At 41.4% G+C, this 72,089-nt stretch overlaps 2 long non-coding RNA genes across 2 annotated transcripts; one reads left to right on the top strand and one right to left on the bottom strand.

Annotated features, from left to right (window-relative positions):
- Nucleotides 1–28,112: 28,112 nt before the first annotated feature.
- LOC119483351 lies at nt 28,113–32,618 on the bottom strand. Its single transcript, XR_005205655.1, has 2 exons — nt 32,513–32,618; nt 28,113–32,470 (listed from the first exon to the last, which is right to left on the bottom strand). It is a non-coding gene; the product is annotated as an uncharacterized LOC119483351 (long non-coding RNA).
- A 501-nt stretch (nt 32,619–33,119) lies between these two features.
- LOC119483352 lies at nt 33,120–33,971 on the top strand. Its single transcript, XR_005205656.1, has 2 exons — nt 33,120–33,254; nt 33,295–33,971. It is a non-coding gene; the product is annotated as an uncharacterized LOC119483352 (long non-coding RNA).
- Nucleotides 33,972–72,089: the final 38,118 nt, after the last annotated feature.

The following is a 72,089-nucleotide window of genomic DNA, read 5'->3' as shown; positions in this document are numbered from 1 at the left end:
AATAAAATAAAAACACTAAACACAGAAAAAACAATAAATTAAAATACAAATAAAACACAAAAGAACAGAAGAAAAAAATGAAAAAAGATAAAATAATAAAAAAAAAATTAAAAAAACACTAAAAAATTAAAAAAGGAATACAAATTTAATAAAATGAAAATATAAATTAAAAATAAAAAACACACAAAAAAAGAAGAAAAAAGGGAAAAAAACTATAAATTAAAATACAAATAAAAAAACACAAGAAACAGAAAAAAAGTGAAAAAAGATCAAATAAAAATAAAAATACAAATAAATAAAAGAAAAAAGATTAAAAAAAATAATGAAATAAAATAATAAAGTAAAAATGAAAAAGTGGTCTAGCATGGCACATATACATCTTCTGTATATATACACAGACAAACATACACATATATACATAGAGTAGTGTTGTCCATGTAGAAGCACTGAGCGGTGAATCTCTGGTGAAACAATAAAATAATATTAATAATAATAATACCATCTGCAGAAAATACAAATAAAAATAAAGCACACAAAAAACTAAAGAAAAAAATTAAACAATAAAATAAAAATAGAAACACAAAAAGCAAAAGAAAAAACAGTGCAAAAATAAAAACGCATAAAATAAAAATATTAACACACAAAAAACAAGAAAAAATGAAATAAAATAATAAAATAAAACAGTAGTCTAGTATGACACATATACATCTACTGTATAAATACACATATATACATAAGAGTAGTGTTGTCCATGTAGAAGCACTGAGCGGTGAATCTCTGGTGAAACAATAAACTAATATGAATAATAATAAAAGACCATCTGCAGCCTGGCGGTATCTGTGTGTCTCAACTGTTAAAGGACGACGGTGTCAGTGTGTCTCCACTGTTAAAGGACGACGGTGTCAGTGTGTCTCCACTGTTAAAGGATGAGGGTGTCAGTGTGTCTCCACTGTTAAAGGATGAGGGTGTCAGTGTGTCTCCACTGTTAAAGGATGAGGGTGTCAGTGTGTCTCCACTGTTAAAGGATGAGGGTGTCAGTGTGTCTCCACTGTTAAAGGACGACGGTGTCAGTGTGTCTCCACTGTTAAAGGATGAGGGTGTCAGTGTGTCTCCACTGTTAAAGGATGAGGGTGTCAGTGTGTCTCAACTGTTAAAGGATGAGGGTGTCAGTGTGTCTCCACTGTTAAAGGATGAGGGTGTCAGTGTGTCTCAACTGTTAAAGGATGAGGGTGTCAGTGTGTCTCCACTGTTAAAGGATGAGGGTGTCAGTGTGTCTCCACTGTTAAAGGATGAGGGTGTCAGTGTGTCTCCACTGTTAAAGGATGAGGGTGTCAGTGTGTCTCAACTGTTAAAGGATGAGGGTGTCAGTGTGTCTCCACTGTTAAAGGATGAGGGTGTCAGTGTGTCTCCACTGTTAAAGGATGAGGGTGTCAGTGTGTCTCCACTGTTAAAGGATGAGGGTGTCAGTGTGTCTCCACTGTTAAAGGATGAGGGTGTCAGTGTGTCTCCACTGTTAAAGGATGAGGGTGTCAGTGTGTCTCAACTGTTAAAGGATGAGGGTGTCAGTGTGTCTCAACTGTTAAAGGATGAGGGTGTCAGTGTGTCTCCACTGTTAAAGGACGAGGGTGTCAGTGTGTCTCAACTGTTAAAGGATGAGGGTGTCAGTGTGTCTCCACTGTTAAAGGACGACGGTGTCAGTGTGTCTCCACTGTTAAAGGATGAGGGTGTCAGTGTGTCTCCACTGTTAAAGGATGAGGGTGTCAGTGTGTCTCCACTGTTAAAGGATGAGGGTGTCAGTGTGTCTCCACTGTTAAAGGATGAGGGTGTCAGTGTGTCTCCACTGTTAAAGGACGACGGTGTCAGTGTGTCTCCACTGTTAAAGGATGAGGGTGTCAGTGTGTCTCCACTGTTAAAGGATGAGGGTGTCAGTGTGTCTCAACTGTTAAAGGATGAGGGTGTCAGTGTGTCTCCACTGTTAAAGGATGAGGGTGTCAGTGTGTCTCCACTGTTAAAGGATGAGGGTGTCAGTGTGTCTCCACTGTTAAAGGATGAGGGTGTCAGTGTGTCTCAACTGTTAAAGGATGAGGGTGTCAGTGTGTCTCCACTGTTAAAGGATGAGGGTGTCAGTGTGTCTCCACTGTTAAAGGATGAGGGTGTCAGTGTGTCTCAACTGTTAAAGGATGAGGGTGTCAGTGTGTCTCCACTGTTAAAGGATGAGGGTGTCAGTGTGTCTCCACTGTTAAAGGATGAGGGTGTCAGTGTGTCTCCACTGTTAAAGGATGAGGGTGTCAGTGTGTCTCAACTGTTAAAGGATGAGGGTGTCAGTGTGTCTCCACTGTTAAAGGATGAGGGTGTCAGTGTGTCTCCACTGTTAAAGGATGAGGGTGTCAGTGTGTCTCCACTGTTAAAGGATGAGGGTGTCAGTGTGTCTCCACTGTTAAAGGATGAGGGTGTCAGTGTGTCTCCACTGTTAAAGGATGAGGGTGTCAGTGTGTCTCAACTGTTAAAGGATGAGGGTGTCAGTGTGTCTCCACTGTTAAAGGACGAGGGTGTCAGTGTGTCTCCACTGTTAAAGGACGACGGTGTCAGTGTGTCTCCACTGTTAAAGGACGACGGTGTCAGTGTGTCTCCACTGTTAAAGGACGACGGTGTCAGTGTGTCTCCACTGTTAAAGGACGACGGTGTCAGTGTGTCTCCACTGTTAAAGGACGACGGTGTCAGTGTGTCTCCACTGTTAAAGGACGACGGTGTCAGTGTGTCTCCACTGTTAAAGGACGACGGTGTCAGTGTGTCTCCACTGTTAAAGGACGACGGTGTCAGTGTGTCTCCACTGTTAAAGGATGAGGGTGTCAGTGTGTCTCCACTGTTAAAGGATGAGGGTGTCAGTGTGTCTCCACTGTTAAAGGACGACGGTGTCAGTGTGTCTCCACTGTTAAAGGACGACGGTGTCAGTGTGTCTCCACTGTTAAAGGATGAGGGTGTCAGTGTGTCTCAACTGTTAAAGGATGAGGGTGTCAGTGTGTCTCAACTGTTAAAGGATGAGGGTGTCAGTGTGTCTCCACTGTTAAAGGATGAGGGTGTCAGTGTGTCTCCACTGTTAAAGGATGAGGGTGTCAGTGTGTCTCAACTGTTAAAGGATGAGGGTGTCAGTGTGTCTCCACTGTTAAAGGATGAGGGTGTCAGTGTGTCTCCACTGTTAAAGGATGAGGGTGTCAGTGTGTCCCCACTGTTAAAGGATGAGGGTGTCAGTGTGTCTCCACTGTTAAAGGATGAGGGTGTCAGTGTGTCTCAACTGTTAAAGGATGAGGGTGTCAGTGTGTCTCCACTGTTAAAGGATGAGGGTGTCAGTGTGTCTCAACTGTTAAAGGATGAGGGTGTCAGTGTGTCTCCACTGTTAAAGGATGAGGGTGTCAGTGTGTCTCAACTGTTAAAGGATGAGGGTGTCAGTGTGTCTCCACTGTTAAAGGATGAGGGTGTCAGTGTGTCTCCACTGTTAAAGGATGAGGGTGTCAGTGTGTCTCCACTGTTAAAGGATGAGGGTGTCAGTGTGTCTCCACTGTTAAAGGATGAGGGTGTCAGTGTGTCTCCACTGTTAAAGGATGAGGGTGTCAGTGTGTCTCCACTGTTAAAGGATGAGGGTGTCAGTCGCAGCGCTGCCATATGGAAACAATAATATGTTTTAAAGTGTTGCGTGAGAATGGTGTTCCCCATCGGGTCATCTGATCCTGATGACTTCCACAGAGCTGCTTCCTGTCCGTCCCCAGTGTGACTGACTAATATTAATACATTATCATATTTATTATTATTATTAATATTAACGGACGTCAGAGAAACTTCAGCTGACAAACAGACGCTGCCGAGGAGCCCTTGAGCAACGATTACATCACATTATACTATATACATATCTCTAATCTGTGATCTACAGTCAGACGTGTTTACTACATCTCCCAGAATGCACCTGGCTGTAGTTTCTTCTTCTCTAATGGATTTCTGTCTGTATTATTGTTAAACTTTAGAGCATGTTAATATTAATAATCTGTAATAAAACTTTGATCCCAGGTGGAAAACTCACATTTCAGCTGCAAATAAAATGACTAAAGGAGTAAAAGAGATAATTACAGTTAAATAATATAAATAAAAGTAAGAGTTAGACAAAATAATAATTATAGGAATAAAAAATAAGAAAAGATTAATGATACAAAAATAAAATAAAATAAAAACAGAAAAACAGAAGAAAAAAGGAAAAAATAAAATGAATTAAAGGAATAATAATAAGATAAAATAATAAAATTAGATACAAATAAAATCACAAAAAACAGAAGAGTAAATGGAAAAAAATATAATAAAATAAAAAATAAAAACACAAAAAATGAAGGGAAATTAAAAAAATGAAATAGTAAAATTAAATTAAACATAAACACACAAAATGAAGAAAAAAGGAAAACCATTAATTAAAACAATAAAATAAAAACAAAAATACACAAAAAACAGAAGAAAAAAGTAAAAAAGTATTGTAATAAAATAAAATACAAATAAAAGCACACACTACAAGAGAAGAAAAAATATAAAATAATAAAATAAAATAAAATAAAAACACAAAAATGAAGACAAACAGGAAAATAATTCAATAAAACAATCAAATTAAAACAAAAACACATAAAAAAAACTGAAGAAAAAAGTATAATAATAAAATAAAATACAAATAAAAACACACAAAAAGAGAAGAAAGAAAGATAAAATAAAGAAGTCATAAAATAAAAAGTAGAATAGTATGATGGTGCGCATGCATATACACATATAAGTATACTTTATTTATACACAGACACATATATATATAGTAGTATATATACATACCCAGGATCAAGAACTAATAGCAGAAGCTGATTTGGAGCTAAGGGCAGTAGATGATAACACAGGAACTATACGTTAAAGACTAACCTGTACAGTACTTCAGAAGCTGCTGTTACTCTGATCTGTATGTTAGTAAAGTAAATACTCGTAGTACTCGTAGTACTCGTAGTACCTGTGTGAGTGGCGCTCTGAATACTTTGACTCCACATGTGTCTCAGCTGTGACTCGTCTCTGCTTTAGTCTTCAGGACGTCTGTCTCAGAAAACACATGTCAGACGACCCTTTGACCTTTAATATCCGCTGAGTTTATTTGGTACCCCCCCCCCCCCCCCTCCCCTCCCTCGCCTCCCCTGCTCCGATGCGTATTAAATCAGATATGCTGAATGGAGCACCGCCGCCCCCCCCCCTCGCCACCTCTTACTTAACCCTCCGTGACCCCAGGTTTCCCTGAGTAAATGGATTTAGACCTGAGTCTCCTCAGTGTTTGCTATGACTGACCGGGCGGCTCTATTGACCTTAATATGAGGGGTCCACATTAATATACCAACCCCGTCTCAGTGTTGTTTCACATGGGAGGGGGGGGCGCCATCAGAAACAGGAAGTGGCTACGTGTGAAAGAGGCTGAACAGCTCCAGTCTCTGGTTCAAAGGCTGATACTGACACCACGGGTTGGTCCTCTTTAACGGGTTGGTCCTCTTTCACAGGCCGGATCTGGTCTGACTGGACATCAACTGGAACTGGAGCTGGTAGCGTCGATGGTAGTGGTAGATGGTGGTCCGTCTCCATCTTGGTTTTTGTCCGTCTCCATCTTGGTATTTGGACGCCACCATCTTGGTTTTTGGTCGTCTCCATCTTGGTTTCTGTCCGTCTCCATCTTGGTTTTTAGACGTCTCCATCTTGGTTTTTAGACGTCTCCATCTTGGTTTTTGGTCGTCTCCATCTTGGTTTCTGTCCGTCTCCATCTTGGTTTTCGTCCGTCTCCATCTTGGTTTTTGTCTGTCTCCATCTTGGTTTTTGGTCGTCTCCATCTTGGTTTTAGTCGTCTCCATCTTGGTTTTTGGTCGTCTCCATCTTGGTTTTAGTCCGTCTCCATCTTGGTTTGTGTCCGTCTCCATCTTGGTTTTTGGACATCACCATCTTGGTTTTTGGTCGCCACCATCTTGGTTTTTGTCCGTCTATATAAAACGTATTTCCTGTTCACTTCCTCCGGATGTCTATAAGTTTTGGTGTAGTAAAGTTGTTTCTTGAGATGACTCTTTAAAGCTCTCACTCAGAGATGAAGAACTGATTCCTTGTTCTTATTGTCTAGTTGGTTTCTATCTTTACGTCGTTATTCGAGCTACAGGGGTAACGGGGGTGTTTTTCTGCAGAGAACACTTCACTCTTTCCCAATTAAAATAAGCGATTGCAGTGTTTCTTTCTCCATTAACTGGCGGGGGACACGATTTTGAATCCTGTGTTTGACACTAATAGTTGGACAAGCTGCCCTCGGCCTCCGTCGTCCATTCACTGGGAGCAGCGGCCCCAGAGGTTCCCATGCTGAGCCGGGTCTATGGAAATGTGAGTGTTTGTCTGCTGGCTGCAGGCCAAGAGGAATCTGTCAGTCTTTTAGAGACCCATCAGCCTCTGTCCGGTGGGACAATGAGGTCCACACAGACTCCCCCGCCGTCTCCGCCCGTCTCGCTGTCTGACTAACTGATGACACCGATCCATTCACGCCCAGCAGGTCTGAGGCCGTTCATCACTCGCCGCACTTCTTCTTCAGCGATGCCGTCCCGACTCCAGATAGCACTTCAGTCTCAACGGTGGACACTCAGGTTGTCCTGAGCTGTACATGATCAAACTTCTGGTTTAAAAGTTTGTTCAACAATCTCCACTCAAAGTCCACTTACTCGATTGTTCTGGAGCTTTCAACTGTCGTCTTTAGCTCAGTTATCGAGCTCTGATTTAGCCCAGTGTTAGCGTAGCTGTAGCACGTCTTCTGACCTGCACTTCAACAAATCTGTTGTAGTTGGGTTCCTCCAACGTTCTTCACTAGTACAGCATGAACACAGAAGAAGAAGACAAAGACGACAACGAAGACGACGAAGAAGAAAATTAAGAAGACGAAGGTGAAAACGACGATGAAGATGAAGACATTGAAGAAGATGATGAAGAGGACGTGAAGAAGACGATGGAGAAGACGATGGAGAAGAAGACGAAGAACAAGGGGACAAAGAAGAAGACGACGAAGGTGAAGAAGAAGACGAAGAAGAAGAAGGCGAAGAAGAAGAAGGCGAAGAAGATGATGAAGAAGAAAACGAAGAAGAAGAAGAAGAAGACGAAGAAGAAGAAAACGAAGAAGACAAAGAAGAAGACGAAGAAGAAGTAGAAGAAGATGAAGATGAAGATGACGAAGACAAAGAAATAGAAGAAGAAGACAAAGATGACAAAGAAGACGAAGAATAAGATGACGAAGAAAATGAAGACGAAGACGACGAAGAAGAGGAAGAAGACGAAGCAGCAGCTCCACGCTAACTTGAGGGTTGGTTTGTGGCGGCTGGTTCTGGAGGACACAACGTTCCACCAAAGAAGAAGACGAGTTCCGTAGAACTGAGGGAACTGTGAGACGGAACAGAACTACGTGTGAACGCCGTTTCTTAAGTGATAATCCACTTTCTAAGCGCCCGCTGCTCCCACAGATTATCTGCATTCAGAAGGCCATTCAGTATTTGTCCTGCTCAAGTGTCCTTGAGACTCTCGAGCGCTCAACGTGCACAGATTGTTCCGTTTGAGAGCTTCAGCCACGTAGAACGCTAAACATGTAAATACCCGCCGGCTTTGTGGAGGACAGGAAGACGTCATCGGTGAAGCAGCCGGCCCCAAGCTGATAAGTCTCTTTGTGACCGTCCCTTTCTCACGTCTGACATCGCTTGTCTCAGCCGACTGGACGCACGTGGCCCTCTCCAGAACGCCGTGACGCGCCAACAATGCGTGTCAGCGTCGCCGCCGAGGCTCCGATGGGGCTCCACGCTGGGCCGGGCCGAGGGAAAGTCACACTCAAGTGATCTGAGAGGAGATGAATGTCAAGAGCGGAGAGGGGTCCCCTCGCGGAGGTCCCGTCACATCTGACCAGTCCCACCAGTCTAAACCAGTCCCTCCGCTCACTGGGCTGCTGCCGGTTGGGTGACTGGTTGGTCCGACGTCCTCTCTGTTGCAAAGATTAGCTTTATGGTTGCACTAAGAGCACAGAGCTGCTTTCAATCTTATCGTGTGAAAGCTTCATTAAAGCGACTGAGCTTCAAAAAACGTCTTCCGTAGGACGCTAGAGAGATAGAGGTAAATAAAAGATAGATAAATAAAAGATAGATAAATAAAGATAGATAAATAAAAGATAGATAAATGAAAGATAGATAAATCAAAGATAGATAAATAAAGGGCCATTTCACCAAATTTGCAGCATAAAATCTGCGATTTTCAACATGAGATTGTTTCTTCTCGCTCATTTTGAGACGTTTCACTAATCACATTAAATATATATGTGACCATGCATGTTGTGCTATACAGCCCTGAAAATCTTGTCGGCATTTACGTATAAATTCTACGGTAAGAGTTAGTGATTTTACTAGGTTTACGTATTGATTTTAAACCCAACCATGACGTTTATCCTAAACCTAACTAAGTGGACATTTGTGTAATGTACCCACGTTATTAGCACCATTGTGCCTCCGTACCTCACGGTGGGCCGTCATTGGGACGGGGACCAGATTAGAGGACAGAGATGGAGATGGAGGCAGGTTTGGCCTCATTGTGCTCTGGCGTTGGGGAAACGCTCGATGTGCAGCAGCAGGGCGGCTTCCGCTCAGCCATTGTGACTCGTTGAGGGGGTTCGTGGGAGGCTCGGGGCCCCCACAGATAGACCCGCCTGTGGAGTTCTAAACCCCGGGTGTCCCCGGCCTCATGTCAGGGCCCACACAGGACAGATTGATGTTTCTATTTTCATACGTTGATAGCTGACGATGCTTCAATATGAACCAGTTTGAGAGACAGATCGGTGAGTTTGAAGGTTTATCAGAGGTTTATAAAACAGGATGTGATCCCAGCAGAGACACTTTACCTCTCTGTCTCTGCAGCCCCGTCGCACTGACAGCTGTATGAATAACACCATAATTCACAAGGCGTTTAGCGTGCAATAAGAACGCCGTTCTTGCTTTAGGTGTGTCAATTGCACTCCATGTAGTCTGTACTGACAGCAGTGTAAATGCAGGTGGATGGGTCCAACAAACACAGGACTTTTAACCAGGAGACAGGTGTTTGAGACGTACTTATTTTAACTAGTTTAAGCCCAGCCAAGATGTTTTTCCCAGTGGGCAACCTCCGGGTCTGAAGAGTGAAAAGATGGCGAGGGCCAAAAACAAAGATGGAGACGGCCATAAATCACTCAATTGACAAAGCAATCTAGCAGGAATGTGTGCCTGCCCGTGTTTGATTGGTCAATGTGTTGCCAGATGTGCAGCCAGGTGTGCCAACGCACTGGGAGAGGACCAGTATCCAACCAGCTTCGATGAGCAGCTCTTCTCTTCTTTAGTTGGTGGATCTTCACCAGAAACACTTACTGCTCGTTCCACCTCTGAATGAAACTTTATGACTTGTTTTCTGAACAGATCTCCTGATATCTATGAAACCATCCGACGTTATTGGTGGAGGGAATCGTCTCTTTTCTTTGGCGTGAGAGCGTGATCACCGTGCTGGTTCCAGTACATCCCTGCCTACCAGGATTATTGGTCCTCCAGCAGCTCAGAGAAAGCAAACAGTGATCGGTCCTCCTTCAGGTGGACGGCCTGTTTCTAATGTTCTGCCCTTTAGAGGAGGCTGAATTAAAGTTGACCCAAGCTTTTGTAACCGGCGTCGGTTAATCCGGCGTGACGCTCTGCAGGACTTCAGCGGAGAGGACAAACACATGAAATTACACGAGGTTGGCTCAGAAAAGAAAACCACTTAGAGGCACATCATCAGCAGCAGCAGCGTTCAGCCACTAGAGGTCAGTAACCAGCTGTCTCCCACCGCCTCCTCCTCCTCACTGGGACCAGTTTGAACTTGAAGATTGACTCTTAGTGCATCTTTCATCTCTGTCTGGAAACCCACTTAAGGATCCGTCTGAACCGTTAAAGAAAATAGATCCATTTCAAGTGAAGGGAAGTTCTTCACAAGTTAAATCTAACGTGTACTGAAGGCGTGAGGACGGTGTGATTCTCACGTGTAGTTCCTGTTAAACGTCTGCAACCGTCTGATTTCTGCAGCCTTTTGTAGTCATAAATAGGTTACATTTACCAGAAAAAAAACTGGATATTCTTCAAGATTAAAGTGGAAAATTTACAGGAAAAAAACTTGAATATCGTCTGAGATTAAAGTGGCAAATTTACGGGAAAAAAAATCACAAATTTACGAGAAAAATAAAATCAATATTCTCAGAGATTAAAATGACAAATTTATGAAATTATAAAGTTGTAAATTTACGAGAAAATTCTTCTGATATTCTCCGAGATTAAAGTGGCAAATTTACTGAAAAAAAATCTCACACATTTGCAAGATTATGAAGTCGTAAATTCACGAGAAAAAAATGGATATTCTTCAAGATTAAAGTGTCAAATTTACGGAAAACAAATCACAAATTTGCAAGATTATGAAGTCTTAAATTTACCAGAAAAAATTTGGATATTCTCTGAGATTAAACTGTCAAATTTACAGGAAAAAAACTCACAAATTAGCGAGATTATGAAGTCGTAAATTTACGAGAAAAAAACATGGATATTCTCTGAGATTAAAGTGGCAAATTTGTGCAAAATAAAATCACAAATTTATGAAATTAAAAAATTGTAAATTCACAAGAAAATTCTTTGTATATTCTCCGGGATTGAAGTGGCAAATTTACGTGAAAAAACTCACAAATTGACGAGATAAATACAGATTTATTTGGGTTCAAACTGAGCGTTTCTTTCTAGGAAGTTCCCGTTGTTACTCGTATTAATATCAAAGAATTACTGGCTGACAACCACACTTGTGTTTTAGGAGGATATCATGTGTTTTACCGACACTGGTGTCCTGTAGGAACCAGAAGGTAGAGTCTATAGATTAACTAGAGAAGGTAGAGTCTATAGATTAAAGGTAGAGTTTATAGATTAAATAAAGTAGATAGAGTAGATTAAATAGAGACGGCAGAGGACTGATCAGTTGTTGTGGTGTGTTTGGTATTAAAGGCAGGATGATGGAGGACTCATCAACGCCCCTCTGACAGCTAACTGTTAGCGATATGCAGCATTAATATTTAAAGTGATCTACATTTTGACAAGTTGTGATTAATAATTCATCCGTTGAGGCTCCAGACGTCATCATATAATAATCAGATTAAACATCATTAATCACATCGTCCTCCTCTTTGTTGTGAAGTTCAACCTCCGCCCCGTCTCTCGTTTCCTCTCTGTGGACCGGCCCTGACCTCTGCAGGGTCACAGGGAGATTCCCTTACACCCGCTGACCTTTGACCTCTCTGCTATTAGCTGCTTGTAACGCTGCTCATCTAGGAGCTGCTGGTTAATTACATGTTGACCACCACTGTTGTCTCCGCCCTCACTGCAGCCATACGTCTTGTCGACGTGCCCTCGGGCCAGACACCGGACCTGTAACCTGCCGGTCGGCCCGCAGCGCTCTGACCGGCGCCGTGCTTCATCTTTTGTTGGGCTGGTGATGCTCAACGATGGTTCCAGTCTTGTTTTTAGTGTCTATTCTGGCGTGTTTTTAGTGGCGTTTTGACGTGTTTTTCATTGAGGTTTGTGACGTATTTTTCATGGCATTAGTGACGTGTTTTTAGAGTCTATTCTGACGTGTTTTTAGAGTCTATTCTGACGTGTTTTTAGAGTCTATTCTGGCGTGTTTTTAGGGTCTATTCTGGCGTGTTTTTAGTGGCGTTTTGAGTGGAAACATTCCCACTGCGAGGAGGACTGTAACTACAGACAGAAAGGACTTTATATTTTTGGATCTCTACGTGTGTTTGGTTGGAATGTTGGCTGATATAAAAGCAGTTCTTATCACCCAAAGTTTGAGGCTTTGAGTTCTCCACCGAGATGATGCAGAATGTAAGTAATTTGTAGTGAAATTGGTGAAGGTCAAAGGTCACAGCACCCCGCCAACAGAAGACAAACGAGCCCTGAGGAAACACAGATACGATGAGTGGTAGGAAGATTTATTGCAGAGAGTGGAGGACATTAATCTGGGATTAATTAGGAAGCTTTTCTCTGTTGTCGTCCTCCGTCAGCTCCACCGTCTCTGGTGGGAAACACTTCCACTAAAGGAGCTTCTCCTCTAAATAAAGACGTTTCATATGAACCTCAGCGACGACCACTTGACCCCGCAGCTGTCCCGTTAGCAGCAACCGGCGTCCTCTGCATTCCAGCCGGCGAGGAATCTCCGTCTGAAAAATGTCATCCAATAAAGTGGAGACACGTGTTTGTGTAAGGCGAGAGGAAGCCGGCATCGCCATCGCCATCGCCATCGCCATCGCCATCATCCGTCCATCTGGACGTCTGCAGGAGTTGGCGGCGTGCAGGCCGGGGGAAGCTCCAGATGACCCCGACCCATAATTCAGCGCAGGCCTCCCAGATCAAGGCATTTCCTCTGAACCCCCTCTGACATCCATCCCAACTTTCATTAAACCCCCGATACGGCCGAGAGCTCCGGCGGCCGTCTGCGCCGGCGGCTGGGCTGCGCGCCGCTCAACGGCGGCGGCGTTTGACATGTGCGTGAGTTTGAGGCTGGAATTCGTCTCCACCTGGGAGCAAGGAAATGAGGCGGTGGGACGGCGAGCTGGGAGGGGATTGTAATAAGTATCAAGGCGATTCACATTCCTGACTTAAGGGAGGATATATTGGACGGCCGGGAGACAACGCAGACACACATATCAGATGGTCAATGTCTCCGTCTTTGAGCCTTCGTGACCTCACTAGAACCCGGAGATGATGGTTCCTCCTGAACCTGCAGATCCTGGATGATTGTGGTGCAAGTGCAACATTTTATACTTGTTTCAAGAATTTATTTAAAACAAGCACATATTTTCTCCTAAATAGTTTTGTTGCAACCTTTGATTCATTTTGTTTTGGAATTTTATTTATTTTATTTATTTTATTTATTTTATTTATTTTATTTATTTTATTTAGTATTCTTTAATTTTTATTTTATTTATTTTATTTATTTTATTTATTTTATTTATTTTATTTATTTTATTTATTTTATTTATTTTATTTAGTATTCTTTAATTTTTATTTTATTTATTTTATTTATTTTATTTATTTTATTTATTTTATTTATTTTATTCTTTAATATTTATTTTATTCTTTAATTTTTATTTTATTTATTTATTCTTTAATTTTTATTTTATTTATTTTATTTATTATTATTATTATTATTTTATCATTATTTTATCTTTTTTTCTCCTCCCTTGTTTTTGAATACTCTGCTTTTCAATTTACAGTTACTATCTGTTATTATATATTATTATATTTGTAATTATTTAGGTTGTTATATATTAGTTATTTTTTTAAGGAAACAATAACAAAAGAAAAAATGTCACATTTTTTTTTTACTTGTTTCAAGAATTTATTTAAAACAGAGGGGTGGGAGTAAACTGCAAATATTGTCTCCTGAATAGTTTTGTTGCAACCTTTTATTTATTTATTTATTTATTATTATTATATCATTAATATTACCTTTTTTTAGCGGCTGTCGATGGGAGCAGCATTTATTTATTTATTTATTTATTTATTTATTTATTTATTTAATTTATTAATTAATTAATTAATTAATTTATTTATTTATTTTACGCTATATTTAGAATATTTTCACGGCTTTACCTCGCCATCAGACGGCCCTTTCTGACGAGGAACTGAAGCCGTTATATCACCGTCTTCACAGCCACCAGACTCCATTCATGAAAACAGTGATTTAACCTCTCAGAACAGGAGAGTTGCTGATCTACCGCTGCCTCCATCAGTTAGATAGCTTTGGTTCTCTTCATGCATCTTCATCACCTCCTCACTGGGACAACAGAAATATCAACATGTATGTGGATATAATGTCGTGCTCGCCGTGCTCGCCGTGCTCGCCGTGCTCGCCGTCCTACGTGGTCGTCAGTAGAGTGATGGACACGTTGTCCTGGTGGTGGTGTTGACGTAGGTGTTTATGAATGGGTGTGTGGTTGTGTGAGGAAGGTGTAGGAGTAGATATCTGTGTGTGGAGTTAAAGGTCAGTAGGTCTCCTTTGTGTCCCCCGTCCCCCCCCCCCCTCTGTTCCCACGCCGCGGTCCTGATGAATCACCGTCACTTTGAACCTCCCCTCGTCCCCCCCCTCTCTCTCTCTCAGATAGATGCATCTGATGACAGCCGGCGCTCCGGAGCGTCCGCGACACGCCGCTCCGACGTGTCATCGACGTCTGGCTGCCGGCTCGCCTCGTCGCGTCGTTGATAGAGGTGGACGGAGGGCTCGGAGCTTCCTGATTGGTGACTTTGTGCGCGGGAGGGTGGGGGGGGTAAAGGTCACAGCGGCATTTTTTGGAGCGCGATAAGCTGCTGTTTGACCTTATCAGGCCGCCGGCTTAGACTGAGCTTTGTGACATATGATATGAAAGGTGGAGGGATGAAAGAGGCTCCTCAACACCTCCACCACCGAGGAGACCACAACAACGTACACATTACACATTACAGACACTTCAAACCTCCGTGACGTTCATGTTCCCCAGAGGATGAACCCTACTACAAACACACACTGTTGATGGACTGTAACTATAGACTGGATAGAAATAAACAGAGTCACCGGGACGTCACCCATTGGTTTGCAGACTGCTGTTCTGAAGCCTCCAGCATTTTGTCCGTCTCCATCTTGGTTTTTGGGCGTCCGTAACACGATAGACAAGAGGAGATCATTAATGTTAAACAATCATGGAGATTACTGGTTGACTTCACCTCCTCTGACCTCTAGAACGTCTGATTCAGTTGAAGCAGTCTCTGAGTTAGACAGATGGTTGTCTTGTTTGCAGCTGTTGGTTGTAAACCGTCTTTAAATGAAGTGCATCAGTGAACCTGTGTTCTATTGTTCCGCTCTGCAGTAGTCACAACTGGTTGAAGGTCAGTGTGACCTTGTGGTTGAAGTCTTGCTGATGTGGAAAACAGTGGACCTTCTCAGTGTGACTGTTGGTTAGACTGTCAGCAGAAACAGCTGCTGCTATCACGCTGTTTGGTGGATGAACTCCCTCTGATGCCCGACACCTTGACTGTTATCAGCAGTCCTCTCTTCAGGACCGTGAGAGGGAGACTATCTCACAGAGGTCACACAGGTGGTGCTCTACAACAACACCATACACAACTACTCCCACTTTATGACCACCAGAAACACCTCAGTACCAACCAGGACCACAAAGACCCAGGTCCACCTGAAACACCCTCCTGATCATATCTGGACTGTTTTCATATCACAATCTAGACTTCTATCATCCAATATTCACAAATAAATCAATAACAATTAATCATATTTTAAGATAAAAGGACTGGTGGGTCTCTGGGGCTGTATGCAAAGTATGCAAAATATAAAAATATAATAAAATAACTATAAATACCTGCGTACATAATTCCTTAATATATATTATTTATTTTTATTACGGGGAAGGGAATAGGCACGGGTTTTAATGTTATTATTATTATTATTATTATTATTACTATTAATATTTATTTTATTTGATCTTATTTTATTTGCATTTTATTTTATTTATTTTTTAAATATCAAATATTGTTTTTATTGTACTTAACTAGTTTATGTTGGTCTTGTCTGCAACTATTAATAAAATATTCATACATATATATATAATATTTTTCCATATTTTTTATTATGGGGAGGGAATAGGGACAGGTTTTAATGTTATTATTATTATTATTAATATTTTTATTATTACTATTATTTTATTATTATTACTAGTAGTAGTAGTAGTAATTATTTTATTAACTTATTTTATTAAATATCATTTTTGTATTTATTGTACTTGTTTACCTGGTTTAAGCATTAATGGCAGCGTTCTGCACACTTTCCGTCGTCTCTTAAAGACGAGTAAAAGACACCTTGGTGGTCTTAGTGAAGTTAAAAAGTTCATAAGGTCAAAGGTCACTGAAGAGGAAGCAGAAGAAGTGATGAAGAACTCTTAATAAACGTCTTCTTAACACAATAAGCCAACGTGTTAAAGCTTTACCATTAAATAGATCAGGTATCAGATGTCAGCAGCTCCGTCCTTCACGTCTGGACGACTCAAGTCCATGTCCAAGGCTACGTGGGGGGGGGCTGGGCGGGTAACCTGAGAGGGCTGACCTGGGTGACCTCGTATCGAAGGTGGAGATCAGCTCGTATCGGCCCTGATCTATGGACCTTTTTCAGCCCTCGCCACGACTTCTGCTTGACCTCGCCACCTCGCTGCTGCTCCTCGTGTGTGTGTTTGGTGTGTGGTGTTGTTTGCCTCTCAGGGCTTCCGTACAAAGCTCTTCTTTAAGTGGATGCAAAGTGTTTTTAAAGTTAAGAGCTGCGGCAGTGCTTAAAGATGAGATTCTGTCTCCGCTCGTCACCCGATCTGTTCCCTCTGGAGATCTTATGATCCTTCTTTATGATCGTTTTTATGGAACCAGAGCCCTCTTCCTCTGCTTATTTTACCCGTGACCTTCCGTGACCTCTCCTCGTAGAGCGGGAGGTTGGCCGGGCGGCGGTTCTGCCGGCAGTTCGCTCCCACCTCGCCTCCCGGGAGGTGCTGGCAGGGATTCACAGAGCGGCCTGTCACAATGTTGATGCTACGGACGTATAAATGTTGGGCTGCGGAGCGGCTCTAAAAGGGGAAACATGTGTTTGGGCCCAGGCGGACGTGATGAGGTGGCGGAGGACATGCAGATGCACTCAGCTCGCCGCAGATCAGACGGCGATAAGAATGTCAAGTATTTGTTGGCGTTGGATGGTGTAAACGGAGCGGAGGATGCCCGGGAGCTCCGGTTAGCTGTCTGAGCGGTTAGCTGCTGGTGTTCTCAGGTCAGCGGGTGGTTGGCGTCTTCGCTGCCAGGACGGATGATGAGCTCCGGTTAGCTGTCTGAGCGTTTAGCTGCTGGTGTTCTCAGGTCAGCGGGTGGTTAGCGTCCTCAACACGGCATCAACACCAACCAGGACCCCCAAAGCCCCGGATCCACCGCTGATTATCACCATATCATCATAATATCTGCGCTGTATTTATATCAAAATCTAAACTTTTATAATCTAATGTCCCCAAATAAATTAATTCAAATTAATAAAAAAAAAATTATAATATTTTAGGATAGAATTAGCAGTGGGTCTCTGGGGCTGTATGTCAAATATATTAAAGATAAAATTTAATAAAATAACTAACTTCTACATATATACATCATTCATTAATATTTATTTTATTTTATTAATTCTATTAATTTTATTTTATTAGAGGGGAGGGAATAGGGACAGTTTATTAACGTATTTATTATTATTATTTCAATTATTTGCACTTATTTATATTTACTTTTATCTTTTTTAATGTCATTTTTGGTTTTATAGCATTATTGTTTTTATTTTATTTGTCAAATACATATATACATCATTCCTTAATATTTTTTTTATATTTATTTATTTTTATTACTGGGGTGGGAGAGGTTTGATTTAATTATTATTTATTTACTTATTTATTATTATTATTATTATCATTCTTATTTGCAATTAATTCTATTTATTTTTATCTTTTTCAATATTATTGTTTTTAATTTTACTTCCTAAAAATTAAGTCTATATATATCGTTTAAATAGAATATATAAATTAAAATTAAACAAAATTAATAATATTTTAGGATAAGATTAGCAATGGGTCTCTGGGGCTGCACGCAAAATATAATAAAGATCAAATGTAGTAAAATAACTCTCAATACATACTGTATATACTAATTCATTAATATTTGTATTTGTTTTATTTTATAAAGAAGAAATAATAAGGCAGGTTTCTACACCAGACTCAATGAAGAATCTACTAGATCTTAGAAGACTGTTGACTTTTAAAGGAAGGAATCTGCGTTTTCTTCTCGACGAGGTCAAAAGGTCACTTCTCATTTCACCGTGAGACTGACGTGGAGTCCTCTCGTCTCACACGACCTCACCTCTCCATCAAGTCGACGTCGGCGGAGGAGTTTAGTGATGACGGCGGTCTGAAGTGTGGCGACGTCCAGGACAATGAGGTCTGAGAGGGGGGGGATTAGATGAAGGGCCGGGAGCCTCGCCGGGGGGGCGGGGTGAGGTGGACCTGAGAGGTCCCGGTGGGGCGGCAGCTGCAGCCGGCATTCCTCCTGTTACAGCCCCGTCACCCGCCACCTCTTCAAAAACCGGACGGGGCCGATGGCGAGCGGCACGCCTGCATGGGCCTCAACCTCCGTTTGGGCTTCTACCACGACTCACCCCATGGATCACCCGCTAACGGCGCCGCTGACAGCGTTTTAGGCTGCCAGCAATTAGAGCGCCGAGGGCCGTTGGCTTCACTCTGTCAGACGCGGTTAGACGTGGAGGATTATGGGAGCGAGGACGCCGAGGTGTCTGTTCCTTTACACAGTTTGGACATCTCTGTCTTCCTAGAAGTGTTCCAGAGTCCGCGTGGTTGTGAAATGAGTTTCAACACACACTTCCTGGTGACGCCGTACCGCCGTTTTAGGGAAGCAGACACCCAAACTCTACAGCGAAGTGGCAGCGGGGGAAGTTTTATACAACTGTTTTGATGAAGTGTGAGTAATGTTTTACTCCTCTCAGAAAAGTCCCTGAAGACGAATCATCTCGTTTGCAACCGTTTCATGAACTATTGTTTACTGTCAATGGCATTGGCGGCGCCCGAACACATCATCATAGATATAAAACACACAAACTGCACATCACATTGTCTCATAATATTACACCACCCACCACCAAAGTCCCATTAATAACTTCACTAACTTAACACATTTAGATTTTTAATATGAGGTATAGCAGAGCTGGCCGCCGGTCCTCGCTGGGCGCCAACGCCGCCACCACGCTGCTGGAGGTCAATGCCGTATTCCTGGACCCGCTGGGGGGAAGGCAGGCACGGGAGAACCAGAACCAGGACTGAGCGGGTCAGACTGTCAGACACTGATGCTGTAGAATTAGAGTTTTTTTAAAGGGAGTCTGGTGCTCGGAAACACCGCCGCTTTTTCTAGGAATAAATCTGTCTGCTGACGTCGTGCTTCTTAGTTTTGGGTCCCACTAACAAAGATATATGGTTCCTGTGGTTCTGATAATAGTTCCTGTGGTTCTAAGAATAGTTCCTGTGGTTCTAAGAATAGTTCCTGTGGTTCTAAGAATAGTTCCTGTGGTTCTGAGATGTCGTCTCTCAGCAGAAGCAGCCATGTTCCTCTGGATTAAAGGTTCTTGGAAACACTTTTTGGTTCTGGTTTGAGACGTTGACAGTTTTCAGACGCTCCAGCTGATCCAGAGAACCCACATCGTTAGTCCAGATCTACTGGAACACTTCCAGAGGATTGAAGCTGCTCATCAGTGTTGGTTCTGAGCAGAGTGGATCCGGTCCAGAGTTTCGGGTCCAGAGTTCTGTTCAGTTTATTTATAGACATTTTAACACCATTTCTAATAATCCAACATTAATCAGAGCGTGTGTTTTATTTTATTATTATGATGCCCACGAGGCATCCTCAGGTTTATTATAAGCACAGAATAATTATAATAATAATCAGAGCAGGACATAATTAAAAAACAATGTTTCACACCAAACTGTTAACAAGAAAAATAGAAACGCTTTCAGGTCAATAAAAACACTGAACTGGAGTCAAAGAGTACAGAAGGTCAAATTTTATTTAATCATTCATTTCATTTCATTTCATTTATTAGTTAATTTATTTTTCAGGTTTTTTTTGTCTATATATTTTGCATACTTTACGTGAAATTAAAATTAAACAAAAATTCATAATATTTTAGGATAAGATTACCGATGGGTTTCTGGGGCTGTACGCAAAATATAATAAAGATCAAATGTAATAAAATAATCCCCATACATATATACTAATTCATAAATATTTTTTTATTGAATTTTATGTTTGTTTGTTTTTTTAAATCAGTCTAAATTTTGTTTCACTTGTTTTAACTCAACCTCTGATTTAATTTCATTTAATTTCATTTCATTTATTAGTTAATTTATTTTTCAGTTTTTTTTGTGTATATATTTGAAAAAAAAATTAGATTATTTAAATTAACAAAAAATAGATAGATTAATAGGAAGTAAAACCCATTTTAGCTCAATATAATCAGACAGTAATTAAAAGGAAAACAAGCAGGGAGGGTGGTGGGGGGGGGTAGACCAGACTTTTCCTCTGATGAATTCGTCCAGAGGTCAAGTTCACGAGGTTGGCGTGCGTAGAAATCCGCGAGGCTTATCTCTCTAAAGAGTCCACTGAGACAATGCAGATAGATAGAAGAGGGGGGGGGCACTGTGTGTCCATCTGGTACTGAGGAGGAGGAGGAGGAGGAGGAGGAGGAGGAGGAGAAAGGGAGGAAGCGTGGAGGTTGTGGTTAAAAGTGGTAGACTGAGAGGTTAAATTAGTGATTTTATGAATGGAGTCTGGTGCAAAACAATATGAGTTAAAGTGTACGCTATATTTAAAATACTTTCACCGCATTGGAGTCGGCCGTCTGAAGCCGTTTCTATCGCCGCCTTCAACGCCACCAGACTCCATTCAGAAATTAATGTAAAAGCAGGAAGTGAGGATTTTAAAACTCCGAGTCATTGTTTTTGTTTTTTCCTCCCGTGCGTCATCACGGGAGAATTTTCTAAATGATGTAACAGGTTGATGTTTCCTCATGTGGCGGTGGTTGAGCGGTCTTACAGTAAAACGCGTCCCATCAGACGAGTTGCTCAACTCGCTGGTTATTTTCTGACTGCGTCACCGTCGTGTCGTAACAGTTTGTCTCTCTGAATGAACTGTGATGCGTCTGTTTATTAATTTTGTCTCACATGTTTGTTTATTTATTTATTTATTTATTTATTTATTTATTTATTTATTTATTTATTTATTTATTTATTTATTTATTTATTTATTTATTTATTTATTCATTCATTTATTCATTTATATTTTTTAACTTTATGGTTTAAATGTAAATGTATTTGGGGTCATACCTGAAATTACAATATTCTTTCTTTTCTGTTTGTTTTCTGCAGGTGAACTCTGGAAAGACCTTAAAGATGCATCCAGACCAACACAAAGGTAAGGGTTTTATTATTGTTTTAATCAGGCTTTTTATTGTTTCCTTAAGAAAAGTGACTACATAACAAATTAAATTATATCTAATATTGAAAAATGGCAGCAACAACAACAACAATATAATAATAATAATAAAATAGAAAAAAATATATGTAATATAAAATATAATTAATGAAAAATTGTAATAAATTACATTTTTTACTTTATTAATAATAATAATAATAATAATAATAATAATAATAATAATAATGATAATAGTTATAATAATAAATAAAAAATAACTTAATTGAAATTATAAAATAAAAAATAAAACAACATTTTAATACATTTAAAATATATTTTTAAATAATAATAATAATATTAATAATAATAAGAAATAAATATAACTAAATAAATTACTAAAATAAATTACAAAGGGACACAGAGGGAATCAGAACCCAATAGGTCCCGCCAAAGTACCGGGCTTTGGGTCATTTCATCAATGCAAAGCACAATCCAGTCCAGTCGGACCAGGTGTTCAGGACACAGTTCTGGGTCTGGTTTTTAGTGAGAACAGTAGAGATTAGTCTCTCTTTGATTTGATGTTTAGCTCTTGATAAGACGTGATGAAGATGGAACCAACATGCGGGGTGAAACTGGGTGAAACTGGGTGAAACTGGGTGAACTGGGTGAAACTGGGTGAACTGGGTTCATCCCGGTACTGGGAAGCATCTGTCCAACAGAACCCCCCTCAGAGAACCCAGCTCCAGCGTCCTCCTTCCTCTCGCTGCATTCATAGAAAACATCTCCCGCCCTGTTAGCATGGGAAGCTGTTTATTGTTTTCTGAGAGCGGCGTTGGCGGTGGTGTTGGTGTCAGCAGATCTGAGCGGCGAGAGGCGAGGAAACAGACGATGACTTCAGTGTGAGAGTGCAGATGATGATGAGAAACCACAGCGCTGGTTAACACGGTCCAGCTGCAGACAAATTGATGTCATACATCACCTCGTCTCCTTCTGGCACGGCGGTCCGCCGGCGCAGGAAATACCATCTCAGCTCTGACTGGATGATCGTCTAACGGCCTCAGCAGGCTGAGTTATGGAACAGACAAATTGTCTTTAGATTGTGTTTTTACGGTTCATCTTTCTTGAACTCGTCCACCACACGGAAGATTTAGTGAGTTCATCAAAACGCCACGGCGTCCGTCAACATGTATCAGAATGAATTATGACACGTTTCCTTTTATTCTTAACTTGGACGAGGAATATTCTGACTGAAAGAATTATGACTTCTGGGCTTCGCTGAGCTGACGTTCTGAGAAAATCCACGAGGACGTTGGAGTTCAGTAGACTGAAAATGGTCAAACTGATCTCATGGAAAAGCAAATGAATAACACAACATCACTACGACGTTGTGCTCATTTTTACGCCACGCAACAAAACTACGGTAACGTCACATTCTCACTCTCAGCTCGTCAAATCCCGCCGCTTGGTCAGTGCCAAGAGACCGACATCGGAGACCGACCCACGGGGTTCCCTTCTAGCGTTACTTTTGGACGGACCACGGACGGCGTGTCAATATTCTTACGATACTAACGCCTCACGTAACTCGTGACTTACGTGAGTCACGGGACTGACAATACCAACGAATCATGTGGTTCAGGGCGCTGACGATACTAACGACTCATGTGACTCACGGAGTAACCTCCGTAGGTTCAGGCAACAAAACCACTCCCCTAGGTTTTGGAAAAAAACGTCATAGTTGGGCTTAAAATAAGAACGTAAACTAAGTAAGGAGTACGTTACAAACGTCGCTCTCTAATGCAGCTTGAAAACGGTTCATTTGATATCCTACGTAAAAGTTATTCCTCATTTTTCGTGCGTTTTCCTACGAATGTCCAGCAACACGTGTCAATTTCCGGTCCAGTCTTTTCAAAATAAACTTCACAGGAAACAACTTGGTAGGTTTAGACAATAAAACTACTTAGCTTGAGAAAAAGATGGCGGTTTGTTTTGGGTTAAAATAACTACCGAAGTGGTGTTACTTAAGTACGGAAGTTAGGTGACAAATAAATCAATGTTGACTTCTTGCCTCACACGGGGCACCAATAGTGGCCTCCTGGTGGCCACCCCGACCTCCTCTCCATTCGGCGTTCTCTTTATACTTCCTGGTCAGCCGACCGGGCTGAAATGGTTGAGTGGACATTAATTTTTGCTTTGACTTCATCAGTCGTTTAGTGTAAACTTCACATGTTGAAGAAAGTCTCCTAGAGAACATGTTGGTGCCCAGATGGTCAGAAATGTGTGACTGAGGAGTTCAGACAAGATGGATTTAATTATTGTTTGCTTTGATTTCTCTTGTCGGTTAAATGTGCGTTATTACTGATGCACTGTGTTTTTGTTTTTCTCTCTTTGTGTACTCCGTTCTGGATCTGGGTTCTATTAATACGCAGGATCTTATAAGTCCAGTTGGACCAAACTCAAACAAAAATGAGATATTATAATAATCTTTGTAGATATTTCTCTCCAAATTCTTAGGATTTATTGTCACGACCTTATGTTGAAACAGCCATAAAACGTTGTAATATAAAGTCCTAAATCCAGTTTGTCGGATTTCGTGTTGCATCTTGAAGACATCGTGTGATGATCATCCATGAATCCTACCGGTGCTGTCGGATCCTCTCAGGTCCACTTCCCACGGTCAGAACCAGCTGCTTTACTCCAGTTATTACTGTTCTGATATAACAACAACAAAACTACTTAGTTAACAAAACTACTTAGTTAGGTTTACTACAGTTATTACTGTTCTGATATAACAACAACAAAACTACTTAGTTAACAAAACTACTTAGTTAGGTTTAGACAACAAAACTACTTAGTTAACAAAACTACTTAGTTAGGTTTAGACAACAAAACTACTTAGTTAGGTATAGGTAACAAAACTACTTAGTTAGGTTTAGGTAACATAACTACTTAGTTAGGTTTAGGTAACATAACTACTTAGTTAACAAATCTACTAAGTTAATTCGGTTTAGACAACAAAAGTACTTAGTTAGGTTTACACTAGTTATTACTGTTCTGCTATAAAACGCTGTGATTGACGTTGTTCTGACGTGACGTTAGCTGCGTTCTACATGTGTCCGTCCGTCACATGTTTAAGGGTTTTAGTGTTTGAGACTTAGTAAAGGATAAGATAAAGGTTGAAAGGGAGAAAGACTCTTTATTCAGTCTGTCCAGAGAGAGGAGGACGTCTCCGAGGCCGTCCAGGACACACGTGGTCCCTGACTGGAGGGTCTTCTCCAGCACGCCGTCTCTGAGCTCTCCAACAGGACCCTAGATGACGGTTTTAATGGAGGTGGGGCCAACATGTGGCGAGCGTGTGGCTTGAACTCTGCCTGAACCCCCCCCCCTCGCCACCGCAGCTCTGCATGGGAGTCATTAGCGAATGCTCAGAGAGGGTGTTTACGTCGCTGGCGTGCAGTTGTACGCCGCCGCGCTGAGTGAAGCCATGTCTGGACATGGAGAGAACATGAGGCTTTGGGTGACATCAAAGAGCATTCGAGGTATTTAGACGTTGTTTTCCCGCCGTTTGGAGGCGGATGGGTGCACCCTGCGGCCGCGGTAGCAGCAGCTGCAAACAGCCCGTCTGAGAAGACATTTATTTCACGGAGTTGAGGGATAACGCCACTCTTTTAAGGCTTAGGTCTAACTTTAAGGGTTTCTTTAGTGGGCAGTAAAGTTCTTCATCTGTCAGACTTGACTTGATAGATAATGTGAATGTGACGCGAGCGAGCCCCTTACAACAAAGTAGTCAAGTTTATGTTCAAATTAAGTATACTTTAAATATATTGCCAAATACGGAGGCCAATACTACTTCAATACTTCTTGGGAGTAAATTGTCCCACTTTTTAGTTCATAAAAGTATACTTTTAAGTATATACTTGTAGCCCATTCAGAGTATACTCTTAGTAAACTACTAGTTTAATAGTTTTTACTGCAAGTGCACTTGTAAGTTAAGTGAACTTATAGTACCAAATATACTTATACTTTTCTGCATACTTTTCAGTATAAGCCAAGCATACTTAGACCCTTCTGTATACTTGTCAGTATAAGCCAAGTATTGTGGGTCTTTTCTGTATACTTGCCAAATATACTTAGACTTTTCTGTATACTTGCCAAGTATACTTAGACTTTTCTGTATACTTGTCAGTAGAAGCCAAGTATACTTAGACTTTTCTGCATACTTGTCAGTAGAAGCCAAGTATACTTATACTTTTCTGTATACTTGTCGGTATAAGCCAAGTATACTTAGACTTTTCTGCATACTTGTCAGTAGAAGCCAAGCATACTTATACTTTTCTGCATACTTGTCGGTATAAGCCAAGCATACTTAGACTTTTCAACCAACCAACACAAACTTCCATCTCCAGCGACCGTTGACGAATCAGGATCAACTCCCCCGAACGCCGCCCTTTTGTTTTCATTCACGCCGTTAACCGACTTACGTTAATCAGCTAATGAATCGTTAAATCCACCAACAGATTACTGGAAGCTCCATCAGAGTCCCCCTTTACTGTGATCTGATGACTCACCTGTGGTTTTTACACCTGCAGCGTCGGCGGGTAATTCCACCACGACAAATCGGTGGCGGGAGATCCCTGCGGCGCCGGTTAGGAATGATTCACCTCAGCTCCTGATATGAAACAGTGTGATAATAATGATCCCGTATAGTGCAGACAGCTGGCACGTCTGATCCCCTCAGATTGGTTTTAGTGGCACAAATAAAGCTGATTAGCACCGCGGCGGCGCTGGTCCGGCTAACCTGCTTTTTATGTCCTGAAATCTGTCGTCAAATGAAAAACATCCAGCCCATAATGAGCTCCACACCTCTCTGAATTGCAGGATTAGCTGGATGTAAGTACAGGTTGAAAGCTCAGGAGGAGCCGTGGCCTCGTTTCTCTACAACTCTCCAGTGATATTACAGTAAGGTCCATTTATTCATGAAGGCTTTTAACCTGAAGTACTTTAAGGTCCAAGACGGGACAGGAGGGACAGACTGGGGCTAAAAGGAGAAACCCAGCAGAGTGAAGAGGACTCTAAATGTTCTACTGTACGTTTACACACTGAGAGAATCAATGAGACGCTGCTTTAACAACTCCTTTTACTCACACGATCACTTCAAGAACCTCTCGTTCACGCTGGCTTCAGAGTTTAGATTTAAAAATCATTCTTTGATTTTTGAATGTCACCACAAGGTCATCCGGTTAATGAGCTCCTGTTTTAGGGGTTAGGGTGTTGAACTTCAATATATTGTTGGTCATTTTTCGGACTAAAACAAACGTCAGCGTGCTTTGAATGTTCTTTATTTTAGTTTACTTATTCATTGATCAGAGTTCCTGATTTGTAATTTGTACCAAGACATTACCCGGACATTCTGCGAGTCATCAGGACGTATTTTCATACTCGCCAACCCTCCCGATTTTCCCGGGAGACATTATTCATCGCCCTCTCCCGGTTCCTTCTCTGTGTTTAGTGTATTTCACCGATGTTTCTAAGTGTATTTCAACAATGTTTCTATGTGTTTTTCACCGATGTTTCTAAGAGTATATCACCGGTATTTCTACGTTTATTTCACCGATGTTTCTAAGAGTATTTCACTGGTATTTCTACGTGTATTTCACCAATGTTTCTGAGTGTATTTCACCGATGTTTCTACGTGTATTTCAACAATGTTTCTATGTGTTTTTCACCGATGTTTCTAAGAGTATTTCACCGGCATTTCTAAGTGTATTTCACCGCCTGTACTTTGAAAAACATGAACTTTCTCAAAGTAAGGTTTCAATTTTGTGTCAATGCCAAAACTCAAAATTACAGCTCTCAAAGTTAATGCGATAATAACACGTTAACGCAAATCTGTTTTAAATAGTTTTGTTGCCTAAAGCTAACTAAGTAGTTTTTGGCTGGTGGGTGTCTGCCAGAGCCGCTGAACACACCTTCCAGTCACTGTTGTGTGTGTTTGATGTGAGATTACTTTCATAGTGCTGAAGGAAAATATCTGACTGTACATCTCTTCCGCTCTCTTCTTAACCTACAGTTCAACTGTAGCCGGCTTTGTTCGCTCTCAACGCCGACGTGAAACACAATGTAAAAGTTGGCAGCGGCGCGGCAGATACACGGTAACCGGATCCGGACTGGCTGCTTTAAACTCTATCTTTTGTAAAGCGTCACACAATGGAGAGCTCTGTTGAAGGCACAGAGGTTGATTTTCACCTTTTAAGTGAGGACACCAGATACCTGCCTTTTCACCGCGTTTGGTTTGAGGACAAACTTTCTTTCTCAAGGCCTTTTTGAACATGAGCAGAGGAGGAAACATGACACAGGGTCAGCCAGCGCTCCGCTCATAACTGCAAACATATATATATAAGAATCGCTGAAGATTTTCTCAGGGAATATTCCCTCTGTGTGTGAAGAGCAGATCAGGACTCTGCGGATGTCAAACAACCCTGTAATTTGATCAGTGTGAAAACACGCCGAGCTGTCGGCACGACGCTTCACATGTGGCCGAGACGCAACCGCAAACGCCGTGGGATTTAAAACCACTTCAGACAGTGTCTGTCTTCAATAATTTCATCTTTTATTTGGTGTCTCCTGACAGAGAGAGAACCCTTAATGGAGCTAAACAAGACCTCAGACCACAGGGAGATGTCTTCTAAACACCACAAGTATTAAAGCAGACACTCACTTCAAAGTTTAAAGGGTTTCTCATAAAACGCCTTAAATTAAAAAGCTCTTTTCAGAGTTAAACAGCGTGACCTCGGTGTCCGTCCTCTCCTGGGAGCTCAGAGACATCAGTGATGCGTCCATAAACGTCTTCAAAGACCTCCTTAACTCTTCATCAACCTCCCCTCTTCCTCTAAATCCTTTACAATAACACACACAGCACATCCGTCAGACGAAGGGTTTCTCTACGACCAGACGCTCCATCGTAGTTCCACTGAAGCACAAATGTTTATTTTCTCAGGTTAGCGCCGTGCTGGAGGAGCTCAGAGATCTGGAAGTCTAGAAGGAAATCAAACTAATCTCTTGATTCCTTTTTCCATCTCAAAGTCTCTCTATGCTGCAGGTGTGATTGGGTCCAATTTAATATCCAATTTCCTAGTGATGTAATTGTCGACTTGCAGATTATTGGTTGGAAAAACTGAAAACAGCCGCTTCCTGTCACCTGACACATCTAAAAAATGACAACAAACTGTAAAACTAAACATTACTGAGGTCTCAGAGTAATGTAGAGAGATCCAACCCGATCTCACAGGAAGGCGTATAAATACCACGACATTACACCGACATTCTGCGTGTCACGAGGACGTATTTTCATACTCGCCAACCCTCACGTTTTTCCCGGGAGACTCACGTTTTTCATCGCCGTCTCTCGATTTCTGCTCGGGGTCACAATTCTCCCGTATTTCTCCCGTGAGTAACCACAACCTGGGTGTGTTGTTTTTTTCCCTTGAACCAGAGTGTATTTCACCAGCGTTTCTAAGTGTATTTCACCGGCGTTTCTAAGCGTATTCCACCGATGTTTCTAAGTGTATTTCACCGGTGTTTCTAAGCGTATTCCACCGATGTTTCTAAGTGTATTTAACCGATGTTTCTAAATGTATTTCACTGGTGTTTCTAAGTGTATTTAACCGATGTTTCTAAGCGTATTCCACCAATGTTTCTAAGTGTATTCAACCGATGTTTCTAAGTGTATTTCACCAACATTTCTATGTGTATTTCACCGATGTTTCTGACCGCGATTAGCTGCAACCTGAGTGTGTTTTTCCTCGTGAACCAATGTGTATTTCAACGATGTTTCCGAGGGTGAGTAGCCGCAACTTGGTTGTGTGACGCAACTATATCATGGCAGGTGTATTGCTCAGGACCTAAGGAAGTGCAGTGTTGAGTGTATAAAGTTGTTTGTATGAGCGATTCTCCAGAAAGCTGCAAGCAGCAACACCACAGGCCGAGCATTCAGCCCGTTAGTACAGTATACGATAACAGTAAAGTATTGTAAGTATCAGTAAGTTTCATTATGACCACAGACCCCATGTGATTGTTTCCATTCAGCCGTACTGAGGGTGTGTTTTTATAACAGTTTCAATCCCTTAACATTTCTGCAACTGTCAAATATTCATTTGTTGCAGTGGTCCAGGGCTCAATCAGTGCTACAATTAAAGATTCAACTCCTGCAACCGCCAAAGGTTAAATTCCTGCAGCCATCAAATATTCATTTGTTGCATTGGAACCAGGTTCATTTCCTGCAGTAGTCCAGTCAATTAATGCACTAAACATAACCATAGTATCTCTAATAACAATGACAACATTCATAAACAACATGTTAAATATATCAAGGGTTATAATCAGAGTCCATTTAATATTTAATAGGTTGTTTTTCCCATGTGGTTTGGTCTGAGCAGACTGTCATCAGGACGGACTGCTAATGCTAATCAGGACTTATCTGGTCCTGATGAATGACTGAATTCCTCGATAGACTCCTTGATAGATGATTACTCTGTGATAAGATTTTAATGGCTTAATGTTGTAGCTATTAATCTGGTAAGAAGCGTCTGATTTGATCAGCAGGACCGCCTCACTTTAATTAAACCCCCCGGGTGGGTGGTGTCCCGCAGCCATATGACTGCAGTAACGCCGTCCCACCTCGATGGTACTGTTGATTAGTATCTTCAAAGTCAATACTACAGTTTGGTCAACTGATGTCCCCAAAATACACAATAGATAGATACGTATGTAATTAATTAATATGGTTAGTGGTAGTACTAATAGTCATTGGAGTGGTAGAAATGGCCCAGTGGTGGTGTTAGAAGTATCTAAGTGTATTTCACCGGTATTTCTACGTGTATTTCACCGATGTTTCTAGGTATATTTCACCAATGTTTCCAAGTGTATTTCACCGGCGTTGCTAAGTGTATTTCATCTGCCTTTCTAAGTGTATTTCACCATTGTTTCCAAGTGTATTTCACCGGCGTTTCTAAGTGTATTTCATCTGCGTTTCTAAGTGTATTTCACCGGTATTTCTATGTGTATTTCACCGAAGTTTCTAGGTATATTTCACCAATGTTTCCAAGTGTATTTCACCGGCATTTCTAAGTGTATTTCATCTGCCTTTCTAAGTGTATTTCACCGGTATTTCTACGTGTATTTCACCGATGTTTCTGGGTATATTTCACCAATGTTTCCAAGTGTATTTCACCGGCGTTTCTAAGTGTATTTCACCGCTGTTTCTACGTTTATTTCACCGATGTTTCTAAGTGTGTTTCTAAGTGTGTTTCACAGACGTGTCTACGTGTATTTCACCGGCGTTTCTAACTGTATTTTACCGGCATTTTAAGCGTATTTCACCAGCGTTTCTAGGTGTATTTCACAGATCTTTCTAAGTGTATTTCACCGGTGTTTCTAAGCGTATTCCACCGATGTTTCTAAGTGTATTTCACCGATGTTTCTAGGTGTATTTCACCGATGTTTCTAAGCGTATTCCAACAATGTTTCTAGGTGTATTTCACCGAAGTTTCTGACCGCAATCAGCTGCAACCTGAGTTTGTTTTTCCCGTGAACCAGAGTGTATTTTAACGGTGTTTCCGACCGCAAGTAGCTGCGACTCGGGTGTGTGACGCAACTATATCACGGCAGGTATATTGCTCAGGACCTAAGGAAGTGCAGTGTTGAGTGTATAAAGTTGTTTGTATGATCGATTCTCCAGAAAGCTGCACCACAGACCGAGCATTCAGCCCTTCAGTACAGTATGTGATAACAGTAAAGTATTATAAGTATCAGTAAGTTTCATTATGAACACAGAGTAATGAACCTTCAGTATGTCCTCTGAGCTCATCTGGTTTCAACCATCCGGGAAACTGATCTGATCTATTAGGCGGCGGACTGTGCTGCAATCTGGGCCAGCGCATTAACCGCAGGAAGGATTATCCGTATATACGGCGACTCTTACGCTCTCACATATGACAACAAGCGGCACGAGCAAACAAACAAACAAACAGTGCATGCAGACAGCAGTAAATCCCCGTCCAGCCTCTTAAAGACCTCTGATATGGGAGGACATTTGGGGGTTTAAACCATACAATTAGGATCATGCTTTTGGAATAAAGTTATAGTATTAGGTTTCATTTATAAGATTTAAATAAAGTCTTGGATTTAAGTCACAATTTAGGGGTTTAGACATCATAATATTAAGTTGAAGTCGTGTTTTGAGTTCAAACACTGAGATCACAGGAATTATTTTGGATTTAAGTCATAATCTGGCATTCAAATCATACAATTAAAGTTGTATGTTTAGATTAAAATTATAATTTAGGGTTTAAATCATGATATTAAAGTCCCAATTTTGGTGTAAAGTAAAATAATTTACTATAAATCAAGATTACACACATAATGTTGGATTAAAACCTTAATTTTGGGCTATAACTAATAAGATTAATGTCATTTCTCTAAGAAACAAATCTGAATTATGAGATTAAAGTGAGAATAAACTTTCTTCTCAAAAGTTGGAACATCCTTAACGGCATCATCCAATTATCCAATTAACATCCAATTAAGGTCCTCACTAACTTTTAATTAAAGCATCACACTGAACCGAGATCAGCTGTGTAACGTATACGAGGAGCTGCTGGTGACTCTGTGTAGGTTTAAGTGTGGGGGGGGGGTGTCGTCCCGTCCTCCCGTCCTCGCCACGGCGAGATAAAGACCCTTCGTGCAGAGCGAGACGCCTCGCGCCCAAATAAAGCCTCTAATGCAGATTTACAGTCTCAATCCTGAACCAGGATCCTCACTGAGACGGGTCAACAAGCATCCAGCAATCTGCTCCGTTACCCCGGCAACAGGAGGAGGAGGAGGAGGAGGAGGAGGAGGAGAGGAGACAAGGTTGAATAAAAGGATAAGAGGGAGGAAGGTGTGAAGTAAAGTAAAGTTGAGGTGAGAAGGGAAGTGGAAGGAGGAGAGAGGAGGAGTGAAAAGGAGGACAGAAGGAAGTAGAGGAGGAGGAGAGAGGTTGAAGAAGAGGAGGAGGAGGAGAGAGGTTGAAGAAAAGGAGGAGGAGGAGGAGGAGAGAGGTTGAAGAAGTCTGTGACCACGTCACCGTTGTCATAGATCTCTATAAAGTTGTTATGTTACCTTGTTACCTTGTTACGTTACCTTGTTACGTTACCTTGTTATGTAACCTTGTTATGTTACCTTGTTACCTTGTTATGTTACCTTGTTACGTTGTTACGTTACCTTGTTACGTTACATTATGTTACCTTGTTGCGTTACCTTGTTACCTTGATACGTTACCTTGTTACCTTGTTGCGTTACGTTGTTACGTTTTTACGTTACGTTGTTACGTTACCTTATGTTACCTTGAAACGTAACCTTGTTACCTTCTTGCGTTACCTTGCTACCTTACCTTGTTACGTTACCTTGTTACCTTGTTGCGCTCCGTAGTTGTCTGGTGTTCAGTGCTGAAACTCGACATGAATCCCTTTTGATGGAGTTCATATCGTTGAGCCTGCTCAGAGACACACGTGATATTGTTTTTCCTTTCCTCTCTAACCTGAAGACGCCGCAGCGTTATGAATGAAGATGAGGTTACGGCGCTCCTTAAGCTGCCCGTTTCCCTCCCTTTTCTGCCGGGGGCCCCGCGGAGCCCCTCCGGTTCCCACCTGGGGAGAACAATATCCTCAGATCATCTTAGTGTGCTTCCCAAAGGCTTTGGTTAACAGATGGTTCCTCAAATCCCTTGGTTTCCTCCCAGCTTGAACATGTGTTCGTGTGATCCTGCCCCCCTAAAAACCACCAGAAGAGATGTGTTTTGGTCGGCGGCGTCCCACCGTTCACTTCCTGACTTTCACAGTTTGGCGTTGTGGTGCCGAGACGAGGACACGGTTACAGTGAGACGCTCTGTGGTGCCGAGACGAGGACACGGTTACAGTGAGACGCTCGGTGGTGCCGAGACGAGGACACGGTTACAGTGAGACGCTCTGTGGTGCCGAGACGAGGACACGGTTACAGTGAGACGCTCGGTGGTGCCGAGACGAGGACACGGTTACAGTGAGACGCTCGGTGGTGCCGAGACGAGGACACGGTTACAGTGAGACGCTCTGAGGGGACGTCTTTTTGTCCAGAAATTGACAAATTTGCAATCACTCTTCAGTATATCCTCCGTAACCTCTGGGGGCGGCTCAAACGCCGCGGTTTCACGGTTAGCAACTTGGAAAGACCGTCCATGGTTAAGATAAAGGGGAGTGGGGTTGGGGGGGGGGGACTCGCCTGTCTTCTCTCATTTCTTCAAAAAGAAAATAGACAACAAAGAAAAGGAAACTGATGCCAGATTTGGACTCTTCCTCGTCTCCTCCTGGCTCGTCAGTCATGCATAATCATACTTCTATTGTTTGTGGTTCATAATATCACATTTTGAACTGGCTGCCAGATTCCTCCCCCCCCCCCCCCCCCCCCCCCCATCCATCCACTGCTGTGGCCTCCAATTATGATAATTCAGACTCTCGACTTGCTGGAATTAGACTTTGTCTGCCCAGTTTCCCACAATTCACTTGTGCTCTCTGGCCAACACGCTAACTCAGTGTGGTGTTTGTTGGTTTCCATTGTTCTGGAACATCAGCTGGTTTCAGCTCATGTTCTATCTTCTCTCTGCTAATGGCTGTTTGGCAGCGCGTTGCTACACAACCCGCTCATCGGAAAACTGTTGGAAGGAAAACTAACAATGAAAAGTCTTCCTAGTGAAAATCAGATGGAATCTGGTCCAGATTAAAGATGGGAAAGAGGGCTGAATGTTTTTCTTCTTTTGCTACAGTGTCACCAACATCAAATACTTAACGGTCGCAATTAATAAAAAAGCAGAGTTTCTGTTATTACGGTTTTTACAGTTGTGCTGTTCCGTTGTTCCGTTACATTCTTAAGTTAAGTTGTTCCATTACATTGTGACGTTATGTTGATCTGTTACGTTGTTCTGTTATGTTGTTCTTTTACACTGTTACATTACACTGTTACGTTACGTTGTTACATGGTTGCGTTACGTTGTTACATGGTTGCGTTACGTTGTGGCGTTACGTTGTAGCGTTGCGTTGTGGCGTTGCGTTGTGGCGTTGCGTTGTGGCGTTGCATTGTGGCGTTACGTTGTTACGTTACGTTGCATTGTTACGTTGTTGCATTGTTAGGTTGTTGCATTGTTACGTTGTTGCATTGTTACGTTGTTGCGTTGTGTTGTTGCGTTACATTGTTACGTTACTTTGTTACGTTACTTTGTTAAGTTACATTGTTACATTGTTACATTACGTTGTTAACTTAAGTAACATAACTTTCACCCAGTAGACCACTGTTTTGTTTTTTCTTCAGAATCGTCGACATTCTCTTCTCCCCACTGTTTCTGTTTTAGACAAACTATATATATATATATATATATATATATATATATATATATAAACAACCAGTTTACGACTGATAATGAATTCCTGCAGGAAGGAGTCTGTATCTATAGATTGAATTTGAGCTCTCAGGCTTCCTGACCATACAGGCTGCTGGGAACCATTAGAATAGCGTGTGTGTGTGTGTGTGTGTGTGTGTGCACATACATGTGTGTGTTTGTAATGAGCACGGCAGGTTGTTGATGATAACTCAATGATGACATCATCAGTGAATAGCTCCATTGTTCCCGCTGACGACTTAAGAGGCAAAAGTTGCCATTGTGCGTTTTCCAGGTCACTTCATACATATTTACTAGAAAAGGTTTAGAGAAACAAAAACACTTCATTATTCGCTCGTCATCGACGGTTTAATAGACTAACTGTGTTCGGTGTTCGGTGTGTGGTGATAACACCCCCCCGCCCCCCTCGTATCCCGCCCGCCTTCTGCAGCCAATTATTTCATTATCAGCCAGAGGAACGCCCCCCCGGCTGTATGCTGCTGCACGCTGGACACTTCTGTAAATTCAAAGTCATTTAATAATATTAGTAAGTAAGTCAATTTGTAAAATATCATGGAATATTACATTTTTTTTCGTCTAAATTTACCACTTTAATATCACGGGATATCATTTTTTTTTAAAGAAATTTGTGAATTGTTTTTTCTCATAAATTTACCACTTTATTATCATGGAATATTCAAATTTTGAAGTAAATTTTTGAAATTTTTTCTTGTAAATTTACCACTTTAATATCACGGGATAATCAATTTTTTTAAAGTAAATTTGTGATTTTTTTTTCTCCTAAATTTAACACTTTAATATCATGGAATATTATTTTTTTAATTAAATTTGTGAAATTTCTTTCTTGTAATTTTACTACTTTAATTTAGCAGAATATTCCTTTTTTCCCCATACATTTACCCCATTAATATCATTGAATATTCAAAGATTTTAATTCAATTTATAAATTTTTTTTTGTAAATTTACTACTTTAATATCATGGAATATTCAAGTTATTTTTAAAGTAAATTTGTGATTTTTTTATTATTATCGAATATTAAATTTTTTATTTTAAGTAAATTTGTGAAATGTTTTCTTGTAAATTTACTATTTTATTATCATGGAATTTTTTATTTTTTTTCCACGTAAATTTGAGATTTTATTTCTCATAAATTTACTACTTTAATATCATGGAATATTCAATTTTGTGAAGTAAACATGACTAATATCCATTCTTAGTTTATTGAGGGGCAGCAGCAGCAGCAGTAGTACATGTCGTTGTGGTCGTGGTCGCTGTGGTCGTCGTGGTCGTCTGCGGTTCAGTGTTGGAAGAATAAGTGGAAACATGTCATCCTTCATCCTGCAGCCAGGTATTGAGTCTGGACAGGTGGAGCGTGGCGGCGCTGGATCTTTTATCATGGCGGCGTATGAAAAGCGATACAGTGAAGTCAGCAGCGTGAAGGGAAGGACGTCGCAGGTGTTCTGTCATCCCTGACGTCTCCACACCTGCGAGGCCGCCGAGGCAGCGCCGCCCTGCAGCACCTGTCAGCGGCAACGTCCAACGTCCCGACAACAGCCATTGTTTGTCTCGGCAGGGCGGGGGGGGGGCTGTCATTAATAACAGCTCACTGTCAGCCGGCGAGGCAAAGCGTGGAGGCCCTGCGTCCTCGCCACCAGGAACAGAAAGGGCTGCTGGGAGATCTACCAATGTAGGAACGTTTAAACGAAGCAGACGTTGCTTATAACAGCAAGCTTTTTTCTCCTAAAATTGTGAACATTTTTCTCGTAAATTTATGAATTTAATATCGTGGAATATTCAATTTCTTTCATGTAAATTTGTGACTAATTTTACAGAATATTCAGTTTTTTCACGTAAATTTGTAACTTAAATCTCCAAAAATATTTAAGTTTTTTCCCCCACCGAGATATTTCTATGAATATTACCGAGCTCTGCATTTTGTTTTGAACGCCTCAGCGCCAGCGCCAGCCGTGGTCGGAGGCATTATGTCTTATGGTTGTGTGTCCGTACGTATTTTGGTGGTCAAAGGTCAAAGGTCACTGTGACCTCATGCCCATCTTGTTTCTGTGATATCTCAGGAGCGCATTCCTTCAGATTTGGCGCAAACGTCCACTTGGACTGAAGGATGAACTGATAAGGTCAGAGTTCAAAGGTCAAGGTCACTGTGACCTCACTAAACACGTAGAATTCATCTGCTAATTATGATATCTTCACACCAATGTCCAACAGGATAAAATGATGACATCAGCTGCTGGTGTTTCTGGACCGATCCCACGTTATCGTGTTATTATAGAACTACAGAATAGTGCTTTAATTGATGGCAGCAGTCCAGCGAGGACGTGTGACGCCGCCGCTAGAGTCCAACATGTTGCAGTTGTCTTCCTGTCCACACAGACTGACATCAGAGCGCCCGGCGGCGTGCTGCTGCACGTCACCCGTTAAGGCTGAAGCTGTCAGAAAACCTTATTTCTGTAGGAAGAAGTTGGCCCGTGTGAACATCCGTGGCCGGTGCCAGGGTGTACCGTGCTGCGCCGCGCTGCACCATACTGCACCGCGCCGGGAGCACTGCGAGCGCTGCGTGTGCATGCGCCGGTAATTAGATGCAGTTTATTGTGCGCTCCGGGTCAGCGGAGGGAGATTTTGGGGGTTTTTACTGCTGCTTGAGCGCTCCGATTCACCGCTGACGCTGATAGGAACCCAGCAGGACGCCACTCCACACAGTGTGTGTGTGTGTGTGTGTGTGTGTGTGTGTGTGTGTGTAGAGTACATTAAAAGAAATACATGCACACACACACACACACACACATTATTGTGCTCCCAGTCATGCGATGTCCCATCTCACAGCATCACTGAGCTGCAGTGTGAAGCACAGCGGGGGGGCCGTGACATCCTGCGCCCCCCCCCCATGGTCTGTGTGTGTGTGTGTGCGTGTGCGTGCGTGCGTGCGTGTGTGTGTGTGTGTGTGTTAGTTAATGAATGAGGGAGCGTCTGAATATGTCGTCCTCTCGTTAGAGGAGCTCGTTAGTGTCCTCAGATCGCCTCCTCGCCGTCGCCGTCCTCCTCTCTGACATCACGGCCTTAAGGAGGATGTGGGAAACCGGCGGTGTCCGTGGTGTCCGTGGTGTCGGTGGTGTCGGCGGCGTCGGCGGCGTCGGTGGCTTGTTCATCTGCCAACACTCTCCTCAGTGAGGGAGTCTGGGAAGCGCCCCGTCATGTGCTGCGGCTCGCTTGCCGCCAGCAGCTGGAGCTCGCCGTCAGCAGCAGGTTAACAGCTGTTCAGAGCTGCTGCGTCCTCACACAGCTTCATCAGTTACCGGTTGGAGTCAGATTAAAACCTAGAAAGATGCTCTGGGTCGTTGTTTCACCTCTGACCTCCAGCAGCTGTAGGAACTCTGACTCGGGTCATAACATCTCTAACTAGTTCCCTCACCCTAACCTCGTTGTTTCTGTTCCTAATAACTTTAACCTCAGAGAACATTCAGGTTAGATGTTGGTCGTCAAACGTCACTGTGACCTCCCAAAACACGGTTTTGGTCTTAATTCAAGAATTCATATTCTAATTATGATAATTTACAGGTAGATTACAGCCAGGTGAAGCCTGCAGCGCCACCTACTGACCAAACTACACCGCAGACGAGTTGATTCTCTCCAGACCAGCTGATGGAAACGCTCCTCATTCACATCTCTGTTTGCAAAAGCTCATTTAAACTTCACTTTACATTCTTTAGATGCACCTTACAGTAAATACTGTTACATCCATATAAATATGAGACATCTCACCGTCTCATGTGAACCTGGTCTCCCTCCTGGTCCCGGTCCCGGTCCCGGTCCTGGTCCTCCATGGTGGGAGATGAGAATCTGCTGTACTGTAACACAAGGCCGGCCCACACCGAGACCATCCAGGACCGTCCTTTTGTCTTCCCTCATTGTGTCTCTGCATGCACGCTTGTTTAATTCATTGTCCTCCCAATCGCTTATGGAAATTGGCTCATTTTGCCGACACAATGGCAAGCGGCGTGGAGTGAAAAGGGAGCGCTCGGCGCCGGGGACCTTTTTCATCCTTTTGTTGTGCGGACGAGGGCCGACCGGGAGTAACGGTGGAAGAAGTGCTTTTTAAGAGCATCTCCTTGTCGGCCGTCTCACCAAACTGTCACCGTGTCCTCGTCTCTGATGAATCGGCTCATAAAGCGGCGTGACCGGCGCTCTTTGTTTTCACCCCGTAAACACTTTAAGATGAGTTTTAACTGTGAATACGTTTCATATGATGCCTGTCGGCTTTGTCCCCTTCAAATATGGAGAGAGGACGAAGCCAAAGAAGACTCTGTGATCGGGTCCTCTCTGGGAGTCTGGAGGACGGACAAAAGCCTCCAGCCGGCGTTAGCTATGCATGCCTCCCAGTAACCGTAGGACGGGGGGGGGGGGGACATGAGGAACGAGATGTCCCGTTGGACTCAACTGGTCTCTTTGGACTGGACTCAAGGAAACAAGGAGGATCTGATCCTGGATCTGATCTCAGCCTGTTAGACTGTTATCAGGTCATTAAATGTCTGTTATCACTCCCAACTCATCAAGTAGCGCCGCTTGGTCGGCGCTCCTCGGCATCAGAGACCGACGCCCGGGGTTCTGATGCACCTGTCCTCCAATGGACTGGTGAACTGACATGATGAGCAATTTGACCGTTGACGTCTCTGCAGTTGCGTCTTTTTTAGCGACCCAAACGTTTATTTATTTGTTACGTAACTTCCATACTTAAGTAACGCCACTTCTGTAGTTATTTTAACCCAAACGTTGACTTATTTGTCACGTTACTTCCGTACTTAAGTAACGCCACTTTTGTAGTTATTTTAACCCAAACGTTGACTTATTTGTCACGTAACTTCCGTACTTAAGTAACGCCACTTCTGCAGTTATTTTAACCCAAACGTTGACTTATATTTACTGGTACATTGGTACAGATATTTTCTGTCAACCAGGATGTTGTAGTTTTATTGTCATCTTTAGACTTCCGTAAATACGTAGACGTTACAATACAATCTTATGTTCTATTGTTATTATTTCTTTTCTGTGTTATAATATGGAGTCATGTGATTGTGCAGTTTGGTCGTTGACGTTTCTGCAGTTGCATCTTCTTTAGTGACGATATGAAGTCCTCTCCTCCAGGTTCCTTCTGCTCTCTGTTTCAGATCAGCGGTCTGTGTTTGTATCTCTGCGCTCAGCGTCAGAGTTCATTGGAGGGTTGGCTCGCCTGCTGGGCCATTTATTTTGGTCAACTTGTACTAATTGTGATGTTTGTGCAGCCTATATGATAATTCAGCTGTGCAGGAGAAGAATAGGGCTAATAACGGGCGTAGAGGGGTCATGGGAAAAGCACAGTCTCTGCCAATTAGAGAGTTAACCCCGAGCTGTCCGCGGGCCTAACGTCGGTGGAGAAGGTGAGGCCTGCGGGGACAATGCCGGCCGATAAAAGCGAGGGCGTTGTGGGTGCAGTAAACTTCTAAACCCCTCGTTTGTCAGGCGTCCCATAAGAGAGATAGATTATCTATTCATTGGACTCTTTACGGCCTCTTTCATGTCTTGTTTGCCCACATTAAAGCTCCGGCAATCAGCACCATGTGACGCTTCTTTTGGGGACACTTTAAGAGCTTGTTGTTCTCCTTCCAGACCGTCGCTTCCTGGATCCATTTGAACTCGTGTCGCTGCAGCGTGTTAGAGGAAAAAACCACGACAAATTAGCTGTTCCGTGCCACGCCATTTCTGAGGCGAACATCTGCTCTTGTGAACACACAGCGTGAGGGGAGACCGCCGATCCCACGGGGGCCGTGTCGCGGTGCAGTGAGGTAAGCTGAGTGTAGAGTCGTGTCTGTGTGAGCTTCTCTTATTTTGGTGAAACCGTCACACGCCGCCGCGTCCTTGAGATAACGTCCCTCTATCTGTACGGCAGGCGTCCACCGTATAGCCGTCGCGTTCCCACGCCACTAATGTTTTGACTCCTCCAAAAAACTCAACAACAAGACAATTTCTCACAACCCGCCGCTAATTTTCAAAACAAAAGAGCGCCTGTGAACAGCTCTCTGGTTAACCTTCAGGAAAACGCTCGCCGCCGCCGCCGCCGTCATCTCCCGTGAGAAGAAAACTAGATCCAGACCGTTTTTATCACAACCAGGAGCTCCTCTCTCTGTCTCCTTTTACTAAAAACTACTATAGTGCTCAAGTTCAAGTATATTCACAAGAATACTTTATGTAATAAGTATACTAAAATCAATGCACTAGTAGTATACTTGTAAGGGTACTACTTCAATACTTCTTAGGACTAAATTGGCCCACTTTTTGGTTTATAAAAGTACACTTTAAAGTAAATGTAAACTTTGAGTACACAAGTAGTTTGCATCCAAGTTGCATTTTGTACTGCAGCTATAATATGAACTATACTACAATAGTACTACTTTACTGGTTATATACTTGTAGCCCATTTTTTAGTTTATGAAAGTACACTTTAAAGTATACTCTCCGTAAACTGCTAGTTTAATCGTTTTTACTGCAAGTATAATTGTATATTTTCTTGAGTGAACTTATTGTACTTAGCCAAATATACTTATACTTTTTAGTATAGACCAAGTATACTTGGACTTTTTGGTATACTTGCCAGGTATACTTAGACACTTCTGTATACTTGCCAAGTATACTTGGACTTTTCTATATACTTGACAAGTATATTTGGACTTTTCTGTATACTTGTCAATATAAGCCAAGTATACTTAGATTCTTCTGTATACTTGTCAAGTATACTTAGACTTTTCTGTATACTTGCCAAGTATACTTAGACTCTTCTGTATACTTTTCAGTATAAGCCAAGTATACTTGGACTCTTCTATATACTTGCCAAGTACACTTAGACTTTTCTGTATACTTGCCAAGTATACTTAGACTTTTCTGTATACTTGTCAATATGAGCTAAGTATACTTAAGTATAATTTTGAGAAGAAGTTTTTCTCTGATGAGTACATAAAAGTACTCTGAAAGTATACTCTCTTATTATTCTCTATAAGTTTAAAAGAAGTGTACTAATAGCATACCTCTTTTTTGTAAGGGACACCATGTTTTATTTATTTTATGTCTTTATTTTTCTTTTCTTTTTATATTTTCTTTATTTTCTGCATCACTTGCTGCACTTTTATGATGAAATCGTCTTTTCTCCGTCCGTCAGTCGTCATTCATCCATTTGAGATGCTACAGCAGCTGCATCAGGAGCACAAAGAGCTGAACGTAACCCCGTCTCAGAGACCTAAATGTCTCAGAGACCTAAATGTCCCGTTAATGTCCCTAAATCTTCCCCATCTCGGGATAACCGCTAAGTTGTAATTTGGCTTTGACTCAACGCGGTGAATCTTTCATCGTGTTGTCAAACGCAGGCCCGAGACGACTTCTTGTTATCTGAGCTGAGCCGGCCGACCTCTCCGACGGAGGAGGTGGTCAAGTGTAAATGTCAAGGTCAACTCAAGGTCAAACAAACGCGCCCTGATAATCATCTACCTTGAGGGTTCATTGTTTGAGCTAAACCCACTCGGAGTGTTGTTTTAGTGGCGTTAAGGCCTCAGGAAAAAGACCACCACGGTATTGAATGAAGTTTTTAAAGGCGGTGTTACCGGGTCCGTCGGGTAGAAGAGGTTAATTGATGTCTCCGCCGTATTCAGGTCAGTGTTTCGTTGACTTGCTATCTGTAAAGAGTACATGCCGGCTGCTCCGGGTCAGGTCAGGTAAGGGCACTTTGTCTCCATTCATGGGGCCGATAAAGGCCACCGTGTAAAAGGAGAAAGGCTATCAGATAGTTGAGGCCAGCCACCGTGGCAGAAGTCAAGCGGTTGTGAAAGGCTCTCCGTCTCCGCGCTCTCGGCCTCAGCGTGAGAGAAAACCCCCGCGTCCTGACGGCGGAGATGGCTTTTAAAAAGACGCCAGATTACAGCGCCGTATAGCCTATAGTCGCCCGCAGATACACCCTTCTTTTCTTCCCCGTTTGTCTCACTTTCAATCGCTTACAACCACTTTTGCGAGCCATGCTGGGCCCTTCCATGCACAAGCTTGTCAGCTCTTCAATAGCTTTTTGTCTACGCGGGGACTCAAACAAGATAGGCCGCCTTTGACCGCTTCCCCCCGTCTCTCCCTGGATAAATATTTCACCTGTCACAAAGCCGAGCACGCTGAGCTCGCCGCTGGAAGAGAACAAACTTCAGCAGGACGAGGTGGAGGGAGAAAAGGGAGGGGGGGGTTATTCAAGTTCAGAAAGTCCCGATGCTTCTCTTTCATCCCGAGATGTACATGCTGCAATTTGCATAGCCTTTCATTCACTTTCTCAGCCTGAAATCTCACTAATCTATTGTAAAGCCATCTCCAACTTAAAACGAGTCCCCGTACAAAAGCTGCCTTTTGAGCGCCGGCTCTCTAATGAGTGATGGCATAAAGGAACGGAGGCATCACTTTATTTTGGGATCAAACGCTTTGATATTTCAAAGCGTACGCATCAATAATCCTCTTCTCTCAACAACAACAGGGAGGAATCAGCGCTCCACATTCTGACTCGGGATAATACCGGAGAGTTTGATCTGCAGAGACTCCGGCGACTCGTCCCTCTGTCTTTACACTTTTCCCAGGTGTCCTCCAGTTGAGCAAAGAAAAAGGCCACGTTAGCATCAAAGACGCCGTTCAATGCAGATCTGGGAGCGCACGAGGTTACAGCTGCCACAGATATCTGACATGTTGGTGATGAGGACGAGATCCACTCCACCTCGCTCATGTTACCGACTAAAATCACAGTGCTCAGAAGAAAAAGTCAGGACATTGAACATTTGAACATATTTAACTGTAGTTCATTTTGACTCTCTGTCCTGCTGCCCCTAATACTCACTACAGCACCAAATGTGGATCCGCCGCTGAAAATAGTCCCAAACAAATTCACTATTTCCTCCAGTTTGAGCGCTGTGTGCTTGTGTATTTAAAATGTATTAATATTAAACGTGTCTTGTGTCCAAATTGCACCAAATTTGACGCTGCACTACCTCGAGTCCCCAGCAAATCACCCGCCACGTATGAAGTAGATCGGATGAACGGTTCTTAAGATACGTGAAGGACACACAGACAGACAGACACTCTCTGGAGCACCTAATGTAGATTAATCCGCCGCTGAAAAAAGTCCCCAACAAATGCACTATAAATGCACATTTTAAGATTATAATTTACAGTCTTTAATGCACATTTATAGATTATAATTTACAGTCTTTAATGCACATTTTTATATTATAATTTACAGTCTTTAAAGCACATTTTTGGACATTTTTAGATTATAATTTACAGTCTTTAATGCACATTTTTGGACATTTTTAGATTATAATTTACAGTCTTTAATGCACATTTTTTGCACATTTTTAGATTATAATTTACAGTCTTTAATGCACATTTTTGCACATTTTTAGATTATAATTTACAGTCTTTAATGCACATTTCTATATTATAATATACAGTCTTTAATGCACATTTTTAGATTAGAATTTACAGTCTTTAATTCACATTCTTTGCACATTTATTGCACATTTTTAGAATATAATTTACAATCTTTAATGAACATTTTTTAAACATTTTTAGAATATAATTTACAGCCTTTAATGCACATTTTTAGATAATAATTTATTAATTTACTACTACTTTAAACTTCTCTAATCTGAGGTTGTCTTCGTCCCCCTGCTGCACTGACCCCGGTACAGTATGACGTCCTGATGTCAGGTGGACGGAGAGCGCCGGGCGGTGACGGCGTTGGCAGCGCTCTCCGTCCCTTCCAGCCCAGAGGCGAGCTTCATTTCATTACCAGCTTGACTGAGTTACCTGTCGCTCCACCCATCCCCGTCCACTGACCTCTGAGGACGAGTCTAAATCTGTCCTCCGCTGCTGCCTGGCCTCCTTACGTCCACTCAGAAACTCAGAGAGAAACAGTTATCAACCAAACCTCATGGAAGTTTTAGCAAGTGTTAGACTCCAACCTACAAATCAACTCTTAGATCTTCTTACATTTCTTTTCTTTTATGTTAACAAATACATTATATTTATACAGAAAAGTCTAAGTATACTTGGCTTATACCGACAAGTATGCAGAAAAGTCTAAGTAGACTTGGCTTATACCGACAAGTATGCAGAAAAGTCTAAGTATACTTGACTCATACTGACAAGTATGCAGAAAAGTCTAAGTATACTTGACTCATACTGACAAGTATGCAGAAAAGTCTAAGTAGACTTGACTCATACTGACAAGTATGCAGAAAAGTCTAAGTATACTTGGCTTTTACTGCAGATATGCAGAAAAGTCTAACTAGACTTGACTCATACTGACAAGTATGCATAAAAGTCTAAGTAGACTTGACTCATACTGACAAGTATGCAGAAAAGTCTAAGTAGACTTGACTCATACTGACAAGTATGCAGAAAAGTCTAAGTATACTTGGCTTCTACCGACAAGTATGCAGAAAAGTCTAAGTATACTTGGCTTATGCTGACAAGTATACAGAAAAGTCTAAGTATACTTGGCTTATACTGACAAGAATGGAGAAAAGTCTAAGTATACTTGGCTTCTACTGACAAATATGCAGAAAAGTCTAAGTATACTTGGCTTATACCGACAAGTATACCGAAAAGTTTAAGTATACTTGGCTTCTACTGACAAGTATACAGAAAAGTCTAAGTATACTTGGCTTCTACTGACAAGTATACAGAAAAGTCTAAGTATACTTGGCTTCTACTGACAAGTATACAGAAAAGTCTAAGTAGACTTGGCTTATACCGACAAGTATGCAGAAAAGTCTAAGTATACTTGACTCATACTGACAAGTATGCAGAAAAGTCTAAGTATACTTGACTCATACTGACAAGTATGCAGAAAAGTCTAAGTAGACTTGACTCATACTGACAAGTATGCAGAAAAGTCTAAGTATACTTGGCTTTTACTGCAGATATGCAGAAAAGTCTAACTAGACTTGACTCATACTGACAAGTATGCATAAAAGTCTAAGTAGACTTGACTCATACTGACAAGTATGCAGAAAAGTCTAAGTAGACTTGACTCATACTGACAAGTATGCAGAAAAGTCTAAGTATACTTGGCTTCTACCGACAAGTATGCAGAAAAGTCTAAGTATACTTGGCTTATGCTGACAAGTATACAGAAAAGTCTAAGTATACTTGGCTTATACTGACAAGAATGGAGAAAAGTCTAAGTATACTTGGCTTCTACTGACAAATATGCAGAAAAGTCTAAGTATACTTGGCTTATACCGACAAGTATACCGAAAAGTTTAAGTATACTTGGCTTCTACTGACAAGTATACAGAAAAGTCTAAGTATACTTGGCTTCTACTGACAAGTATACAGAAAAGTCTAAGTATACTTGGCTTCTACTGACAAGTATACAGAAAAGTCTAAGTATACTTGGCTTCTACTGACAAGTATACAGAAAAGTCTAAGTATACTTGGCTTATACCGACAAGTATACAGAAAAGTTTAAGTATACTTGGCTGATGCTTACTTTTTGATGTACTTTCATAAACTAAAAAGTGGGCTACAAGTATATAACTTGTAAACTAACAGTATACCTAGAAGTTAACGTGTAGTATAGTTCATATCATAGTATAGTAGTTTTATAAAATACAACTTATATGTAAACTCAAAGATTAATATTCATACACTTAAAGTATACTTAAAAGTAAAGTATTTACTCAACTTGTGAGCTCCAGAGACCTTTTCATTTCTATTTGAGTGGTTTAGCTGATGTTATTATAGCTCACATTCCCAGGTCGGAGGCTTTAACGGCAGCGGCGTTGGGGTCGCGCTCTCAGCGTCCTGACAATAGATCCAGCCGATGATTGATGATTACTGTATGTGCAGCAGAGCCATTCCCAAGCTCCGTGCGCTGGGATTCATTTAGCCCATTGTCTCCGGCCGGAGCAGAGGCCTGTGAGAATGGAGAGCTGATTAATAATGTTTGTGACGGACGCTCTAAAGAGGGGCTATAGTCAGGTCCCTTTGCATGCTTAGAGGGACATTTAACAGCTTGAATTATACATAAATTATGTACACCCACTGCTCTGAGGTTTGGTACCCCTCACAGGCTGCGCAGGAACAAAACTGGGCTTTTTGAGCTACTTCAACCAGACTTTTTATACACAAATTCACATATTCTCTTTGATTTATATGGCTGCTAATGAAATCATTGTTTTAAAAGGGATAATTTTGATTGATTTGAGGAATGAGACAGTGTTTTAAACACATGTGGCACACTGTAAAGATAAAGAAGAAGATGAAAATGACATATATCATGTGTACGCCATGTAGTCTGTACTGACTACAGTGTAAACGCCACGAAAATATGCTACACTCACAGCTAGTGACATTATTTAAGTGATGTTTGTGACATGTTTTCCGTTCTTATGACGTACATATTTGACTTAGTTTACGTACTTATTTTACTTTGCTTACAGGCTTATTTTACTTTATACGTATTTTACTTAGTTTATATACTTATTTTACTTAGTTTACATAGTTATTTTACTTTGCTTACATACTTTTTTTACTTTGCTTATGAACTTATTTTAATTCATATGTATTTTACTTAGTTTACATACTTATTTTACTTAGTTTACACACTTATTTTACTTTGCTTACGTGCTTATTTTACTTTGTTTCTTTCCTGTTGCCATGTTTGTTGCAGTTAAACAAGTAAACATAATCCACTTCACGGTCCGTTTGACTACAGTGTTTTCTGTCTTCAATGCAACAAATCACGAACATAAAACAACAACTACGTGAGAAGCGACAGTGAAATTGTGTATTTTGTATTCTCAAACTATACTGAAGCGTTCATGCTAACACAGTTTTCTTTCTCTGGATGATTGCAGCGGTTTACGTCGAGTTCAAGGCCGTCGTGCTGACAAACCAACGGCAGCCCGACGGCGGTGGAGCAGTCCGTCAACAGAGCAGCTCTGGGATCAGTGAGTACCAACCAACACACAGAGGAGTGGGTGTTTTCATGTGAAAGGGTTGAGTAGCGGAGGGTTGACCTCTGGTGTCAATCACCACCCACACAACACAACAAACGCCCACCTTTACAAGACATCTGATGACTTCTAATTCTCTGAGAACATTCGTCATGCGTTCACAGATCCAATTAAATCGTCTTGTTTGAAAGACATTTTTCACACGGCAGTGCAAACAAAACATCCCGGTTTGTTAACAAACCAACATACATCTATAGCCAACATGTCCACAGAGCTCCTAAATCATCCAGCAAAACTCAAATCCTTCCCATAAAACATTATGTTATTAAAGGAAACAAAAGGATCGTCACCGTCGAGCAGAAACTGAAAAACTAGTGTATCCTCCCAGTCCTCCCGTCCAAAACGTTCCCAAATATGAAAGACAAGGCACAGAAATCCTCAAAATTGTTTGTTTCGTTTTGGTGGAGTTTTTTATATAATAAGTACGTATAATATAATACTTATATAATAAGTATGTAGACTAAGTATATAAGCTAAGTACAATAAGAACGTAAATTAAGTAAAATGAACACGTATACTAAGTAAAATAAGTACCTAGACTAAGTATATAAACTAAGTAAAATAAGAATGTACACTAAATATAATAAGTTTGTAAACTAAGTATGTAAAATAAGTAAAATAAGTATGTAAACTAAGTAAAATAAATACGTAAACTAAGTAAAAGAAGTATGCAAACTAAGTAAAATAAGTACATTAACTAAGTAAAAGAATTACGTAAACTAAGTAAAATATGTTCATAAACTAAGCAAAATAAGTACGTAAACTAAGTAAAATATGTACGTAAACTAAGTAAAATATGTACATAAACTAAGTATGTAAACTAAGTAAAATATGTTCATAAACAAATCAAGATAAGTACGCAAACTAAGTAAAATATGTACGTAAACTAATTAAAATATGTATGTAAACTATGTAAAATAAGTATGTAAACTAAGTAAAATAAGTATGTAAACTAAGTAAAATATGTTCAGAAACTAAGTATGTAAACTAAGTCAAATATGTTCATAAACAAATCAAAATAAGTACGTAAACTAAGTAAAATATGTACGTAAACTAAGTAAAATATGTACGTAAACTAAGTAAAATAAGTAAAATAAGTATGTAAACTAAGTAAAATATGTTCAGAAACTAAGCAAAATAAGTACGTAAACTAAGTCAAATAAGTATGTAAACTAAGTAGAATAAGTACGTAAACTATGTAAAATAAGTATGTAAACTAAGTAAAACATGTTCAGAAACTAAGCAAAATAAGTATGTAAACTAAGTAAAATAAGTATGTAAACTAATTAAAATGAGTGTGAACGAAGCAAAAATCCTCAAAGTAGTTTGTGTCATTTTGTTTTTGTGGAGTTTTTTCTCCGTCTCCTCTATTATTAAAAGTTGTGATAACTGACTAAGGAATACTGTAGTATTTGTTGGGTCGTTTGTAGTTTTTATGAATCATTATCATTTGTGAACCACATTACTGGGATATCTTCTTCTTCTTCTTCTTCTTCTTCTTCTTCTTCTTCTTCTTCTTCTTCTTCTTCCTCTTATCAGCCGTCAGATAGATGAAATAAAATATGAGGTACTCGTCGTATACTAAAGTATGTACTTTCAGGACATTGTAACCAGTAAAAACACAGGTGCTTTGCTCTGGTGCTTCGTCTCCTGAAGGGATTACGCACACAAATATCATGCGAAGCTCAGTTTTCATGCTAACAGTCTCATTTCTCTGGTGAAATAGTAAAAGCAGCTGGTGAAGTTCAGCGTCACTGCTGCAGGTGGGTGAAATAAAAGCTGTCCGGCTCTGGTTTGAACCTGAAATCTTCGACTGTGGAAAGTGTCAACAGCGTCCAGACTGTGAGAAGTTAAGCCGAAAGGATTATCTATCTGACTTCATCGCCGCCCAGGTTTCGTTTAGAGAAGGGCTTTCGTTTCACACTCGTGTTTTCTCTGCAGGCGTTCAGAGCCTCCTTTACGCCGAGACCACCGCCACTAACCCCAACAGTCCATTTGTCACGCATAGTCGCGTTTCATAGCTGCGCTCATACCGGTATAATGATATCTGAGGGAAAACAAGAAGTCTGTTGGATGTGGAGCTCTGCTGTCAGGACAGTTAAACTAACTAAGCATGTTGGAGTATTCCTGAAGGAAGCCCCGAACCTTCACAACAAGCAACCTCACCGGACACGGTGGAGCAGATCCAGGTTGGACCTGAACTTAGGAGGCAACTAATGCTCTGAACTGTGATTTTCATTATATCTGGAGCTCAATTTGTCATTAATACACACCTGGAAAGGTAGCCAAAGATACAGCTTTGACTATTTGTATGTGAAGAATTCTGTTGAGTTTCAAATGAAATGTGGAAATGGATCTTATACGTTCTTTTAATACATTAAAATCCAGTTTTCTCCCATTCATTTCACCTTAAGTAGCTTTAAGGCTGGAAAATAATCTTATGAACAGAAATGTGTCAAATATATTCTACTGTATATCAACCCGATCTCATGAGAAGGTTTATAACTTTAACGGCACCCCATTACCATGAAATGGTCGCCGTTATGTTTAGGTAGCAAAACCTCTTAGTAAGGTTTACGAAAAACATCATAGTTGGGCTTAAAATAAGTGTGTAAACTAAGTAAAATAAGAACATAAACTAAGTAAAATACGTACGTTAACTAAGTGAAATACGTACGTAAACTAAGTCAAATAAGTGTGTAAACTAAGTACAAATACGTACGTAAAGTAAAATAAGAACATAAGCTAAGTAAGATAAGTGCGTAAACTAAGTGAAATACGTACGTAAATTGAGTAAAATAAGTATGTAAACTAAGTAAAATACATATGTACGATAAGTAAAATAAGTATGCAAACAAAGTCAAATACGTACGTAAAGTAAAATAAGTACATAAACTAAATAAAATAAGTACGTAAACTAAGTAAAATAAGTATGCAAACAAAGTAAAATATGTACGTAAAGTAAAATAAGAACATAAACTAAGTAAAATAAGTACGTAAACTAAGTGAAATACGTATGTAAACTAAGTAAAATAAGTATGCAAACAAAGAAAAATACGTACGTAAAGTAAAATAAGTACGTGAACTAAGTAAAATAAGTACGTAAAATAAGTACATAAACTAAGTAAAATAAGTATGTAAACAACGTAACATAAGTACGGAAAACGCGTCATAAATGTCACTAACCCAACTTTAAAATAATTCAACAACATTTTTGGACACGAACACACCGGTCTCCTGGACCGCCAAAAGCAACAAAGGCATAATAACGCGTCATTCATACGCCATTTGGTGAGACCGGTGATGCATATTCAAATGTTGCAGCCATTTTTATGTCTGGAACTTCTTGATCATTTTTATAACAACTATATTTAACGCACTGACCATCTCGTTCTGCCAATAGGAGCATCAGATCAGTATTTTATTGGTGGTCCAGATCCAGAATCAGGCAGTATGATGGAAGAAGACGGGTCACGACGACTGGAAAGTCAAACCACTTTTCCAGCCTGGACTCAGCGTGACGTCTGTAGATGACGGCCCGTAGTGTATCAGCGGTGAAACGGATCCTTTGCTTTCCTAACTCGCCTACTTATAGAGAGATTAACCCCGTCAACCCTCGATGCTCAGGATGAAAGCAGCTCTCTGCCGTCGACCAAACCGACGACATCAAGCGCTGGATGTCGCGCGGTAAACGCTGCTTTTAACGGTCGCTCACCTGTACGCCAAACAACGTGCCCTGTCAGCACCAAAGAGAAAGAAACAGGAGTCTGGACACGCATGTGAACCCCAACCATCACGTATGCTGCTGTCAACACCCCCCCAGGGCTTAGAGATGGGAACTGGACCAGAAAGGAGGGGACGGGGACAAGGACGGGGGGGGGGACTGTTCCAAATCCATCACGGTGGGGAGCGCTCATGTTTGACAGCTGGATGATACCGAGGGGAGACCTCCGTCTACCTCCAACAGGGACGGGTTCTGTTATAAGTCCTGGCACGCCACGCCGTGCTCGTCAAGACCGACACCTTCTGAGGAAGAGGAAGAGGATCCCCTCAGCTGAGGAAGAGGATCCCCTTTAGCTGTCATGGTGACTGATTGGGCAACTGGTCCATCTTATCTCTTGAAACTGTCAAACTGCTGTTTCTAACAGCAACATGTTGCATGAGGATCGAGCAACGTCGTGCACGTTTTGTGTCCGATCTGTGACCAGATGATCTACCAACAAAGCCCAGAATTCCAGCTTAAAGTTCGCAAAGAAAAAACACGTTTTTATTGGTATATTTAATCAAATAAGAAAGATCTATTCAGTGTGGCTGTGTTGCGTTCAGTTTTAAAAGCTTGTCAAGAGAAGTCATTTGTTTTAAACGGCCTTGAAACCTTTCTCACCTGGAACAGACGGCAAAGCTTGGAGTCCTTTGAGATGAAATGTTCAGGGACACGTGGAGGTCTTAACAGAGTGGTGCAGGAATGAGTCCTAAAACACAGAAATGACTTCGCATCATCACACCGACTCAAACGTTAGCTATGATGCTTATAGCGAGTGATAACGCCCATTATACGTATGTAAAGTAAAATAAGTATGTAAACTAAGTAAAATACATACATAAACTAAGTAAAATATGTATGTGAAATACGTACGTAAACTAAGTAAAATACGTACATAAACTAAGTAAAATAAGTACATTAACTAAGTAAATAAGTATGTAAACTAAGTAAAATACGTACATAAACTAAGTAAAATAAGTACATTAACTAAGTAAATAAGTATGTAAACTAAGTAAAATATGTACATTAACTAAGTAAATAAGTATGTAAACTAAGTAAAATACGTACATAAACTAAGTAAAATAAGTACATTAACTAAGTAAATAAGTATGTAAACTAAGTAAAATATGTAGATTAACTAAGTAAATAAGTATGTAAACTAAGTAAAATATGTAGATTAACTAAGTAAATAAGTATGTAAACTAAGTAAAATAAGTATGTAAAGTAAAAATGAGTGTATAAACTATGGATTGACAGCCCTAACAGAGGTATATAGATGAATAGATGGAGAGTTTGTGGTTGGTATCCATGTCACATGGCACCTGATGGCGTCCGTCCAGCATCCGTCCTGCTTCCTCCCCGTCTCGCTCTCAGTCTGATGCAGATTGACTTGATGTGGCCGGAGCCCGTGGCGAGCTCGCCGTTCCTGCCAGCCCCCGGGTCGCTGCCTCAATCAGGGGACAGAGCGGGGGACAAGACCCCATGCTGGGCCGAGGAGAAAGATCCCCGAGGGCGCTGTCACCCAATAATCCTCCTCCACAACCCCCACCCACCCCCCCCCCCCCCCCTCCGCCTCCCTCGCCTCCCTCCGCCAACAACAACAACCCCCCCCACACACACACTAAAACCCCTCAAAGCCTCCATTCAGCCCACTGAGAGCATCTTTACCATAATGTATGAAGATCTCTTTTATTGGACATGCAGGACATTCAGCCTGCTGGGAGGTTGATGGAGGGACGTTAACATGGAGCTCTGCTGGCTACGCCTGCTCATTCATATTATTATTATTATTATCAATATTATTATTATTATCATTATTATTAATAGAGACACTATAGTCCAGAAGAAAACAGTCCACAGCTGTTAGTGACGGCAAAACTATGGTAACAGCTGCAATTATGTTTAGGCAACAAAACCACGTAGTTCAACCTGGTGTCACTGGAAGGCGTATAAATACCACGACTTTACACGAACATTCTGCGTTTTCATGACGCATTTTAGCGCTTTCGTGTGTCGTTTGTACGCCACGTAAACGTCCGCAGTTAGGTTCAGGGAAGAAAAACACTTAGGGTAAGGGAAAACGTCATGGTTGTGCTTAAAATAAGTAAGTAAACTAAGTAAAACAACTACGGAAAACACGTTACAAACGTCAACAAAAAACACGTGACAGCTTAGGTTCAGGCAAGAAAACCACTTAGTTAAGGTAAGGGAAAACGCAGTGTTGTTTTCTGCATTTACTGTAAAGAAAATACACTAAAATAAGTCGATGCATTTCTACTTTGAAACTCTGAATGTCATAAAACAGGAACATCTCTCTGGAGTGTGTTTAGTCGTAGCCTCGTCCTCCAGATGTTATAAATCTTTACTAGTTATTCTTCCTTTGTCAGAGTTTCTCTTCTGGTTCTGCTCAGTTTAAGACTTTCTGCTCAGTCTGAGACTTTCTGCTCAGTTTAAGACTTTCTGCTCAGTTTAAGACTTTCTGCTCAGTTTAAGACTTTCTGCTCAGTTTGTGACTTTCTGCTCAGTTTGTGACTTTCTGCTCAGTTTAAGACTTTCTGCTCAGTTTGTGACTTTCTGCTCAGTTTAAGACTTTCTGCTCAGTTTAAGACTTTCTGCTCAGTTTGTGACTTTCTGCTCAGTTTGTGACTTTCTGCTCAGTTTAAGACTTTCTGCTCAGTCTGAGACTTTCTGCTCAGTTTAAGACTTTCTGCTCAGTCTGAGACTTTCTGCTCAGTTTAAGACTTTCTGCTCAGTTTAAGACTTTCTGCTCAGTTTGTGACTTTCTGCTCAGTTTGTGACTTTCTGCTCAGTTTGTGACTTTCTGCTCAGTTTGTGACTTTCTGCTCAGTTTGAGACTTTCTGCTCAGTTTGTGACTTTCTGCTCAGTTTGTGACTTTCTGCTCAGTTTGTGACTTTCTGCTCAGTTTGTGACTTTCTGCTCAGTTTGTGACTTTCTGCTCAGTTTGTGACTTTCTGCTCAGTTTGAGACTTTCTGCTCAGTCTGAGACTTTCTGCTCAGTTTAAGATTTTCTGCTCAGTCTGAGACTTTCTGCTCAGTCTGAGACTTTCTGCTCAGTTTAAGACTTTCTGCTCAGTTTGTGACTTTCTGCTCAGTTTAAGACTTTCTGCTCAGTCTGAGACTTTCTGCTCAGTCTGAGACTTTCTGCTCAGTTTAAGACTTTCTGCTCAGTTTGTGACTTTCTGCTCAGTTTAAGACTTTCTGCTCAGTCTGAGACTTTCTGCTCAGTCTGAGACTTTCTGCTCAGTTTAAGACTTTCTGCTCAGTTTGTGACTTTCTGCTCAGTTTAAGACTTTCTGCTCAGTCTGAGACTTTCTGCTCAGTTTAAGACTTTCTGCTCAGTTTAAGACTTTCTGCTCAGTTTAAGACTTTCTGCTCAGTTTGTGACTTTCTGCTCAGTCTGAGACTTTCTGCTCAGTTTAAGACTTTCTGCTCAGTTTAAGACTTTCTGCTCAGTTAGTGACTTTCTGCTCAGTTTGTGACTTTCTGCTCAGTCTGAGACTTTCTGCTCAGTTAGTGACTTTCTGCTCAGTTTGTGACTTTCTGCTCAGTTTGAGACTTTCTGCTCAGTTTGAGACTTTCTGCTCAGTTTGTGCAGAAAGTTTCCATCCTGATGTCGGCGCTGACGACGGCGGTGGCGGCGGCGGCGGCGCTGACGGCGGCTCCGCTCCACGTGTCCCGTGATTAATCTGCTGGTCATTAGGCTCGGCGCAGCGCCGCTGAAACTCGATCCTTTTCACTGCTCACTTTTTTTTGTTTCTGGGCCCCGGCGCTGAATTAGCAGAGAGAATACATTAGCATACTAACTAGCAGCGAGCAGCGGCGGCGGCGGGGGCGGGGGGGCTGGTGAGAGACGAGCTGGGAGCTGTTCTCAGGAAGTCAACTCTAACATTTCACTGCTCTCTAAACTTTATTCCTGCTCCTGAAGGATTGATTCTCACCTTTTCTTTGTTACACTCCTGTAAAGTTAAAGATTCATGGCTCACCAGTAACAAGTAGCTTCACTATGAGTAAAAGATGAATGACAGCAGCCGGAGCCGGAGCCGGAGCCCCGGAGCCCCGGAGCCGGAGCTGCTCTCAGGTTCCTGATAAAGAACAATACCGAATGTAAAAAGCATGATGATTTGTGCGGCGCTGGCCATGACGGCAGGCAGCGGGGCTCATTACCATAACAAGTGCAGCGCAACCAAAAGCCATTTTGCTTCCTTTGTTTCAGCTAAGCAGCTGTCATTTGCAGAACATTATGCATTTTGGATTCTTCTATGCTAATTTTTTTGGGGGACAATTTTTCCAACAATAAGCACTCGGGCATCTAACAGAAAGCCTTTCATGGCGGGGACCCGGGGAGCCCCGAGCCGTGCCAAGTCAAACAATGGCTTACTGCTCCGAGCAGGCACATCTCAGGCCCTGAATGCACCGTCGGGTTCCCAGCACACTGCAGCCTGCAGGACCCTGAAGACCCTAGAGGATCCTGATCCACCTAGAGGACCCTGAACCACCTAGAGGAGCCTGAACCGACTAGAGGAGCCTGAACCACCTACAAGACCCTGATCCACCTAGAGGACACTGATCCACCTAGAGGACCCTGATCCACCTAGAGGACCTACAGGACCCTGATCTACCTACAAGACCCTGAACCACCTAGAGGACCTACAGGACCCTGAACCACCTACAAGACCCTGAACCATCTAGAGTCCAGCCGTTTTGTAGCCTCAAGTACGGCATTCTGGCCGTACCATCTTGGTTTTGTCCGTCTCCATCTTGGTTCTTAGAGAATGCATCTTGAATATCTTATCTTTAATAATAAGTGATAGCGTTTGAGCATTACAGGCTTCTATGACAGTGAAATATCGCTCTAAATGAGTTTTACCAGATCATTTCTAAATCTCTTTTTATCTTGAAAGGCCTTAATATTACATCTGATTTCAAGAAATCCTACCAAGTGAATTTCTACTTGTTCCATTGGCAGGTTTTTGACGTGTCATAATCAGAAACACTTTGTATTCATTGTTTTTTAAAACCTTTTTTCCAGTACACATATCTGACTACTTGGGGATTGAAATGCTAATATACAATATAATATACACATTGATCTTTACATGTTAAATATTATAAATCAGTATGATTGTATTCTCTCAGCTACAGGACCTGACTGCTACTCTATATAAATATAGGTCACCCTGTTTCCTGCCTGCAATAATTGGGGTCAGACTCAGCAAACAGAACCATGTTACACTATAATAGAATGACTTCCTGCTCTTAGTTTATCACCTGGATCATTTACTACGTCGTGTTTTAACTTCCTTCTGGTTCCATTTAGACTGGACTTGACTAATACTCCCAATGTGTCACGTATCAGCCATGACCTTAATGGTTTAATATTCATAAAAAAACACCATTTCATATTCAATTTAGTGCAGGAACAATGCAGAAGTTGTTGTCATCTGGTGCTCTGAGATGTATTTACGTTATTATTCTTATTCTTATTAGTATAATTCATTGCTCTTTTGTTGGATCAGCTTTATATGAGTGTTCAGGGATCAATCTCCTTTCTGTAAACAAAAAGAATGTCACAGGGAACTAGAACTTTTGTTGGTTGTAGTCCAACCGTTAGATGAGTAAATGAAACGGTGGTATTTCTCTGATAAGGAACAATAGGAACTCCTCATCATGTCTAATAAATGGAGTCTCTATCGATGGCGGCCGGCTCAGCGGAGATATAACAGTATAGCAGTGAACTGAATTAGCAGGGTGTGATCATGTGTGTCAGTGTGCACACGTGCGTGGGGCGTGCGTGACAGTTTCATGTTTGACTTCATTGTATTACTTGAATTATAACAGCGCGTAGCCCCGGGCCACGGCTCTCCCTGAACGGGCAAAGTCAACTCAAATTGGGTTATCGGAGACCTCGGGCTGAGCAGCCGGGCCACCAGGACTCCAAAATAAAGCAGCGGCCCCCTTCTTCCCCCCCAAAAATAGACCACCATCGGCAGCCAGAAAACCAGGTTAACGCTGAGAGAGAGAGAGAGAAACTTCCCGATGAATTCTCAGTGGACTGGCATCCTCAACGTCTCCTCCTGACCTCCACATTAACGCAGGCTTTAAAGAAAAGAGGGCGCTTTAGAGGTCATCGCTTGACCCCTGAGGCCAAAATCAATGTGGTTATTATGAGCGGGAACAACGAGGTTACATCCAACCGGCCGACATCTGAGACCAAAGTACCCGACGAGGAGTCACGTCTCCAGACAAAAGAAAAGTCAGCGTCCGCGATGCTGATTGGACGAGGGGACGCCTGAGGGAAGGTCAACCATTCTTCCTCCGATCTTATCTTTCTCTTCTCCTCCTCTATTGTTGGTTCGACTCCATCTGACAGATTCACATCTGATATTCAACATGAGATCAAATCATAAATATGGCAACATTAAGGTCACGAAGACGTGCAGCATGAACTCATGAGATTCTGTCAAAGTCCAGACAGTTTTCGTTATTTCACTATTTCATTATGACACAATAAACCGAGTCTTTGAGTGTTGAACTCTGAGTACATAAAGATGTTTGTTCAGGGATTATTATTTATTATTATAGCAACGTACTCAAGATTTGAAGCCAAGTTTCCACACCAAGTTGTTCTTTTAATCTGTCATCCGATAAAAAAACGTTTCGCAAAAAACCTTGCATACATACTTATTTTACTTACTTTACATACATATTTGACTTAGTTTACGTAGATATTTTATTTAGTTTACGTACTTATTTTACTTGGATAACATACTTATTTTACTTAGTTTACATAATTTTTTTTACTTAGTTTACGTACATTTTTTTACTTAGTTTACGAAATATTTTATTTAGTTTACGTACATTTTTTACTTAGTTTACGTACTTATTTTACTTAGTTTACGAGATATTTTACTTAGTTTACATACTTATTTTACTTACTTTATATACTTATTTTACTTAGTTTACGTTCATTTTTTATTTAGTTTACGTAGATATTTTACTTAGTTTACATACTTATCTTACTTAGTTTACACACTTATTTTACTTACTTTATATGCTTATTTGGCTTAGTTTACGTACATTTTTTACCTAGTTTACATACTTATTTTACTTAGTTTACGAGATATTTTACTTAGTTTACATACTTGTTTTACTTAGTTTACGTACATATTTTACTTAGTTTACATACTTATTTTACTTAGTTTACGTACATATTTTACTTAGTTTACATACTTATTTTACTTAGTTTACGAGATATTTTACTTAGTTTACAAGATATTTTACTTACTTTACATACTTATTTTACTTAGTTTACGTACATATTTTGATCGATATTTTGTTCCGAAACGTAAATGATGGACAAGAGTTTCGGAGTCAGTGTGTAAACGTGATTGACACAACGTGAGGTCGGATTTATTTTTAAATGTACGGCCAAAAATATGGACCAGAGAGGGCTGGAGATACGCATACTTTTTAACCACCCGTTAACGTCTGACTACGTACACAACCAACGCTCTAAGACGGTAACTTAAGGCTTTACAGCTCTAAACACTAAATACAGCCGAGTCCGTTGGGATTGTCATTAGTTCTGAAGGTGTGGAACTAGATGGAGAGTCAGGAGATCAACACAGTTATAACACAAAGAGAAGAGGAGCTCCAGAAGATGGAGAGCATGTGGAGAACATGATGGAAATATGAGGTTTAGATAGTTTATGTTTTAATGAGAGGAAGGTTACAGCCTCTTCATCACTCCTCATATCTTCATGTTTCTTTTGGCCAGAAACAGAATCAGGTCGGATCATTTCTTCAAGTTGTAGAGGAGAATAAAACCTCCTGAGTTAGAGAACATTTAGTCCAGTAAAGGACTTCTTCACTAAACATAAACTGATCTGAGTAAAGCTCCTCCACCGCCGACGTGACGTACATTCATTCAGTGTTTTCCAGGATAATCAGGCATGACTCGGCCATGCGGTGTGGATCACATCACATGTTTCAGGGTGGGGGTGGTGGTGGGGGGGTTACTTTACGTGAAACAGGGGCTTCTAAGCTCAGGCTTGTCCAAACATCTTGTCCAGCTCTATTCTGACAGCGGGATTAGAAGCACCTGCCACCGAGACAAAGGCAGGCCTCAAGCCAGATGAATGAAGTGCCACTAACAGCGAGCTACTCCCCCCCGTCCCCCGTCTCCCCCTAGTCCTCTCCCCGTCCTCGCCGCTACAAGTCCTCGCTGATCCTCCCTTCTGTAACCATAGTCTGGTGGTGGAGGGACGACTCTTTTAGTTCAGTTCTAGTCAACAAGCGGCAGTAAAAGGACTCGTAGGGAAGACGTGGAAACGATCTCAGGAAAACAGAAACATTAAAGGTGAAAGCTGAGAGGAAAGAAGATGGAAGAAGGGAAAAATTCAATAAGTTAAGGGTTAAAGTTAAGGGTTAAAGTTGCTAAAAGTGTTTCCCAGCGTGGAGGTCGGGACACTCCAAAGTGGTGTTGAGATAAACTTCACATGTCAGCAGATTCAACTGTTATCAGCCTCATAAATGTGGGTCAGCAGGGACCTGCTGCACCTACTAGTAGCTTTCTATTATCTATTCATGTGGTAGATCACCAAGAGAAGGAATAAGAGAAGATGACAGCGAACGTAGTAATTATGAGAGCACACAAACACAATGTTTTTCCCTCAACTTAAAGGGAAAGTATGTATGTTTTTTACACGTTTAAACGTGTTTTAATCGTTAAATCTATTTCAGATCTAACATTATGATAGTAAACAACAACAAAAAAGATCATATTATGTATCTGCGTTCTCTTGAATCCATCAAGACGTCATCACTTTATTTACGTTTCAAATTGAGGATTGTGTTTGAGGATTTAAAATTTTTTTTAAGGGTAATGAGGGTTAAATATGCTGCTTCAATCCATATCTGTTGGCGTTTAGCCTTTCAAAAGACGTCTCTAGAGTTTAATATTTAGTTTCATGTCCTGCAGGACGTCTCTAGAGTTTAATATTTAGTTTCATGTCCTGCAGGACGTCTCTAGAGTTTAATATTTAGTTTCATGTCCTGGAGGACGTCTCTAGAGTTTAATATTTAGTTTCATGTCCTGCAGGACGTCTCTAGAGTTTAATATTTAGTTTCATGTCCTGGAGGACGTCTCTAGAGTTTAATATTTAGTTTCATGTCCTGCAGGACGTCTCTAGAGTTTAATATTTAGTTTCATGTCCTGCAGGACGTCTCTAGAGTTTAATATTTAGTTTCATGTCCTGCAGGACGTCTCTAGAGTTTAATATTTAGTTTCATGTCCTGCAGGACGTCTCTAGAGTTTAATATTTAGTTTCATGTCCTGCAGGACGTCTCTAGAGTTTAATATTTAGTTTCATGTCCTGGAGGACGTCTCTAGAGTTTAATATTTAGTTTCATGTCCTGCAGGACGTCTCTAGAGTTTAATATTTAGTTTCATGTCCTGGAGGACGTCTCTAGAGTTTAATATTTAGTTTCATGTCCTGGAGGACGTCTCTAGAGTTTAATATTTAGTTTCATGTCCTGCAGGACGTCCCTAGAGTTTAATATTTAGTTTCATGTCCTGCAGAACGTCTCTAGAGTTTAATATTTAGTTTCATGTCCTGGAGGACGTCTCTAGAGTTTAATATTTAGTTTCATGTCCTGGAGGACGTCTCTAGAGTTTAATATTTAGTTTCATGTCCTGCAGGACGTCTCTAGAGTTTAATATTTAGTTTCATGTCCTGCAGGACGTCTCTAGAGTTTAATATTTAGTTTCATGTCCTGCAGGACGTCTCTAGAGTTTAATATTTAGTTTCATGTCCTGCAGGACGTCTCTAGAGTTTAATATTTAGTTTCATGTCCTGGAGGACGTCTCTAGAGTTTAATATTTAGTTTCATGTCCTGCAGGACGTCTCTAGAGTTTAATATTTAGTTTCATGTCCTGGAGGACGTCTCTAGAGTTTAATATTTAGTTTCATGTCCTGGAGGACGTCTCTAGAGTTTAATATTTAGTTTCATGTCCTGGAGGACGTCTCTAGAGTTTAATATTTAGTTTCATGTCCTGGAGGACGTCTCTAGAGTTTAATATTTAGTTTCATGTCCTGCAGGACGTCTCTAGAGTTTAATATTTAGTTTCATGTCCTGCAGGACGTCTCTAGAGTTTAATATTTAGTTTCATGTCCTGCAGGACGTCTCTAGAGTTTAATATTTAGTTTCATGTCCTGGAGGACGTCTCTAGAGTTTAATATTTAGTTTCATGTCCTGCAGGACGTCTCTAGAGTTTAATATTTAGTTTCATGTCCTGGAGGACGTCTCTAGAGTTTAATATTTAGTTTCATGTCCTGCAGGACGTCTCTAGAGTTTAATATTTAGTTTCATGTCCTGGAGGACGTCTCTAGAGTTTAATATTTAGTTTCATGTCCTGGAGGACGTCTCTAGAGTTTAATATTTAGTTTCATGTCCTGCAGGACGTCTCTAGAGTTTAATATTTAGTTTCATGTCCTGCAGGACGTCTCTAGAGTTTAATATTTAGTTTCATGTCCTGCAGGACGTCTCTAGAGTTTAATATTTAGTTTCTTCGGGTAACAAAGCTGATGAAGTGTTCGTGCTCTCAGTTGCAGGACTGAACCTGTCTCACTCTGAGACGTTGTTTGGACACATGTCCAACCTGCAGATGTTTGATAAATAGAAGCTCAGCTCCACAGATTACATCCAGCTTTAAAAGTGGAGAGCGTCCCCGTGTGATTTAACGGAGGGGACATTAAGAACAGCAGGTAATGGACGGTTAACGTCTCAGGATGAAGCAGCGCTGCAGGTCAGATCCATCATCAGCTGCTGATTTCCCAGCATCCTCTGCTGGCCGTAGCGTGTCGTCTCTAAAAGGTTCCTCCAGCTGATGGAACTTGTCGCTGTGTGTGAAAACAGGGATGGCTCAGTTTTTGCCACGTTCACAATGTGTCTTTATGCCGTGTCTTTAGGCCTGTTGCTCGGCGCTGAAAGAGACGGAGCAGCGCTCGCCTCTCGCTCTTTGAGAATTAAGCTGCCGTAGCACGCCCATCGGCCCATTGTCCGCGGCGCGGGGAGCAGCCGGCCGCTTGGTATTCCCGGCACAGAGCGCCTCTAAACTTTGGCCCTCGGGCTGTGTGCGGCAGGAACCCGGCCCGCTGCCATCCCGATTCTCTCCCTCGCCTTTCCATCTCAATCTCGCCGCCCGCCTCCCTCCTCCCCCTGAAACGAGCCCGGAGGACATCTTGTTCTGCTTATTCTCAGACATCCTCTCCACTACTGTCCACATCTGGAGCTGACGCTAGGGGGAGATCCGTCTTCCTGTTGAGCCCCTCGCCGTCGCCACAGACAGCAGAGAGGCGTCTCACCTGGTTCCTCGTCCAACGTGTCCTTTCATACGAGCGGTGCAGCTGGTTTGTGTCGCCGCTGTCAGGCCTGATTAGAGAGGCCCGCTGCTGCCGTGTGATTGGTGGAGTCACCTCTGATGGTGATTTATTGCCCCGTCACCACGACGTCTCGTCCACGGCGTTGGAGACACTCGGCCTCGTGGTGGTCTGCAGCCCGCTCAGAGGAACAGGAACCAGTTCATGTGCTCTCTGTCTAACTTAGTATTAGAGTTTTATTAGAATTATCACCCCCCATCTTCACATGTCTCTGGTCCTCTCTGGTCCTCTCTGGTCCTCTCTGGTCCTCTCTAGTCCTCTCTAGTCCTCTTTGGTCATCTCTAGTCCTCTCTGGTCCTCTCTAGTCCTCTCTGGTCCTCTCTGGTCCTCTCTGGTCCTCTCTAGTCCTCTCTAGTCCTCTTTGGTCATCTCTAGTCCTCTCTGGTCCTCTCTGGTCCTCTCTGAGTCTGAATCTGAGTCTCAATCTGCTGAGTCATGTCTTGGAATGAATCCTCCTCCTTGTCCCGCCCACCCAGCGGTCCTTCACCCTGATGGACGCCGCCGTGAGTGATGGACGGAGCCCGAGGCGGAGACACTGCTTCAGTGTGTTCAGACCCCTACGGGGGGCCGTTGGGGGGCCGTCGGGGCCCCAAGAGCCCTGCAACAAATCTCCCAATTGTGCTCCCCAGAAACCCTCCGCATGATCCTCATCAGGCCGCCTGGAGAGTAAATATACAACCAGCATCTATCACCATGAACTCCGTCAGCGTGCACACCCTGATGCTGCTTGTGTGTTCATGTGTGTTCATGTGTGTTCGTGTGTGTTCATGTGTGGAGGTGTTGACGATGTTTGTTCAAGTTGCTGGAATGAGATCTCACATCTAGTTGTTTAGTCTTTGTAGTTGTTTAGTGTCTCTTTGAAGTTGTTTAGTGTCTCTTTGTAGTTGTTTAGTGTCTCTTTGAAGTTGTTTAGTGTCTCTTTGTAGTTGTTTAGCGTCTTTTTCTAGTTGTTTAGTGTCTCTTTGAAGTTGTTTAGTGTCTCTTTTAAGTTGTTTAGCGTCTCTTTGTAGTTGTTTAGTGTCTCTTTGTAGTTGTTTAGCGTCTTTTTGTAGTTGTTTAGTGTCTCTTTTTAGTTGTTTAGCGTCTTTTTGTAGTTGTTTAGCGTCTCTTTGAAGTTGTCTAGTGTCTCTTTGTAGTTGTTTAGCGTCTTTTTGTAGTTGTTTAATGTCGTTTGTAGTCACTTAGTGTGTTTTTGTTGCCATTTAATGTGTCTTTTTGTAGTTCAATGTCTTTTTGTAGTCATTTAGTGTGTCTTTGTAGCCGTCTTGCGTCTTTTTGTGGTCGTTTTGCATATATTCGTAGTCGTTTTTACGCCTCTTTGTAATCGTTTAGCGTCTTTGTGGTCGTTTGCCATCTCTTTGTAGTCGTTTTGCATGTCTTTGTAGTCATTTAATATGTCTTTGTAGTCGTTTTGCGTCTCTTTGTAGTCGTTTTGCATCTCTTTGTAGTCGTTTTGCATCTCTTTATAGTCATTTTGCATCTCTTTGCAGTCGTTAAGTGTATTTTTGAAGTCATTTAATATGTCTTTGTAGTCGCTTTGCGTCTCCTTCTGGTTGTTTTGCGTCTCTTTGTAGTCGTTTAGCGTCTTTTTGCAGTCGTTTTGCATCTATTCATAGTCGTTTTGCGCCTCTTTGTAATTGTTTATTGTCTCTTGGTAGTCATTTAATGTGTCTTTGTGGTAGTTTTGCATCTCTTTCTGGTTGTTTTGCATCTTTTTGTGGTAGTTTTGCATCTCTTTGTGGTTGTTTTGCGTCTCTTTGTAGTCGTTAATAACTGGAAACTGGAAAACAAAGTATTCATAAACAAGGCAGAAGAAAATAAATTACATTAATAATGAAATAAATGATTAATAAACATGATCCTGTAGAGTAAATATACAGCCACCATCTATCACCATGAATGATGGTGGTTGATCCATCACACTGCTGTGTGTTTATGTGTATTTGTGTGTGTTTATGTGTGTGTTCTTGTGTGTTCGTGTGTGTTTGTGTGTGTTCCTGTGTGTTCCTGTGTGTTCCTGTGTGTTCCTGTGTGTTGATGTGTGTGTGGAGCTGCTGCCAGTGTTTGCTCTAGTCGTCTGGAACGAGACGTCGGGGTCCAGAAGAGAAGCTGCGAGTGATGTCATCCATTGAGCAGAAAGCAGTAAGCTCCCTTTAGTAGCTGCCTTCTTGAATGGATGCCATCTCTCCTGGAGGATGTGTGAGGCGTCCTTTATGTCCTCACATGTCCTCACGTGTTATTAGCAGGTCGGTCCGTCATCAGACGCCCTGAAACATCAGAGGTTAAACCAGGTCGCTGCTCGTTGGCTGGGCTCGCTGCCGGCCATCAGTCCTTATGTTAATGAGACGATGGAGGACGCTGGTTGGTGGTTGTTCTGCTCCGTCATCATGGGAACCAGAGAAAACAAACATCATCATTTATGTTTATAGCCTCTGATCTGGTACCCATCAACTACTGTCAAACTAGTTTAATATTAACATGAAATATAATGAGATTAAAGTACGCACCGTACAGGAAATATAACGAGATTAAAGTACCACCGTACAGGAAATATAACGAGATTAAAGTACCCACCGTACAGGAAATATAACGAGATTAAAGTACCACCGTACAGGAAATATAACGAGATTAAAGTACCACCGTACAGGAAATATAACGAGATTAAAGTACCACCGTACAGGAAATATAACGAGATTAAACTACCACCGTACAGGAAATATAACGAGATTAAAGTACCACCGTACAGGAAATATAACGAGATTAAAGTACCCACCGTACAGGAAATAGAACGAGATTAAACTACCACCGTACAGGAAATATAACGAGATTAAAGTACCACCGTACAGGAAATATAACGAGATTAAAGTACCACCGTACAGGAAATAGAACGAGATTAAAGTACCACCGTACAGGAAATAGAACGAGATTAAAGTACCCACCGTACAGGAAATATAACGAGATTAAAGTACCCACCGTACAGGAAATAGAACGAGATTAAACTACCACCGTACAGGAAATAGAACGAGATTAAACTACCACCGTACAGGAAATATAACGAGATTAAAGTACCCACCGTACAGGAAATAGAAATAGTGTTGCATCTCTTTTATTGGAGTGTTGTGTCTCTTCGTTGGAGTTTTGCGTCTCTTCGTTGGAGTTTTGCATCTCTTCGTTGGAGTTTTGCATCTCTTCATTGGAGTTTTGCATCTCTTCGTTGGAGTTTTGCATCTCTTCGTTGGAGTTTTGCATCTCTTTGTGTTCGTTTTGCATCTCTTTGTGGTCATTTATTGGAGTTTTGCTTCTCTTTGTTGGAGTTTTGCATCTCTTTGAGGTCGTTTTGCATGTCTTTGTGGTGGTTTTGCGTCTCTTTGTTGGAGTTTTGCATCTCTTTGTTGGAGTTTTGCGTCTCTTTGTTGGAGTTTTGCTTCTCTTTGTTGGAGTTTTGCATCTCTTTGAGGTCGTTTTGCATCTCTTTGTGGTGGTTTTGCGTCTCTTTGTTGGAGTTTTGCATCTCTTTGAGGTCGTTTTGCATCTCTTTGTGTTCGTTTTGCATCTCTTTGTTGGAGTTTTGCATCTCTTTGTTGGAGTTTTGCGTTTCTTTGTTGTAGTTTTGCGTCTCTTTGTGTTGGTTAAGTCGTCCGTGAGCGTAGCAGAGCAGCCAGCGGCTCTCTGAACATCATCACTCTGTGATTCCTGGAAAAACAACCGAGCTCATAAATCTTCCAGCTGATCGTCGCTCAGCGAGCCGCTCAGTGGGCCGCTCAGCGAGCCGCTCAGCGGGCCGCTCAGCGAGCCGCTCAGCGGGCCGCTCAGCTGATAATCTTCTAAGTGTGTGGTTATAAGGAAAATAATTCAACGCCAAATCCACCTTAAGACCATAATGGCGTCTCGTACCGCTGCACTAATTCATCTGAGCCTCCTCATTAGAGGAGCGGTACAATCGTTCGGCGAGCAGCTTCTTAACTGATGAAGTCACTCATACCAGAAGATTAGCGGGCTGGGAGGCCGCGGCGGGACGGCCGACCACGATGGGAGGAAGGTGAGGCGAGGTGCCTTCAGGGGCACGGGGACCGCAGGAAAAGACACAATCCAAAACCAGGTGTGAGGACAGAACAACAATGCTACCTCTGATGGTTCAGTGACTCAAGTCTCCAACGAGTCCAAGTCTCAAGTCTGCATCTTTGAGACCCAAGTCTCACTCGAGTCCAAGTCTCAAGTCCTCATCTTTGAGACCCAAGTCCTACTCGAGTCCAGGTTTCAAGTCCTCGTCTTTGTGATTTGAGTCTCACTCGAGTCCATGTCCCAAGTCTGCAGGTTTAAGTGACCTCAGCTGAGACTCGACAGCTTCTTGACTTTCAACAATTCCACCATTCCATCATAGAAACTTTATGTTTCTGTTTGATTTAGTGAAACTTCTCCCTGATGGAAATTAAAATAGATTTATTAGACTTATAATTAATAATGAATGAATCCAGGTGATTAATTGACCCTGGTTCCCTGACCCCTGATCAGGATCAAACTCTCTCAGTCCTCCAGTCCTGCGAGCCGTGAACCTCACGGCGACAACAAGAGCTCAGTGTGCAACGCCACCGCCACCGCCTCCCCCCCACCTTCCTCCAACGCCAATCCATCAGGCCGGCCGTGACACCGGGACTGCAGCCCCCTTAATGTCAAGGCAATCAGGGACTCAATCAGAGCTGCAGAGCTCAGTGGGAACAAGCATCCCAACACATGTGCACAGGAGAACCCCGAGGGCCCCAAATCTGCACAACTAATGAGAGAGAATCTCTGTGAGCCCTGGAGAGGCTCGGCAGCGGCAGCTTTAACCCTTTATTCACACAGCTTAGCCCTGAAACAAGACCCGACCTGCCCGGACTCCACCTCTGGATGCTGCAGGAGGTTAAAGCTCCCGGGGAAAACGCTCTTAAATAACACGGACGGAAAGCCTGCAGAGACACGAGGCCTGATTCACAGAATGGATGAGCCTTCCTTTAAAGAAACATTTCATGTGAGAACGACGGCTAATTGAGAGTTACCAAGAAAAGCCAAACTTCTGCAACCTGCTCTGTCCTACTTTACTCAGGCAGCGGCTGCAACATGGAAACGTCAAAAAACACAGAAAGACAGAAAGACAGAGAGGGATTAAAGCGTCGCTACGTAGCAACTAATAGGTCTGAACGTTTATTTTTATTTTCTTTATTAATATTTATTATTATTATAATAAATAATAATAATAATAATAATAATAATAATAATAATAATAATAAATATAATAAATTAATAAAAATTATAATAAAAATAAATACTAAACAACCTAAACCATAACAAATAAGTAAAGTTATATGTACATTAAATAACAGATAGTAACTGTAAATGGAAAATGTATGTAATATAATCAAACACAGTGGAGGTGAAAAAATTATAATAATAATAAAATCCATTATTATTATTATGATTATTATTATTATAACTATCATAATAATAATAATTAGAAGACAAAATATAAAATCTAAATATTATAAACTGAAATACTTTAAATAAAAAATAATAATAATGATAAGGAAATATAAATACATAAAAATTAATTAATTAATAAAATAAAAATTATAATAAAACAAATTAAGAAATTAAGAAATATAAAATAAAAATTACAAAATATAATGAGTCAAAAAAATAAAATAAAAAAAACCTGATAATAATAACATTTAAATAAATAAAGATAAATAAATTAATATATAAATTCACTCATCCTTTAGATTTTCTTTGAATCAAATCCTGTTTTTAATATTATTTATGGTTAAGCTGATATTAAAAAAGACTAAATGTGAAGCAAATATTATTTTATTATCCTATAATTAGGATAATATTAGACGTCAGTGAGTGAAAATTGGTGCAAATTCACTTTAGTAGGAGGTGAAGACACGTCTGCTAGAGTTACAAATGTTTAAATATTTCCGCTTTCTTTTTTCTGAATTCAACTTTAACAAATATTCATTAAATTAAAGTATTCATTAAAGACATATTAATCATCAACTTTAGACATTAGACTTCATGAAACGCCGCGAGAATTCAAAATAAAGTTCTTAACAAAGTTCTAAAGTACGGAAAGGGAAAGTTGACTTCCTGAATTCAACTGGATGTGTGCTCCGTTTTGGTAAAGGTCTGAGAGTTGTGAGCAGGAAGTAGGCGGTCACGGTTAAACGGCGTCCCCGTGTACGCCGTGTTTTCTTAAGCGAGTCATCGGGCCGGTTCCTGATGCTCTAATGCTTTTGGTATGCGTCTCCCTGACCTAGAAACAGGGATCAGCATCGGGTTTAATCAGGCAGCGTGCTCACTGTACTCTGTGAATGAGGCGCTCATTATTAGAGGTGCTGATGAGCGGTGGCGGCGGCAAGCGGGCGGGCGGGCGGGGGCGATGAATTCCTTCTTCACCATTAGATTAGACCAGCTCATGAATATTCATGAGGTCTGCTGCACGTCATTCTCATGAACCCTCGGCGGTATGAATATTCTAATGAGGCCCGGCTTCTTCTTCTTCTTCTGCTCCTCATGAATATTCACGGCGGGAGGACGCTGGTAAACGGCGGCGCACCGCGAGGGTCAGTTGGACGCAGTGATCCAGCAGCAGCTCCGGCTTAAACCAACCATCTGGAGTGTTTAGGGGGCACAATGTGCCACGCCCCCCCCCCCCGTTAGCTCCCCAAAAAACAGAAAGTACAACACCAATGACATCACTGACCGCCGATCACTGACCGCCGACCACTGACCGCCGATCTCTGACCGCCGATCACTGACCGCCGACCACTGACCGCCGATCACTGACCGCCATCTTTAAAAGACGCCATCGCTCAATTGATCCTCAACAGGAAGTTGATCAGCTGATCAGACAAAACACCTTCTGAGGTTAAACTCTACCTGGTCCACATGATGACACGAGAAGAAGAAAACAGTTCAGTGGTGTGTTTGTGATAATTAGTGTCACAACAACTCTTCCATGTGTTGTCCTGACTAATCAGGGAGGAGTTGTTGTTGTTGTTGATGATGACGACGATGACGGAGGCTTCTTCAGCTGTTTTCAGACTCTGACTCATCCTGAAGCATCACTCTCTGTGGTGAGACGTCGCCGTGGTTCGGCGGCGAACCAAAGACCTGAGACACGGCGGGCAAAGAGGAATGCCTGAGGCGTGAGTCAGGAGGTATCTGAACAACAACAAGAAGCCGAGGAGGAAACCACCAACCAGACTGGGATCCACCCGTAACAACACCTGGTCGCTCTGAAGGAGGATGACCTGGATGACCTGCAGTTTGGTGCCACCAAACTCCAGCCAGTTTACTCTCTTCAGCCACCAAACTCCAGCCGACTCCAACGAGTTACCTCGTCAAAAGTATGAAATGTAAGTCAAAATGTATGAAATATTAAGTCAAACTTATGAGATAGGAAGTCAAAATTATCATTTACTTCATCAAAAAGTATGAAATATAAATAAAATATATGAGATATTAATTCAAATTTATGATTTACTTAGTCAAAAATATGAAAAATAAGTCAAAATGTATGAAATATTAAGTCCAAATTGTGAGATATTAAGTTAAAACTATGAGATTTGAATTAAAATTTATGAGATGTTTATTCAAAATTATACAATATTAAGTCAAATGGAAAGTTAAAACTATGATATTAAATCAAAATGTTGGTTTACTTAGTCAAAAGTATGAAAAATAAGTCAAAATGTATGAAATATTAACATCGTAAGTTAGAAGTATGAGATAGAAAGTCAAAATTATGAGATATTAATTTAAAAGTAAGCAATATTAAGTCTAAATTCTTGTGTCATGTCAAGATTATGCTTTCTTTAGTCAAACTTACTATTTTCATTTTTTATCATGTCTAACGTTTCATCTATCTTTTGTATTTCCCTGACAGAACGTTCCCAATCTGGAGTTACAGGAGGAGTAATTCAGATTATTTACATTTATTCTATTGGTATTATTGATTAATTTATTCATTGAAACCTGGAGAAACGGCAGCAGACTGATGAGACGAAGCCGAGGCATTGGGCGGTGGCGGCCGATGCCTCGGGTAAAAGCAAACCTGCAGATGTAACGTGCATATTTTGATAAGTGCAGTGGAACATTCCAGTCATTCTGTGATGAGAGCGAGCAGCGGCGAGCGCCGACGCCCCTCAAACTGACATCTTCTTCTCCTCTTCATCACGTCCTCATCACGGAGCTCCTTTCACAGAGTTTCCACTCGTCTGAAAGAAGAACTCACATGTGTTTATGTTTGTGTTTCAGACATGTGAGTTCAGCCACATTACAAGTAAATCACCCGAATACTTCCATTCAGCAGCACCGCAGTGGAAAACTACTCCGTTACCAGACGAGCTGTTAAACTGTAAACAATTAGCAGCGCTGATGGGGAAGTATGTCGGTTAAACATCTCCAGTTTCTGGGAAGGAACAAAACCAAGATGGAGACGGACAAAAACCAAGATGGAGATGGCCAAACTTGAGGCTTCAAAAAGTCTGTCCACAAACCAATGGGTGACATCACGGTGACTTCGTCTATATTTTTATGGTGGCGCTAGAGGAAACGTCAGAGGATCTCCAAAGTTACTACAACTCATCCTCAGAGGAACATGAATGTCTGAACCTCATTTCATCTCAATCCATCTAATAGTTGCTGTTGTTGTTGTTGTTGTTGTTGTTGTTGTTGTTGTTGTTGTTGTTGATATTTCACCAAAAACCCCAAATGTGGACCTCATGGTGGCGCTACAGGAAGTCACCAGGATTCATCGTCTGGGCATCATGAGTGTCAATCCATTACATATTTGTGGAGTTATTTCAGTCTGGACCGCAGCAGTGACCCGACCGAGCCAACCACTAATTGAATTAAATTACCGCTACTTCAAAAATATACATAAATACCGTGTTTGAGTACACGCAACTATTTGTTTTTCCACTAGAAATGTTGACCCAAACCACAACAGATCCGTGGAAAAGCTACTTAACATGCATGTTCTAGAAATAAAGATCCCAAACAGACCCAGTGAAATCCAAAGCGGAGGTTATTAAGACCGGATCTAGTGGACCTGTAAATGCCTGCCACAGTGTGTGATTTAATGTTTCTGCCTGCTGTTGTGTTGTTA

Source organism: Sebastes umbrosus, chromosome 24 (genome assembly GCF_015220745.1).
Source record: "Sebastes umbrosus isolate fSebUmb1 chromosome 24, fSebUmb1.pri, whole genome shotgun sequence".
Taxonomy (NCBI): Eukaryota; Metazoa; Chordata; class Actinopteri; order Perciformes; family Sebastidae; genus Sebastes; species Sebastes umbrosus.
The sequence above is the reverse complement of the archived record's forward strand: the minus strand, read 5'-3'. Positions and strand labels throughout refer to the sequence as shown.